At 36.5% G+C, this 71009-nt stretch overlaps 6 protein-coding genes across 7 annotated transcripts; 4 read left to right on the forward strand and 2 right to left on the reverse strand.

Moving 5' to 3' along the window:
* Nucleotides 1–15856: 15856 nt before the first annotated feature.
* Nucleotides 15857–21248, forward strand: Usp5 (ubiquitin specific protease 5). Its single transcript, XM_090161081.1, has 18 exons — nt 15857–16216; nt 16305–16430; nt 16516–16692; nt 16749–16855; nt 16913–17148; nt 17311–17599; nt 17658–17729; nt 17790–17871; nt 17937–18059; nt 18124–18277; nt 18336–18393; nt 18454–18576; nt 18643–18731; nt 18788–18898; nt 19710–19853; nt 19913–20055; nt 20119–20251; nt 20882–21248. The coding sequence occupies exons 1-18, from the start codon at nt 16121–16123 to the stop codon at nt 21052–21054; spliced, it is 2436 nt and encodes an 811-aa protein (XP_090017207.1). The 5' UTR covers nt 15857–16120; the 3' UTR covers nt 21055–21248.
* Nucleotides 21249–21561: 313 nt separating this feature from the next.
* On the forward strand, nt 21562–27598 carry LOC149925666 (carboxy-terminal domain RNA polymerase II polypeptide A small phosphatase 1-like). Its single transcript, XM_090161083.1, has 8 exons — nt 21562–21806; nt 23577–23704; nt 23771–23863; nt 24308–24364; nt 24435–24527; nt 24690–24788; nt 25325–25411; nt 25827–27598. Exons 1-8 carry the CDS (start codon nt 21734–21736, stop codon nt 26079–26081), a joined length of 885 nt encoding a protein of 294 aa, XP_090017209.1. The 5' UTR covers nt 21562–21733; the 3' UTR covers nt 26082–27598.
* Nucleotides 27599–28411: 813 nt separating this feature from the next.
* Sas10 (UTP3 small subunit processome component Sas10) lies at nt 28412–31117 on the reverse strand. Its single transcript, XM_090161082.1, has 11 exons — nt 30980–31117; nt 30580–30769; nt 30179–30302; nt 29901–30097; nt 29705–29842; nt 29529–29635; nt 29364–29460; nt 29145–29290; nt 28792–29080; nt 28614–28721; nt 28412–28553 (listed from the first exon to the last, which is right to left on the reverse strand). The coding sequence occupies exons 1-11, from the start codon at nt 30991–30993 to the stop codon at nt 28464–28466; spliced, it is 1500 nt and encodes a 499-aa protein (XP_090017208.1). The 5' UTR covers nt 30994–31117; the 3' UTR covers nt 28412–28463.
* Nucleotides 31118–31208: 91 nt separating this feature from the next.
* On the forward strand, nt 31209–34759 carry PGAP3 (Per1-like protein PGAP3). Of its 2 annotated transcripts, XM_090161018.1 has the most exons (8): nt 31209–31314; nt 31499–31952; nt 32044–32196; nt 32265–32327; nt 32387–32448; nt 32515–32651; nt 33560–33761; nt 33828–34759. In XM_090161018.1, exons 2-8 carry the CDS (start codon nt 31677–31679, stop codon nt 33919–33921), a joined length of 987 nt encoding a protein of 328 aa, XP_090017144.1. In that variant the 5' UTR covers nt 31209–31314; nt 31499–31676; the 3' UTR covers nt 33922–34759. The 2 variants fall into 2 exon arrangements, with proteins under 2 accessions (XP_090017144.1, XP_090017145.1); XM_090161019.1 differs by lacking the exon at nt 31209–31314 and having other exon boundaries at nt 31334–31952.
* A 24443-nt stretch (nt 34760–59202) lies between these two features.
* On the forward strand, nt 59203–60693 carry LOC149925669 (uncharacterized). The gene has a single exon (XM_090161805.1). It carries the CDS (start codon nt 59203–59205, stop codon nt 60691–60693), a length of 1491 nt encoding a protein of 496 aa, XP_090017931.1.
* Nucleotides 60694–67667: 6974 nt separating this feature from the next.
* Nucleotides 67668–69015, reverse strand: LOC149925670 (uncharacterized). Its single transcript, XM_090161475.1, has 5 exons — nt 68945–69015; nt 68787–68876; nt 68253–68411; nt 67962–68190; nt 67668–67852 (listed from the first exon to the last, which is right to left on the reverse strand). The coding sequence occupies exons 3-5, from the start codon at nt 68324–68326 to the stop codon at nt 67805–67807; spliced, it is 351 nt and encodes a 116-aa protein (XP_090017601.1). The 5' UTR covers nt 68327–68411; nt 68787–68876; nt 68945–69015; the 3' UTR covers nt 67668–67804.
* Nucleotides 69016–71009: the final 1994 nt, after the last annotated feature.

The following is a 71009-nucleotide window of genomic DNA, read 5'->3' on the forward strand; positions in this document are numbered from 1 at the left end:
CCGGATGAAAGAATGCATCCAGTCTACTACGCAAGCCGAGGTACAACTGCGGATGAAGCTCGTTACCACTCGTACGAATTAGAGACTCTAGCCATCTGCTGGTCAGTCGACAAGTTTCGAGTGTACCTTTTAGGAAGACATTTCACAATCATGACTGATTGTAACGCTGTCAGAAACACGTTCGCGAAAAAGAATATCGTTCCACGAATTGGGAGATGGTGCCTGAAGCTCGAAGACTTCCACTACACCATAATTCACCGCCCAGGTTCGACAATGACTCACGTCGACGCTCTTAGCCGCGCCCCATACGGCGAACCAGAAGAGGTCGAAATAGCCAGCGGACTCCAGATTTGTCACATGTCAATTACGATCGAAGACTGGCTTGTAACCGCTCAGAAACAGGACCCGAAAATCACGGACATTATCGAGCAATTAAAGAAGACAGAAAAATTAACCAAACACGATATCCAAGTCCAGAAAGATTTCAAGTTAAAGGATGGACGACTGTTCCGGCACGCAAATCAGGAAGACCCCACCGATGACACGCTCCGATGGGTTGTACCAGATAAGGCACGTTGGCAAATCGTGAAGAAGAATCATGACGAGATAGGCCACTTTGCGGTGGATAAGACTTACGCAAAAATCCAAGAACGATTTTGGTTTCCACGGATGAAACGATACGTCCGAAGGTATATTTCCTCCTGCCTGCCATGTTTATTCCACAAAACGCCAGGAGGAAAGAAACCAGGACTTCTTCACCCAATCGACAAGATTGGAACACCAATGGACACGGTACACGCTGATCACTTAGGTCCATTCGTCACAAGTACTAAAGGGAACGCCTACTTAATAGTCATAGTGGACGCCTTTACGAAGTTTACCATTATTCGACCAGTACGGAACACAGGGGCAGGACCTACACGAAGAATACTCGAAGAATTTATTGGAATATTCGGCCCTCCTAGGCGGATCATAACGGATCAAGGTACTTGTTATACAAGTCGGACTTTCGAAAATTTCTGCAAAGAAGCCAACATAATTCATGTCAAAAACGCCACGGCCACCCCACGGGGTAATGGCCAAGTCGAACGTTATAATAGGACAATAACGCCAGCTATAGCGAGCCTATGCGTTCGCGCAGACGAAAAAGACTGGGACGCCCACCTAACCCAAGTCCAATGGGGCGTCAATAATACTCTGCACAGAGCCACGAAAAGTACACCGTTCTCTCTACTCTTCAACTTCCGTTCACGACACCCAAAAGGAAATGAACTGATCGACGCACTAGATCAACAAAATGACGAAAACCTACAAAAGAAGAGGGTACAGGCTCTAGACAACATCAAAATCGACCAAGAAAGACAACGAATGCGGTATAACGCCAAAAGAGCCAAAGCTCCCACGTACAAGGTTGGAGATATGGTAGTGGTTGAAAGAGACCCAACAGCAACGGGTCAACCCCACAAAACCAATGCGAAGTACAAGGGACCCTACGTCATCTCTCAAACACTTCCTCACGATAGATTTGTTATCGAGGATCTTCCAGAGATACAACGAAGTCAGCGCTTTTATCGTAACACCGCACCAGCTGATAAACTCAAACGATGGTTCCTATTCGATGGACACGACAACTTAGATTCATCATCTGACGACGACGGAAGTACCGAAACCAGTCACGAACTCCGAGACCCCAGCCGAGCACCAGCAGTTCTGCGTCACCGCCCAACTCCTAGGACGACTGATCCAGAAGAGACGCTCACTGAAACTGACGAACCCACCGACAATCAGAAACGTACCAGTTCGCGACGACGGCAGAAGCCAAAACACCTAAAAGATTATGAACTCTCGTGAAAGTCAAAAGAACGGAGATTATAATTAAGTTCAAAGAAACTGCGATATTTGTAAGGTTTATAAGGTTCCTAAAACCGCAATTAGTATTATTTTACCACGTATCATGTAAATGTTTGTCATAATACTTATTTTGTATCGGTATCGTGTTTTTGCTAGGCCGCACGTTTTTAATACACTATTTAGTCAGGAGCCTAAAGTATGCAGGATAGCCGAATGTTAACGCCAGACATACAGGCAGTAACATAAGCCCCCTTTTTATCTCTCGATATACATTTACATATTTTTGCCTAGATGGCCCCAGCTACGCAGGGACTCCCTTTTTTGGATTCGAATATGGGAAAGGCCGAAGTGGCAGACCTGTTAGGGAGTGACTTACTTTTTTGGACGAGAACGATGCGTTGAGAGGCACGATGACAAAGTCTAATCGAATGTACTGTATGATTACTTTTTCACAACTATTAAACTATTTTAACTTTACGTAAACGTTTCCTAAATGCCTACGAAAACAACGTTAACAGTACAGTCTTTACAGCTAGTCAGGTTAATCGATTAATGGGTAACAAAATGGTTGTCTGGTCAACAGAAGACTTAACCAAAGCATTTACGCTGCGATACTTTAGTAAACGGGCATATTTATTTGTTAAAAATGAGCTTAGAATTCCCTTGCCAGGACTCTCAACTTTAAGAGGATACGCCTTGAAAATAAAACTAGGAAAAGGTGTTTTAGATGATATTTTAAAAATTATGAAAAGCACTGGAATTAATATGTCGGAATTAGATAAACTCTCAGTTTTAACATTTGACGAAATGAAAATCAAAAGTCAGTATGAATACGATGTGAAATCAGATCAAGTAATTGGGAAGAATAGTCAAATGCAAGTAGCAATGGTTAGAGGTTTATTCGCGAATTGGAAACAGCCCATTTATATAGATTTTGATCAGAAAATGACAAAAAAATCTTGTTTGACATTATTTCTAAATTATATGATTCTGGTTATTTAGTAGTAGCTATTGTTTGTGATATGGGAGGGGGAAACATGGGTCTCTGGAATGAGTTGGGGGTGAAAATTAATCGTACATTTTTTAATCACCCGAGTAATACTCACAAAAATGTATATTGTTTAGCAGATGTTCCCCATGCGTTAAAACTAATAAGAAATGGGCTCTTTGATGGTGGGTTTTCTTAGATGGTGGAAATGTAGAAATTAACTAAAAGCCTCTAGAAAAGTTATTAAATGCGCATAAGAGTGATATTAAAATGTGCCCTAAATTAAGGAAGTGTCATTTAGATTGCGAAGGACCTGTCAGACAAAATGTAGCTTTAGCGGTAGAACTTATTTCAAATACAGTGTCTAAAGCTCTTTTATACATGGCTAAAACTGAAAATAAAGATAACTTAGAATCTGATCCTGATGAAACTACGGAACTAGCCTATTTTATAGAGAAAGTAAATAATTGGTTCGATGTGTTTAATTCTAACGTAGAAAACCATTCAAATCCTTATAAAAGCGGCTTCGGGGTACACTTAAAAGAACAATTAAAGGTTTTAGATGTTATGATATCATTAATTAATAACATGCAATGTATTGACAAAAAAGGCAAAACTAAATCCTTTCTTCAAATTTTTCAAAAGGGAATTATTATTTCTTGCAAATCACTTAAAGACTTATTTTTCGAGTTAAAATATAATTATAATATTAGACACATTTTAACCCATAAATTAAATCAGGATTGTTTGGAGAACTTTTTTTCTCAAGTGCGCACAAGAGGTGGTCTAGATGAACACCCTACACCCCTTAACGCATTGTACAGAATACGAATTATCATTTTAGGAAAAAACCCAGGCGTTTTTAATTGCAGTAGCAATACAATCGATCAAAGCCATGGAGAGTATTTAGCATCTAATGTTTTAATTTTGTCAGATAAAAATAATGATGAATACCTTATGAATAGCATCTTAAAAACTGCTGAAATAGAAATTGATGTCCCTATTTTTACATCAAACGAAATACTAGTCAATGACCATTTGCCTATTAATACCCCTCTACAAACGTGTTCGGTAAATACTAATAAAATGAACTCCACTGTTGATGTTTGTCAGGGAGATAATGATTTAAAAAAATTTGAAGAAAATGGTATAGAGTATTTCAGTGGGTGGGTAGCTAAAAAAAACTACAAAACCTATCCAGAATTAGAATTAATTGACAAAAATAAGGTAGATCATAATTATTACATTCCCTCTTGGACAAATTTTTTATCATTCGGTGGTCTAGTCGTTCCATCTAGTTCATTTTTGGAAAAAACTAAAGTGTATGAGGATATTTTTAAAAACATATTACCTAACATGTCATTGTCGAATGAAGAAAATATAGTTAAAAATATAAGTGCCAAAATATTTGAAGTTGAAGATAAATACCCGTTAAATATAGTTAAAACTTTTGTTAAGCTTAGAATTTTTATACGCATTAAATACCTCAATTCAATTAAAATTACGAACAATGAAGCAAGTGATGGTAAGCGGAAAAGATAAAAAAAATGACTAAAATAGTCAATTAAAATTATTTATTAGCCTAAAATATTCTAACTATACAAATGAACTTATCATGTCAAACTAGTCGTGATAAATTTGTGATAATATTCAACCATTGTTTACAATGTGTAAATTTTTTCCGTGATAAGTATACTATTTTTAATTTCATTAGGTTATTTGTTCGTTAGTTATTGCCATGTGTTTTATCATACATAAGTTATTATTATATGTAATGTAAAAGTAAGTTCCTATATGTGAAATGCATCAAATGTATTATTTTTTAATTTTATTAATATAATTTGTCAATTGTTATTGCATTTTCTCAATATTTTGAGTTCTATCATACTCTCATTACACACATATATTCTTATAATATTTTATTTGCGTAATAATGCTAGTTCCTACATGTGCAATAAATGCACGAAGTATTATTTTTTATTTCATTAGTATAATTTGTTTATTTGTATCATCTTACATATGTAAGATTTAAAAAAAAACATTTAGGTATTGATATTGTTGTATTGAATTGTATTATAAAACGTAAGCCACTAAACATTTATTAAATTTTTATATTGAATTTTCGTCTGTCAGTTTTATATCTCATAAATTAATTTTGATAGTAAACGTAACATAAACCTTACGTCTTCGCTAGCCGCCGCAGCCCGCAAGATCCGAATCGAGCGTCAGCACCCGTTGAGTAAAACGTGCCACAACTTATTTTATATTTTTATTAAGCATTTAACTATACCAGTTTCGTGAAGAGCATTATAAAATCTCCATAAGCTTCAGTTTAATAAGCATATCGTTTAACTCAAATCCATTTTGTATCAGGAAACTATAGAGGTATACACTTGGAATGTCTAAGGTTCCATTGGGACGGTGATACGAAAGCGGTGCTTAACTACGTCAAGCGTAAGACGTAACACGACATTTCAAATTCATTGGCTCGAGGTTTGACGCGAAAAGAATGCGTCGTCATGGTAACAAATAGTCGATCTTCTCGCGCAAAAAAGGCTTATAAAATGATGGATTTAACACTAAAACGCCATGATAGTTAATTAAGTAAGTAAAGAAACTATGAAAGTAGTGGTATTTCACCGGCGGTAAGCGACCTCCCATTTATGCTACACCTCTCATGTCTCTTCACAGAGTCAGACTAGAGTCAAGCTCAACAGGGTCTTCTTTCCCCGCTGTTTTTGTCAAGCCCGTTCCCTTGGCTGTGGTTTCGCTAGATAGTAGATAGGGACATTCGTTATCTAGATTTATATACCCCCGTACCGTAAATTGAATACATACCGGGGGTGTAGAGTAGAAAGTAGATTTGCCAAGGAAAGTTAAGAAAGGGAAGATCAACAGTAGCCCCGCCAGGATTTTTTCGCGAGTAGGCACTGCGTGCTTAAGAGGCCCCCATAAAAAAATCCTTTGTAATTTTTGTTGTTCTTTAACTAGCCAAATTGTATATAATTATTTAAAAATTTTATTATTATTAAATCAATAAAATTTTTATTATTATTAAATTAATAAAAAATTTATTATTATTAAATTAATAAAAATTTTATTATTATTAAATTAATAAAAATGTTATCATTATTAAATTAATAAAAATGTTATTATTATTAAATTAATAAAAATTTTATCATTATTAAATTAATAAAAATGTTATTATTATTAAATTAATAAAAATTTTATCATTATTAAATTAATATTTTTTTTATTATTAAGTATATTATTTACAAATAAATATTACCAACTTTACTTTTAATCGAAGAATTCCACCCTACGATTACCTCTTTACCCAAATTCATCAACTACTTATTTAGGCTTGTCTCCCCCATTGTTAAGGGGGAAGACTACAGTGGCCATTGTCTAGTTTCGCGCTATTTCAAGCTGAACTGTTTTATTGTTGTGTTTTAACTTATTAAATTAATATTGATGTGTAAAACAGCCTCTTGTTTAGTGCTTAAAATAATTTTGACAATTTTAAATTTCAAAGTAATCTAATTATTACGTTTTAATTCGGACCCCCGGAGCTAAACACGTTGGGCAAGCGCCCAAACTACCCTATAGTAGTTGACCTCTTGAACAATAATTTTTCTCACTAAACTTGCTTTTAAATCATGACATTTTTTTTTAAATATCTAATATTGCAATAAAGTTTCCCCTATTCCCAATATTGTCGGCGGATGTGTAAGTGTTCCCCTGAAGTGCTAAATCTTGTTGGGCACATAAAATAACACTTCCACGTGTGTAGATAGGACCTCTCTGTTTCTAATAACGTCTAGTCTATGGTGGTCGTTAACCTGGCAAACTATTGATCCACGGGATTTGGATTCCATGTAGTCTAAGTACATTTTGTAGGCTAGTTGGTGAGAAGATTTGTTGGAAGTGAAGTGTTCTTCGAATTGTGTCCCCATGTTTTTCCAATTCGAAAATCCCTTTAGAAATGCAGTGTTTCTACTGCCTAAAAAATGACGGCAACAAAAACAATACACTGCATCCTTTGCAACTGAATATTCAATCATTTGATATTTGCCATACCAAGAAGAATTGAAACCTCGATTTTTACCGCCAATTAATCTTTTAGGAAAAGGATTTAGTTTAGGCTGAACTGGAAGGCAATCTTTATATAGACTAATATCCAAGTTATTCAACGCGTGTAAACCCATTTATTTTGAATTGGACACGTTGTTTGATGTATTTTGTGCATGGTTAGAGTTGGGGTTTGCAATTACTTCTGCAATTTCTCCTTCATGAGTCAGTTCCATTTCCATATCAGTACTGACGTTTGGAAGAACTTCAGCAGTATTACTAAAACAGTGACTGTTATAAGTCTCCAAGGATTCTAAACCCTTTCCCAATTCTTTGACTAGGTTTTTCTCAGAACTATAGTTATGGCTTTGCGCCGACGATTTCAAAAAACGTGCAATTGCACCTTTCTGATTACTAACGAAACTATCTTCCCTTTTCCATTTTTCTTATTTTTGGGACCCAGATAAAAATTTTCTGGTACTCATATTTGAAAATGCTACTATTATATACTAATAGCGAAATAACCTTAAAAAGGTTTAAGAAAATAAAGCTTAGTTAAAGCTATGTAGTCTTCAAACAGACTTTTTAATAATACCAGCTATACCAAAGCCCTGAAAAAAGCGGTTTGAATATTTTTTCTAGAATAGCTAATTAGCCTTGAAAAAGGCTTTTTGAATAATTTAGCTAGAATAGCTAATTAGCCTTGAAAAAGGTTTTTTGAATAATTTAGCTAGAATAGCTAATTAGCCTTGAAAAGGGCCTTTTGAATAATTTAGCTAGAATAGCTAATTAGCCTTGAAAAAGACTGTTTAAAAATTAGCTTAAAACAGCTAAATAGCCTTTAAAAGGGCTGTATTGGCAAAGTTAGTCTCGGAAGAGACTTAGAACAAATTTGACTGGGAGAGAATCGAAATTGAGAACTACCTGTTTGTTCAGGAGCAGAAAACGAAATGAAGAAACGCGCGTTATCTGGGACAAGTCCGACCACCGAAGGTCTAGGTCCTTTCTCTACGATCAGTGGTCACTGATATCACGTGATTTCGCAAAAGGGACAAGGAGTAAAAAAGAAAAAACCCTAATCCCCAGGACGCTCTCTATTCAAAGTAGTGACTGGTACCATGAATTTATTCATTTTACCCATGAATATAGAACTGTACCTTATCTGCTTGGTGCTATCCCGATCCGGTAGAAGGCAGGGCTTACGAAGCTATGCCGCTACTACGTAAAATTGTTTAGCCAATTAAAAGCTAGAGGAAATGACGGACATCTCCATAGAAGAGTAGAGGTTCAAAAATCAAGTGGCTTTGTCCACGGCCGTCTCGAGATCTGCTTCGCGCTCATAGCGGCCCAGGCAAAGATTTCCTCTCCTATGTATTTCCGCGAATACCTTTTTTTAACACTAGGAGCGCTGTCCGAGCCCCCCCTTAATTGTAAAAAATCAGTGGGATTTTTAATAGTTTTCTATGGCGGTAAATTCAACTAGTTAATCATTTTTGCATTGTTTTTCAAAAACTTCTGGAAAGTTTGGGATATAAAACTTATGATTTGATCTTAATCTAATAAGTTTTCATTTAAAACATTTATTTAATTAAAGTAATATGCTTATATTGCGTTTTATTAGTTAATTGCTAAGCCTAACCAAAGATTCTTTTGATTTTCACAGGTTTCAAGTTTTTAAGTTTTCAAACCAGTATTCGCATTTATTTTATCAGAATTTTAAATAAATAACCACAATATTATTCATATTATTTAATAAATAGCTTTATTATTCTTTAAATTAAGTTCACATTTCTCAAACTTTAGAAGAATATCAATGTATCATTTCATCAGTTTCCAGTTGACGAAAATTTATGCAAATTATGGACTAAGAACATATCTAGAAAAGATGAGTGTAAGGCAAGCAATAGATATATTTTAAACTCCTGTCATAGTGGCTTTGGAATACCTAATGAACTACCAAGGAATTCGTCCACAAGCACACAAGTTTAAAACAGCGGGTCCAACTATAACTTTGTTAGGATATTATAGTAATCATTCGCGCAATACCCATATGAGGGCGCTGCATGTTATAAATAGATGATACCCAAATTGTACAGATCTCATAATAAAAGCATCTTCCTGGCATGAATGTTTATTTAATTAAACAACCTCAACACACTTATATGAAAGTTATTCAAAAGTGGTATGACATTCACAATGTAGATACTATGAGTCTTGGATACAGATCCAGAAATCAGAACAAGTGTCCATTCTTCTCTGTTAATGACGAGAGACTGGCTTGGCTAGAAAATGATTTTCCTCAATATCTAGAAAAAGTTCAAACCGCCTGCGAGAAGAAAATATTGACAAAGGAAACATATGAATCTATTAGAATAACTTCATTGTCTACAATATCTTGCTTGTCATACCTCCTTAAATCTGGTTTCCAGTTTGTCTTGACAAGAAATTTAACGAGTGATGCTATTGAAATGTTTTTCAGTATTCTCAGGCAAATGGCTGGAGAGAATGACATGCTTGATGCTAGAGCCACTATATTCAGTTTGGAATCTATCCTAAAGAGAGGCACTATATCATTAACAAAACCTAAAACATCTAACGTTCCCCAAGAGAGGCACTATATCATTAACAAAACCTAAAACATCTAACGTTCCCCAAGACAGCTTCACAGATCTATCAGCCATGATTGATACTAGACGCGATGAATTTTCAACTATTTTTAACGGCAATGAAGTTACGTTACCATCTGAAGTAACTGACATACTAAATGCATTGGATGAGTACCCACAGATACACAGAGATACACCTTACGGCTAGCAAGTATCGCATATTTGGCTGGTTATGTAGTATAAATCCTAGAAGAAAAACATTTTTACAAATTGTGCCTTGAAGTTGTAAATTCTAGTTTTATAAATTTTTCCTATCTATTGTTTAGTTGTGTATCATTCAGTTTGAAATCCACCTTGGTTTATTATATTTATCAGATTTAAATACCTTCCAATTTTCCATCACTATTTTCATTCACAGTGATCTTTAAAGTGACAGTTAGCTAATTAATGCATGCCAGCATAAATTATCATTATGTTAACTTATATTCCACCTAGTCAACGCATGTTTCTGTATAAATTATTACACGTTAACACATATTTCAACTAGTCAATATTTGAATAAATAATCATACTATGTTAAACAATATTCCAACTAGTCCTGTATAAATTATTATTATAATACATCATCTCATATTACAACTATTATGTATTATTAAACTTATTTTGGCTCTTAAAAAAACAAGTCAATACCTTAATAATAAACTTTTACATATTCTTCAAGAGAAGTCACATTTGTTTTCTTTTAAAATTCATTTATTTTACTACTTTAAGTAAATTAAATTTTTAAACATTTATACAAAACCATAGAGGGCAAAACAAAGGCCTCTGGAAGTTACTACATAACAAAAATACAGCTGTAAGGAGAACCACGTGTTTATGTTTACATTTTTATACAGAAAACGTCGACGGTGACTTCTGGCTCCAGAATGACAAAATTTTAATAACGTTTTTCAAAACTTTACTTTGCGTTAAAAAATCTCATGAGGTGTTTAACCTTTTTATTATTAATTAACTTAAATATTACTAAAGAAATATTTTACAAAAAATTACACATTACGCGATAATAATTGAAATTCCAAAGTTCCGCGCCGTTCCTCCCATTCGATAACATGGCTGCGAATTTTCTCAAGGGGGGGCTAAACTAGCGCCAGAAAACGATGTGAGAAGTTTTTGAACTAATTTCCCGTACGCGATTTTCGTACGATCGCCTGGGCCGCTATGAGCGCGAAGCAGATCTCGAGACGGCCGTGCTTTGTCGAACGGCGGAGACACGAACTGAGTCTCCCGCAATGCTTTTACTACGGGAATTTGTTTTCCGAACTGTGTTGCAATTCGGAGACTTTTTAATAATTTTAGTGTTTGTACTCAACTATGAATTTTTCATATGATTGTTAGTAAGTTTCCAGGTTTGATTTAAGACTACTTTCATAATTTTCCCTTAATTATTTCACTGGTAATCTACTTTTCAAATCGACGAAAATTTTAAGGCGAGGAAATGAATTCCCCGCCTTTGGGACCTGTATTTGTGCTAGGCCTCGGTTTTTATGTTTGGAATTTAAAAATCATTGCGCTATCATTGAAAAAGGCTGGTTCGTTACTCGTTTGCACCTATAGTGGGGTTTTAACTGTGAAATGGATTGGATATTAGGGCATTAAATGTTGTTTATGATTTGTCTTTCACAGATGAAGAACTTTATCTTATTTCCTATTTTTTCTTTGTAACCCAATTGGCAATAAAATACATATTTACTATATTCAGAATTAACCGGGCTGTTCATTGCTTGAATGAAGAAGCTGCTTTTTTTAAAGCAGAGCAAAGAAAAGGTTGAAAATTAGATTAAACTTTGATTATCAGCTCATTTTGTCTTCCATTTCAATGTTAAAACCTCACTATAGTAGCAAACGAGTAACGAACCAGCCGTTTTCAATTATTGCACAATGGTTTTTAAATTCCAAACATTAAAACCGAGGCCTAGTACAAATACAGGTCCCAAAGGCGGGGAATTCATTTCCTCGCCTTAAAATTTTCGTCGATTTGAAAAGTAGATTACGAGTGAAATAATTTAGGGAAAATTATGAAAGTAGTCTTAAATCAAACCTGGAAACTTACTCACAATCATATGAAAAATTCATAGTTGAGTACAAACACTAAAATTATTAAAAAGTCTCAGAACTGCAACACAGTTAGGAAAACTAAGTCCCGTAGGAACTAGGAAAAGCATTGGGGAGAAAAACCAATTTTCACGAAAATTCGTCCGCTGAATGGTATATCCGTCAGGTGTAAGAGGGGCGGAGCTTATAGTTCCGCCTCTTTCCGACAGAGATAGAAACATATCTATAGCGGTTCTATATTCATGGGTAAAATGAATAAATTCATGCTGGTACGATGCTTTACGCTTCGACTTCAGCTCCGCTGGGATTTCCCTTCGTTTAAGCGTTGCAACGGTTTAAGTCGTATTAAAGAAATCCAGTTTCTCACTTTATGCCCCCTTTTGTAGAATTCCTAGAAACTAAGCTTATGTTTATTGTGTTGGCTGGAGCTAAGTTATCACTGAGGCGAACAGGTGGTTTTTTTTGCTGCTTTCCTTGCATGACGGACTTCCCCGTCCCAGGACAGTCTTTTGTCATATACTCTATATCAATGTTAACAGAGTACACTACCAAAAGCAGAAACCACAGAGTTCGCTGCCTTTGGTTGTGTACTCAAGTAATATTGATTTCGAGTATAGGTGGTTCAAAAGGGAACGTTTTGTTAGGGCCATTTAGGACTCTTGGAAATTGGAATTGAATGGGAGTTCCTTTTTTAGGGGGCTAGATGACCAATTTTTAAAAATAAATAAAATTTAAAAATCACATTTGGAGGCCCCAGATGCAATTTTTTTAAACTTTTAGAGGCCCCTAAAATAGGCCTAAAATTTTTGAACATAGGCACGTGCCTACTTGTGCCTACTGCTGGCGGGGGCACTGGTCATGTGCGTAAGTGTAGAACCTCACATTTTACTGTTTCGGAAATGGCACTCGCAGATGGCTCCTTGACCACTGATATTCCGACAATTGCTGAAACGTTAAATGACTATTTTGCTGATGTGTCCTCCAATGTACCTCCAGCTCCAACCGTTGTTGCTCCAACGGTTCCTGATCAATCACTGCATATCTTCAGTAGCACTCCTCAAGATGTCTTTCGCTTACTACGAAATTTAAGCACTTCACAGTCTGCTGGTCCAGATGGCCTTCATCCTGTTCTCTTAAAAGCCACTGCCCACTCTATCTGTAGGCCTCTGTCTACGCTATTGAATCTTAGCTTTTCCTTGGGGAAAGTACCACAAGACTGGAAAATTGCCACTATCACTCTTATTCATAAAAAGGGTTCACGGACTAAGAAGGAAAACTATAGACCCATTACCAAAACGAGCCAGATTTCTCGAGTATGTGAGCGCATATCTAAAGCCCAGACTGAAGATTTTCTCACGGAATCAAATTTTCTATCTGATGCCCAACACGGTTTCAGATCTCGTCACTCCTGTAATTCCAATCTTCTATCAGCAACATTATTTCTCTAGATATGAGCCGTGCGTTCGACACTATTCCACATAGTCATCTGCTACGGTCTATCTCTGAAGCTGGGATTTATGAAATGGCCTTACGTTGGTTAGGTGATTTTATTGAAGGTCGATTTCACCATGTAGTCCTCAAGGGCTGCTCTTCTTCGCTACGTTCTACACTCAGTGGTGTTCCTCAGGGCACAATACTTGGACCACTGTTATTTTCTATCTCTATAAACTCCCTACCTAAGAATACCAAGCACTCCGTTCCACACTTGTTTGCAGATGACACCAAGTTAGCCAATAACGTCGATTCTTGTCAAAATAGGGCTAACATGTAATTGGACTTGGATAGTGTCGTTGAATGGGTTGAAAAATATGGTATGAACTTTAACGCATCGAAAAGTGCCGTCCTTCACTTGGGTACATCCAATGTTTGTCATACATATGCGATTGCGGGAGAACCCATTCCTAATGTGCCTGTGTTACGCGATCTTGGGATTCTATTTGATGATAATCTAAAATTCTCCAAACATACCCAAAGCGTCGTTAGTCGTATCAACTCTATAACTGGACTCACCCGCCGGAATTTATTTTACCGCTCGAAGACCCTAATGCGTGTTATCTACAATTCTCTAATTCTTCCCTCTATCGACTTTGGCTCCGTCATCTGGTCTCCCTCACTTGCTGGTGACCGTGACATCCTGTCAAAAGCGCATAACCGATTCACTAAGTTGATGCCAGGTCTTACAGATCTTCAACCATGTGACCGGAACTCTTCACTTAATCTTCTTGACCCAGTTGACCGTCATAGGGTTAATGATCTTGTCTTTATTTTTGAAATTTTGAAGGGCCACGTTTCCCTTAACTTCTCAAAGTTTTTTGCCCTTAATAATACCAGCGGCATGCACGGTCACTCTGCGAAACTTTTCATACCACGTGTGAACTCCACCGTGCGACAAAACCACTTCACTTTTCGAGCCCTAAGTGACTGGAACTCTTTACCTCAAGACCTCATCGACAGTCAATCAAAGGGTTCTTTTCGTGTTAAGCTAATTGATTGGGTCAAGAATAATTAACTAAATTTTTCATGCTCTTTATCTTATATGTATTATGTGTTATGTCTTTCTGTTTTTTTTAGAGGGCGCCACAGAAGCCTCTACTGGCTTAGGCGTATTATGTACCGTCTCTCTCTATGACTTAATAAAACTATTCATTTCATCTTCCTAAAGGTTTATTTTTTCATTAAAATTTTCATAATTAATTACATTGATTGATTTTGAACACTAATTTGCGAGCGAAACCAGTCTAGGTGACGTAACGGCGCTAGCTTCACCGAGGTATCGCCTATGATCTAGCGTCTGCTACAGATAAATTAAAAAGTCATAAGAACGTTTTTTTCTTAAATAAACTTCTCAAAATATAGGCAAACGATGCAAAAATTATAATAAAATGCAAGTATCATTATTTATAAAGTCAAATTTACGAATGACGATGAGGAAAGACTAATAGCGTCTGCTTTAGCCGCTACCTATTTTGATTTCAATGGTGCACCAAAGGGGGCGTAGCGATAGTTTTCGGTCGCGAATAGATTGAATGAAAGACGACGGGGCGTTAGAAAAAGTAAAGCCAGCCATAATCGGATAAAAAGTAAACAGGAACACTGATAGAAGAAATACTTTAATTAAAAAAACAAACAAACCGTTATCTTCTTGTGCCATGCGCGACTCGATAAAAAAATGGATCGACAGCAGTGTTGCCAGATAGTGAAAAACAAATTATATTAAGGCACGAAAATTATCGATTTCACTCATAGAAATCTCATAGGTAACTAGAATGCTGCCGTGTAACTGGCAAATGAGCCAAACGCCGTGGCAGACGATAGCCAGATCTCAGCCAATCAGAGCTCAAAGAGTGGTTCTGCCAAGAATTTAATGTCACCAGAGAGAATGACGTCACCTATCTCCCGCTATAGTAGCGGATCCAAGGAGGATTATTATCCTCCTTGGCGGAACCACTCTACGGCCTCTCATTGGCTGAAGGTTCAAGGCGAACTGGCGTCAAGCTCGGCTGTAGGCGCCAGCATTCTAGTTACCCATGGACTGTAAATTTTAGAGGACGAGTAAAGCGTAGCCTTCCCCTGTAGAATTTTGGTTTCCCCGAGCATCAATCACTTCGAACTAGAGAGAGAGAGAGTCCGTCAAGGTCATTTGTACCACGCATAGAGATAGACCCCCCCCCCGCATGTTATCTGGAAATCTGGCCGACCGAAAGACACGCGCTTTAGTTTTTTTTATGACCTTGAGCGACTCCCGTCAGCCTGATCGGTGAACGGGGCGTAAAATACCTCGGGAATACCGGTCCTCTAAAATTTACAGTCCGTGAGTTACCTATGAGATTTCTATGATTTCACTACATCGAGTTTGGCCTTCTAAAAAAATCTTCACTAAAAAAAAACATCATTAGCTGGGTTTAACATCGTGATTTGTGTTAGAATTACAACTTTTTCAAACTCAGTTAATTATATTAAATGTTAAAGATTTAACCAGTTTTCAGCTAAAATTTAAAATTATCGTACGCTCCGAATGAATAGCTCTTTATATAAAATACGAGAGGTCACGTGATTACGTTAGATTCATCGTGCAGTTAAAGTTAGAGAGCGCGCCTATTTTTGGTTTTTGTTGAGCTCGCACGAAAACGCACGAGACCCTCTACATGGAAATATTAGGAAGCGCGCGCTCCAAAAAATAACACTTTTTATACATGTAAGCGGTATTTTATAGCAAGAGCTATTATTGAAAATAACCCACGGACAGCTGCTGAACGACAGCCAAAGCGCCTTTCATGCTGTGCCTTGGATATCTTGTTTTGTGAAAATAAATTTTTCGAATTGACGTCTGCTCCTCATTATCATCCAGTGAAGCCAAGCCGCTTTTGTTGTACATGCGGACGGACGCGGCGATTTTTTTAGCCAAGGGTTAAGTGACAGTTAGATTTATTTATTGACATTATTAATAAATCACGCGCATCAAAATTGTAGAAGTCTTTCAATAAGGATAATCATGGAAATTCTACGATCTAATGTATCAAAAATACAACTTCCAACGCCATCGGACCGAATTTTCAAAGATGAATGCGTTTTTTCTTTTGACACTCCTGTGAGTAGTAATTGTAGTCGATTTTTTTATTTTTTAGATTAATTAAACCTGAATTTAATCTTAAATCGCTTTTATCACTTTGCTTTAGGAATCTGAAACCGGCCTGTATATTTGCATGAAATCTTTCCTGGGGTTTAGTCGTAATTATGTTGAAATGTACCATCGCGAAACAGGATGCAGTATATTTCTTCATTTAAAAAGGACAAAGAGAGAGGTGTGTTATATTTTTAATTAAGAAAATTTTACGCATTTGCATAAGTTACAAGTGATAGTCTCATATCTTGAAATTAATTTTTTAGATACCAGTAGAACCCAAGAGCATTGATCAACAGAAACCAACAAGATTAGCTATAGGAATAGAGGGTGGTTTTGCTCTTGATGAGGGCAAAAAATATGAATATGAAGATATAAATTCGATTATTTTGTTACCGCATTTTTCAGAAATTCCTTTGCCTAATGTTGACCTTCCTGATCAAGTTAGTCAATTATTCATGGAAGATGGAATTCACTTTAATTGATAATATTTGAATAGGTTCAACAGTGTGTTGCGCTTATTCTGTCTGCTGATTCAGCCAGTAAAGTAGATGAAGCTTTGGCCTTAGATGGGATGTGGGAAGGAGAGAAAAAAAAAGTTTCTAAGTAATTCACACTCGACCAGCGTTTATGTCATTCTGTTAATGCTTTCTAATTTTTTAGACATGCCCAAGATTTGGTGCAGCTAGATAATGGTGTTAAAATTCCTCCTCAAGGATGGAAATGCAATAAGTGTGATTTAACTGAGAACCTGTGGCTGAATTTAACTGACGGAGTTATTTGTTGTGGGCGGAAATTCTTCGATGGAAGTGGCGGAAATAACCACGCTATGGAACATTTTCAGCAAACTAACCATCCATTGGTAGTTAAATTAGGCACCATTACACCATCTGGAGCTGGTAATTAGCCCTCATTCCTAGCTTCTGTTTTCAAAAAACGTAGATTTAATAATAATAATCAGCTAGGCTAATAGCCAAGGCCTAAGTCATCAAGCGACTTTTAAAGCCATTAATTCAGATTTCTTTACCAATGCTAAAATTTTCTACGGATCTTTTGTGTAGATGTATATTCGTACAGCGAAGACGCGATGGTCGAAGATCCTCTTCTTCCTCAACATTTAAGACATTTTGGAATTAATATATCTCAAATGGAAAAAACTGAAAAGTCGATGGTTGAACTGGAAATAGATATCAACCAACGAATTGGAGAATGGAATCTTTTGCAAGAAGCCGATAGCAATTTACGTCCAGCTTATGGTCCTGGTTACACCGGTCTTAGTAACTTAGGAAATTCGTGTTATTTGAATTCGGTTATGCAAGTTGTTTTCACGATACCAGATTTTCAGAAAAGGTGATTCATATGATTGTTGGACTTTTTTTCTATAATTATTTACATTTATCGCTTTTAGGTATTATAATTCAGCAGAGGAAATTTTTAGAATGGCTAAAAACCATCCAGCCGATGATTTTAATGTCCAGTTGTAAGTTTTGGAAAGTGAGAGAAAAAAATTATAAAGTGTTAAACTTTTCATTCATCTCAGAGCAAAATTGGCTTGTGGTCTATTGTCCGGAAGGTATTCTAAACCACCTACAGATACTGAAAAGGCTAAAGATGTTAATGAGGTCTGTAATGTGCTCTTAACTAGCCACGGCGTTGGAAATTTTAGAAATTAATAGATCTTTTTCAGAGTCAACCTGGTATAAAACCAAATATGTTCAAAAATCTCATTGGTAAAGGTCACGCTGAATTTTCTACAAAAAGACAGCAAGATGCTCAGGAATTTTTCCTTCATCTCATTAACATGCTTGAGGTAAGCGGAATTTTTTTTTTTAGCAAAACTTAGTTATTTATCATTAATTTTTATTTTACATTAGAGGCATAACAGAGATCACAATAACCCAGCAGAGTGTTTCAAATTTGAAGTAGAAGAACGCATTCAGTGTGTTGAGTCGAAGAAAGTTAAATATACATCCAGAACAGATTATATGCTCGCTTTACCCATCCCCATGGATAAAATTATCAATGCGGGTATTTGAAGGTTTAGTCAATTTTCTTAGTATTATAAGTTTAAATAATTTATTTTTAGATGAATTAAATGCCTACAATGAACAGAAAGCTTTGAATGAATCTGTTGGTAAGAAAAAGTGAGTAACTTAAAGATGAAATTACAAATCATTGGGTTTTCATGTTTGTTTTTATGATAGTGATCCTGCAGATGAAGTTCTCCCCCGAATTCCAATGAGCGCTTGCCTTGATGCTTTTGTGGGTCCAGAAACTGTTGATGATTTCTTCAGTTCTGCCCTCAATAGAAAATCGAGCGCTGAAAAGTAACCTCTCAATGTTATATTTATTCTATATTGAGGAATTACTAAAAGTTGGTACATTATTTTTAGATTAAATCATTTGAAAACATTTCCCGACTACCTCATGGTTCAATTCAAGAAGTTTACGCTTGGTGATGATTGGGTGCCTAAAAAACTGGGTACAATTTGAAGAAATTATATTGTTTATAATGTACTGACTACTTCATTTTATTAGACGTTGCCATTGATGTACCTGAAATTTTGGATCTGTCATTTATGAGAGGCTTCGGAATCCAACCTGGAGAAGAAAATCTTCCAGAACCCAAAGTGGCGACTGAACCACCAAGTATGATCATAACCATTATAATATTTGCTCATAAGTATGACACTTTTCACTGAGAGAAAGACTGAACAGCACTTCTACAGTGGGCTTTGTTGCTCTTTTCTGCTCGCCACGGGGTCTGTCAAAGCTTTGATGGGCATTTTTGTTAAACTGCCACTTGGTAGTTTTTGAGAAACCATTTTTTTTGAGTGGTTAAATTTTATTTCCCCTCTTAATCATTTTTGTAGTTTTGAAATTTTAGCCCTTCTCTGTCACTAATTTTTAGCAGCAATAATTGCACTTCTCTTATTTTCATTTCGATGTCTTTTATTATGCTATTTTATTGCTCAATTTCACTTGAAATGAGAACTGCTCAAAATGAAAGAAACTTGTCCATTACTGAATTTTATAAACCTCGACTGTAATGAAAATTAGCAGTCTTATAATTACCACACCATCTTGTTTAAAAGGAGAGGAACGCAGCCATCACTGGTGTCATTAGACTACAATTTTCCGTTTGCCACTGAAATCTATGTCCTCGGTTTTGGACCATCTGAAATATTGATAGATGGTATATAACTAGAAGTTATTATTTGTCAAAGTCTTAATGAACTTAGGGCTATAGCAGATGCTAAACAAGGAGTGGTATCTTGGCAGAAGACAGGCATTTTGGTACCTCAGCCCCACAAATAATTGAGGAATTCATTTTTGAATAGTTCTCAGAAAAATATATATATTTTTTAAAGGCATTTTTATGGATAAATATTACGGACTTTTGTCATTAGTATTGAACTTGTTGAAGCCTTCAGATCATAAACTTAACCACTATTTTCAGTGGTATTTGATGAATCTTTGCTAGCTAAGCTAGTTGAAATGGGTTTTCCCATTGATGGTTGTAAACGAGCTATGTATTTCACCAAAAGTGCGGGTGACGTTGAAACTGCCATGAATTGGATAATGGAGCATATGACTGATTCAGGTAAAATTTATTAAAACAAAAAATTATACTGAACCTAGTTAAACAAATTTTTTAAATAGATTTTGGAGATCCATTTAATGTACCTGGTCACGAAACAAAAAGTGATATCTTTTCCACTTTTGTTCCTAATGATGAAGCTGTAGGAATCATTGCATCCATGGGTTTCTCTAGTGAACAAGCTATTCGGGCTCTAAAAAACACTGTAAATATTATTCTTATTATTTTATGATATTTTTTATAATATCATTTTGAATTTTTACAAAAGGACAACAATGTAGAGAGAGCCATTGATTGGATATTTAGTCATGGAGATGAGCTTAAAGACGATCAATCAGTGCCTATGGAGACTGATGCAGCTGGGGCATCTTCACAGTCCCTGTACAAAGATGGCAAAGAAAGTAAGTAACGTTGTACCATATGTAACACAACCACTAATAAGCATGCCATAAAAGTACTTTCTTTAATGAAACCCTTTATGCGGAATATGACGTAAATTATGTTACTTACAACTACATCATCAACTTAATAAATGAGAAACAGAAGTTAATGAAGCAGATTTGTAAAACGCTCATAATTTCTCACTTGTTTCTGACTTTGGCAATTTATAGTTTAACTCATACTTCCTGATCATGAGATTTTGTTTCCATGGTTACCTTTTCCATAGCAACAGAAATATTATAATTTTCCATTTGCGGTCCACTAATTGTATGTTCCATGTAAAACAAGGTCTAATTTTTTTCTATTGAAATGTTATACAGAGGCATGCTTAAGAGTTATATTATTACATATGGCTGTACTATTCCCTGCCATTTATTTGTATTGAGTGTAGGAAAATTCGAGTTGCTGTTATCAGAATACATTTTTGGGTATGGGGCTTTGAAAGTTGTTAATATATTTTTTTTTATTTAAAAGTAGATCAGAATTTGGTTTTGATCTTTTTTTTTTCAGTTTGAAATCCCTTGTTTGGTGTTGTTGGTTTTTTTAGGTAAAAACTAGCTAATCATTACAATATTATTTCGTTATTACAGCGTATCAGCTTGTTGCATTTATAAGCCACATGGGAAAGTCAACGTTAGTGGGTCATTACGTGTGCCACATTTTAAAAGACAGTTGTTGGGTAATATTTAATGACAACAAAGTTGCGTTTTCCGAACAGCCACCGAAGGATTACGGCTACTTATATTTGTATCGAAGGGTATGAATTTCAGCTTAGTTTGTGAACTATTATGCAAAAGTCAACGGTTTCATTATTTTGCGTTTTGTCTCACTAAATACTAACTCCCAATTCTGTACAGTTTATTTCAGCTATGTGTATTTTGTTAGAATTGAAAGAATTTTTATTTACGATGAAAAAACTTTTGTCACTAATGGTTATTAAAATGTATTTTACTTGAAGATGTTTATATTTCATTAATGGGGGACAAGTTTTTGTTGGGAAAATAACTTAAGAAAACATTTCATGGACTGTCTAATGAGGTATTGGAGGTATGGATTCTACCTGCGTTCACAGATTGATAAATTAAATTCAGATTTCCATAGATTTGACGCGGTTCTGTTCTTTTCCTTTTACAAGTGACTATTCTGGCTTATTTTTTTTTAAATTAAATTTTAATGAAATTATAATTGCGCAGATTTTAACGACCTTGAAGTATTCAACACGTTGGCAACCCTGCTGTTTAATTGAGTTTTCAATCACTACGCATGCGTGTTGGAATGAGATCATTTCTCATCTGGCAACACTGCCTTGGTAACGCCAAGATGGCTCTTCGTTTCCGAAATTAATTCCGAATATTAATCTTTAAATTGTATTATTAAAGATCAAATACCACAGTTTTATCTAAGTTTTTGCAGCCGTGGCTACCTTCGGCTTTCACGTTTAAATGGACAATACGTCCATCATCACGCAGGTCAGTCGTGACGAGGAGCAACTTACGAATTTTCCACCTGAAAGAGGTCAGTTTACTTTTGCAAAATGGCGATTTTGATTTTTGAAGCAGTTTTGTTTAGGCCTTTGCTTTTAGACCTACTCAAAATTCTGACTGACATGGCGCCGTTTGCCGTTTAAAAGGCGATAATTAAATGCCTCTAAGTTTTCTCAATTTCACTAGTACTTGGGAGTATTGGCTGCTATCGTTTTACCGAATACAACTTTCTTAGCAAAACCTTTTAATTCAGGAATCGAATTTTATAGGTCTATGTTGGTTTGTAATTAAATGTCATTTGTCAATGTCAGTAGGTTTAGAACAGCACTCCTATATGCATTTCCTGCTTCTGCTATTATATATGTAATGACCTTTTCGTATTTCAGCCCATATTGGTTGTTATTAAATTATTTACATATCAAAACCTGAAATTGTAAACTACTTATGTCCACGGTTTTCAATAGCCTAACTTTGTTATACCTACAGGGACTATTAATTCATCTCTTACATTCAGCAAAGTTTCAATTATTTTCCTACTAAAAGTTTCTTAAAGTCAGCAAAGCGAACTTTGTCACTTGTCTTGTACCACCTGTAGGCCTAGTTGGAGTTTGATCCTATTGGAAAAAATTTATTACTAGTACTGGTATTTGGAATGTCAACTGTCAATATATATGCATTAGAAATTTACTTTTGATTATTTCTTAGTTTCATAACTCGATCCCCCACTTCACACTATTGGGCCTATAGGGAACTAACACTCCGTAGCTTTAGCTAAATCTCCACACTTTCTACAATTTTGGACTCTTAAATTTTCAATGTACCTTTATTCACATATAATTGGCTGTCACTTTTAATTTCTTTATCTGACCAATGGTGCTGTCATAATGTCATTTCTTTACCATGTAATCTATTTCATACTTCTTCCTTTAAAATCATGTTTTTGTTTCAAAGTGGGGATTTTTTTAAACTTTTTAAGTAATTTGTAACTGTTTTCATTAAATACTCTTCTATGCTAGTAATTCTACTGGCGTGCTTTTTAGTAAAAAATTTATAAATTCCCTTATAGTACATCATCCCACACATGTTGCTACTTAAGAGAAAAAAACAAACAAGTGTAAATACCCTTTTTTTAATGAAAAACAAGTTTTTATCTATTATAATATATTTTCATAATATAAAATTAAATATACTAGTTAATATAATATATATATATTTATACATATATAAAAGACAGCAGTTTCATGTAAAACAAGCTATTTAATTATTTCAAATTACTTTCAAAAGTCTCAAATCTTTACTTACTTGACATTTGCTCTCAAGATACGAATTTTTTTTTTAAATCAGAAAAATGTGGGTTTTACGTAATATGAGCAAAAATTGTTCAATTGCCCATTATGTTAATTGTTTATATTTTTTATTTAAGTTATTATAGCTATACTGTTTGCAACTGGTATAAACTTTGAAAAGAGGGAAATGTTTTTAGAAAAAATGACAAATAACTTAAATAAGCATTAATATGAAAAAGACACAAATTTGCTATATATGACATGCACAAATCATTTTTCAAAAGAAATTACAGTCAAAATGTAGAAATATGCCTACAAATGTTTTATATTCCTTTACTACACAAATAAGAAATTATTACTTTCTTGTCTAACGGATGTCTAGTTTATATGGTAGCTGTATTTTAAGTTTTTAAATAAATTATCCATTTTTGCTTTTTAGTTTAATTTTGAGCTACTTTTTCCTGGTTTCTTCGTTATAATTATCATAATTTTTTATAATTTTAAATATTTTAAAGCTTTTCAAACTGCAAAGAAACCTCGGCATAAAGGCTTGCTCAACTCATTGCTCTGCTGCTTCAGGGCAAATACGCAACAACAAAATACGCCTTGTCACTCGGAAGAGAATGGGAGATGCAATTCCAAGGTTTGCACTCATGCTTATTTGATGTTTTGAAGAGTATTGCGGGTATCAATGGATTATTATTTATAGGATCGCCTCTTACCCCAAGCGTGTCGACAAGATGTCCATAAACTCTGTATGATAATAGATTTGGATGAAACTCTTGTGCACAGTTCATTTAAGGTAATACAATACAATAAAGGGCCACTAATCGCAAAAAATTTAATTTTCAATACTCCATTCCCTTAAAAAAATTAGCAATAGGAATTTCAAATACCCCCTTAATTACAGAACAAATACCTCTATATATATTCTTAAATTGTAATATAAACCTTATGTATTAAAATACATTACATAAATTAGCAATGTTTAGTGAAAAGCGTTAAAAGTCATTGGCAATACAACTATAATTTTAAATCTTTCTGTTTATAACTTAAAATGACTTGTAGTAACCTCTCCTTGTAAGATTTTACAAACCACCCTCAACATAATTTGTGAACAGACCCTGTAATTTAATGTTAGAAGCTTAATTGATCATAGTTATCCCAGTTTTAAATTTGAGCATTAAATTTTGCATGGTTGTTTTAGTTTATTCTTGAACTATATTTCTTCTTAATTTTTGTACAGCCTATAAGCAATGCCGATTTTGTAGTTCCTGTTGAAATTGATGGCTCTGTCCACCAGGTATATTCTAACATCTTTGTAATTTTAATTTTAAGTTTTTAACAGTTTAAAGTATCTTTAAATTTTTAAGGTGTATGTTTTAAAGAGGCCTTATGTGGACGAATTTCTACAAAAAATGGGGGAACTCTATGAATGCGTGCTATTTACAGCAAGTTTAGCTAAAGTAAGATTGTGTTTTGTAGTAATGTTAATCATCTCTTGTACTGAGCTATCTGGAATAAGCTTTTTATCAAGTTTATTTGATAAAAAAGAAGTGCTTTTTTTGATTGAAAGAGTGATTTGTAGATAAAAACATTATCTTGTTTTAAATTTCACATTCTTTCAGTATGCTGACCCTGTTGCTGATTTGCTAGACAAGTGGGGCGTTTTTCGATCTCGACTCTTTAGAGAATCTTGTGTTTTTTACCGAGGAAATTATGTCAAGGTAACAAAAGTTTACGTATTTACCTAATCTGCGATATGTTTCCGGGGTTTTATAAGCCTACTAATTATCAGTAAAAAATAAATTATTATTCTATTGTAATATTTTTTATTTTCTACCTGGAATTTTATCTGTGGGTGGTTTTTTAAATTAATTTAAGGATGTATTTATTAATGTCGAGGGGATTGGCAGACATCATGGTCTAGTTTTCCCCTCTGGCAGGAGAGTAGGGAAAGAAAAACGTCGCAGATGAGAGCTTCAATCACGTTAGAAAATATGAGATACCATGGGCTAATTTGTTTTTTTTCCATGGGTGGGGCTTACTTATGGAAGGGATTAGTAGCAACACTAAAATATTGTCTCGACATTGTTATTTCCTAATTATTCATTCTTAATTCATAAATTTTTATTAGTACAGAAAATTCATGGTCTCCTTTCTATTAATTTATGTCATGAGCTATACTAATAAATAAATACAGATTCCTGATAATATAGTCCCTATAATTTGAAGAAGAAACTAATTATTGAATTCCTTGAAGGATCTTGGTCGACTTGGAAGAAATTTACACAAAGTGGTCATTGTTGACAACTCTCCAGCATCTTATATATTTCACCCTGATAATGCCGTAGGTTTTTTGGTTTCATTTTTGTCAGGGATCAGTAACACTACATGTAATAAGAATTAGATATACTACCTCAGTTACATTAAGGCCAGTGATAATGATAGTTTTTAACTTTTTAAGCCTTGGTCACTTTTCTTTTGATACATTTGTGTGGAACATTTTAAATTATCCATTAACTTAAGCGGTGTGTTTATTGCTGACTCTACAGTATTCATTTATTCTCAGCCATGGTTAAATTAAATCTATATTAATAGCCAATCAAAAGTTATTATGTCAATATCGCAAGAGTATTGACATCATTTAGCCACATTAAGTCCTATAACTAAATTCTATAGGGGATATGAACAGTTTCCAGTAGTGTTATGGTTTCCTGATACTATAAAATTTGGTAACTCTCATCAAATAGCTTTTTACATAGGTACCGGTCGCATCTTGGTTCGATGACATGACCGACACTGAGCTCTTGGATCTAATTCCTTTCTTCGAAAGGTTAAGTCAGGTTGATGACGTTTACACAGTGCTACGAAACTCTAACAACGCCTCTTCCACGGCTTCTCCGCCCAGCCTGTTGAACGGCTCAGGTCAGTTTGTACCTGGAAGTGGTAGTGCCACTAATGCGTCTGGCCTGCATCACAGGCAGCTTCAGCTCAATGGGAATGTGGTGCCGTCTTAGCGAGTGCTTCGGTACGGAGAAAGAGAGGGGCTTTTATAGCAGCTTATATAGGAACCTTCGATGTTTTTTGATATCAAACGCGAATGAAAACCGAATCTCTCTTTCCCTCAAAGCAAAAAATACAGGTAGATGGTGATTCTACCTGAAGGAAAAAAAGCTCTTCTCTAACTTGAGAAGGAACATGAACGTAATCACCACAAATAAAAAAATCACCCTTCCACCACCTCCTCTTCAAAAAGTTTACCGTTTCCTCGAACAATGAGTAGTAACTATGACGCATTAACGACTCTGATTTTTAGCAAATCTACGATATATATAAATATTCTCTCAACTTATATCCCGAGAAGAGAATATCAAAAATTAACCGAGAAAAAGAAATGGCTTTCTATTTTTGCGCTGCCTTTTTACCCAAATTCAATCCTTTTTTAACTGTGTAATATAAGCTTGTTCGTTGTGAAACTTAAACCAACCAGAAGATGATTCAGCCCCCATGAGAGAAGACTCGCTTTCTAAAAATACAATGTTTTACCCGGTTAATCTAAATACTTTTTATTCTTAATGGAAATGCGAGACTTCTATCACTATCAAAATTATTAGGACAGGTTGAAAATTGAAATCTTACAAAGCCCACCTTCGTGTTTTAAGTTGTTGTAAAGGAGAAATAAATGGTGCCCGTGTTTTTATATCTACAATTAGAAAAAATCTTCAGTATGTACAAGCTGGCCTTGTTTTTCTAGATAAAGCGCAGTGTAGTTTATAAACAAAAAAGAAATCTCGTCAATGTTCATCGAATAAGCGTACTCAAACTTACGTCGAGGGCCATGTATTTGCAAAAACAGTGCTAGTAAAAGATTTTTATATCCGGTTTAATATTGTCAATATTGTGGAAACAAATTTTTGAGGAGGTGGGGGTTACTACAATGTGCCTTGTTGATGTGTGCGATGGAGAGAGCCGTCTCCCATCTTAATATGTGAAAAAAATTCCTCGGTTAATATGGCATCCTTCTGTTTAACCCTCGGAGGTTTTAAGTTTTTATGATTAATACATGTATACCTCTTAAGTAGAGTTAACTACGCAGTAAAAAAGCCTTTTACAAAATAGTAAATTGTCTTCCTACGTAATGCTACATTTATCGCGGTTGTGCAAAAGTAATCTTTATTAGCTTTTTACATGATCCTTTTTGTACAAGAAATATAATGGTAGTAACATTGACAAATTCGTTTTTCACTCCCCCCTCTTCTATCTCCACCTCTCTAACAAGCCAAACAATGCGATTAAGTTAACGATTTTCACAAATTTAACAAGTCCTAGATATTTAGATCATTTTTTGGAGTATCAGATTTAGTTAAATACATAATGTTTTGACAATTTTTATTTCCCTAAAGCTAGGCAAGAAAAATATTTGTTAACCTTCAAGTTTTATAATATTATATTTAGTTTTAATATCTTTTGCTTATTGTAAATTTTGTTAAAACCTGTTAGTGTTTTTTTTAAACTAAAAACTCGGAGAATTGTATCTTTTGCCAATTTCGTTTAGCTAATTGTTTTACGCTTATAGTTTAATCTTTTAGCGAATCAGTTATCACACCTAAGATATTTTTATCATCTTTGCAAACGGATGTTTGATGTTTTTATTGAGTTTCTCGTTTTTAAGTAAATATTAAATAATATGTAGTTTATTCCAAATTTAAGTAACTTAGGTGTGGTAACTACCATTCGCTTTTAGTTAGTAGGCCTAGAAAGTACCTTTGTAAATATCTTAATCTAGAGTGTGATTGATCCTCTATTCACACGCAAAAAAAATTAACAGTTAGAGCTTCTTAATGGTGATTAGTAATGTTTTAAAGAAATTTTCGTATTCGAATTATTCTTGGTGCTAAAAAGTAAATTGACCTATTTTCTGGTTAAGGTGAATTGAAAAATATTGGCTAAAAATATCACGTTACGCATGGCCTAGAGTTTTATGGTTTAGTTAATTTTGGTAACGAATGTTTCGTTGATGAAAGCGTGAGAAATGGAGGATTCCCTGTTGTAAATAAGATGAAAAAGTGAATTTGGTTTATTATTCAATATAATATGTAGGAAACATTTTAGGGAACTTAAATTTTGTGGTTTTTACATCTCAAGGTCAAAAAAACCTTTTTGGACTGAAATTTTTAAAACAGATTGGCAGAGTTGTATTGAAAACTAACTTTTTGTACAGAGGCCTTAAAATACAAAACCTACGCGTATCTGCTTTCAGAAAAAAATTGTAAAGAAAATGTACTGGAACAGATACTAAAATATCACACAAAGGGGAGGTCAAATTCTAAATAAAATGGTCAACAGCTTACAATTGTACAAAATACTTTTAATTAACTTTTTAAAAATTGGTACAATATTTATTTTAGTTTTCTACCATGTTTAACACCAATACGGATACCAGATACTTCTCCTCCGTATCGTTGAACTTCTTTCCTCACCTCTCGAACCTGTGAAAAAACATTTTTAAAAGTATTTTGTCAAAGGTGTCGTAGTTTGAATACAAATACCTGTCCCTTCCTCCTGATGTTGGCTCTTCTAAACTTCAATTTGTGTTTCACTCGAGGATTTCTGTATTCTTTCTTACGATGTGGAGTTAGTCCTTTATTTTTGGCAATCTACGAAAAGAGGGAATATTTGTTAAGCTCAACAGGTATGAATTTGTATTTTTAAAGAGCAAAATTTTACTTGGTAGGTTATTCCTCTTTTGTCATTCAAGTCTTCATCATATATGTCAGTTTCTAGCTCTTTATTTTTATTGTTGTTGTCCAAGTTTTCGCTTTCAGGATCGTCAGTGTCAGTTCTCATCTCGTCAGAATCTGACTCATCCCCCGCAGTTTTACGACCAGCTTTCATCAGTTGGTACAATTCTAAAGCTTTCTTCTCATCTGATGTTTCCTGACTTTTATTACGGTGCGTTTCATCTTCAAATCTAACTTTCTTTTTCAAATTTCGGTCTTCCATTTCTTTCACCACCCTGAAATTTACAAAATTACTCTTAAACTTAAGGCAGCTCTAAAATTTCTAAATATAAATTGTACCTTAATTTTTTCTTCTTTGGTTTTTCATCTATGGGAGAAATTGTTTCCAGGGGTTCTTCAATAGTCTCTTTATTGTGAATCTTTTCTAACATTGTTTCTATGTATGGCATCAGCTTATCATCAACAGGTTTTAATTCTTTTAAAAACTGTAAAATAACTCTTAAGTTAAACACCAAATTTCAAAGTTATTAGGGTAAAATATGATAAATCACTCCATACTTTTTTGAAATAAGCTAGTTTTTTCAAAATGGGGTGTCTGCGTGTTAAAGTACCTTGACTCTTCAAGACCATGTAAAAACTAATATTAGTGCAATATCTAGTAACAAATTAAAAAAAAGGTTTAAATTTTTCATTTTTAAATGGAAGAAAGTAGTTTTAACTCACAATAATATTAGTTCGTGTTTCAGAAGAATGTATTCCGCAGCTTGGGGTAGTTTTCCATTTTTAGCGTAAGAAATTAAAGGTTCCAATTTTTCTTTTACTTCCTTTAACTTTAATTTATAGAAGTGTTAAGTTAATATTATGAAATTGAAAGACGACAAGTAGATTTTACGACTAACAAGAACTTTAAAATCTTCAATTAACTCCAGAAACTCAGGTGATTCTTTCTTTATGAGATCCAGTTTTTCATTTTTACTCAGTTTGGAAAGATCCAAAGTAACTTTTTCTTCTTTAGATTCTTTGTCAATTTCCGCTGGCTAAAAGCAAATAAAATGTTATATTTTGTTTTGTGCTACTTTATAGTATGTTATTTACTTTGATCCACTCAAGCCCAAAATCGTCTTCATTTATTTGTTCCAGTAATCTCTTCTGAATTTTTTTAGCTTCTTCCTCTTCAACAGCTGCGAGTTCTTCTTCCTCTCCCTGAAAATTTCCACCATAATCCCCATCTACGTAATCAGTGTCGTAATACAATTTTTTCTTCTTTCCCCATGCTTTAACATCTGGTAAATCTGAAAACAAAATTACAAAATAAAATATAAAACTTTCTATTCATTTTTTATGATTTTTAAGTTAGCTGTGAAATATTTTACCATCTTCTTCATCTTCAATATCACTAGCTATTTCATCTTTCTTGACCATTTTTGAGAAATAATCATCAACATCATCATCCTCATCATCAGTTTCCTCTTCCTCATCATCCAATGGTAAGACTTCCTTCAAGAGATCAATAACTATACACCTTGATATTTTAAAGGGGCACATAAATCCTACCCAAACATTTAAAATATTTTAGGTGTGAACTTTAAAATACATGAAAATTCTATTGAAAATTAGTACAGGGAGTGTGGAAACTGAAGTTTCGAGTATAATTTTGCTAGCTTCAGAAATTAAAAAATGGGCCCCAAAATTTTTATAATGGTCAAAAAATTAAAATATGGAATTACACTTGGTCTACCTAACCAAAAAAAAAAACACCTGGCTAAATGATTACTTCAAATTCATCTTTATCCACGCTGTTGTCACTGTCCAGCAAGATCTTGTCTCGATCTAAATCAAACTGATCCACTTCATCATACATAAACTCTCCTGATTTTGGATGTGGTTCATCATCCAATATTAGGTTTGATTTTTTCACTTTAAATGATCGCTCCTGATCATTGGATTTGTTAAACTCTTTGAATCTGAAATTAATATACAGGAGAAGGAAATTCAAGGCAGTGGTTAATTTGTTCTTGGATTGATAATGAAGGTTATATTATTATTATTCTGTAAACAGGAATAATAATCCAACATCCAACAAAAATCTTACAACCAAGGCTTAATAGGTTAATATACAATGCAAGGACTTAAAGGACATTTATTATGAATAATTTTTCTAATTAAGTACTTACGGCCGTTTTGGCATTTTTCAATTTTCCTAAATTGAACTTTAAATAATAATTTTAAACAATTAAAGTTGCAACGTTCCCTTTGCTTTGCTATCTAAGCACATGGCTATTAGCTAACCTTACTGAGTCCCTGCTAGCAGAAAAAAGAGCAGACAAGCCACGCAATTTAGAAGTTTAAAAATTATATTTCAAGAATTTTTAATAGATGGAAGTGTTATCGCTGAGACTCTTTGACGTTTTCAAAATGGCGTGTTTTTCATTTCGACATTAGGGAAAAAGAGGCTTATAAACTTACTTAGGAATAAGCTTTGTTTATATTATAAGAATTGGCCAAAAAAGTAAGAACTACTCGTATTATTATCATTTAGTTCTTAATATATTCCATTTTGAAATGGTTCTTTCAAGTTTGTGTGATTATAAGTCTGGAAATAACAGTTTATCCAGGCTTAATGATAGGAAGGTGGGACTGGGAGGTAGGATATCAGAGGCTTTCGGGTTTTAGACATCAAAAGTTATTTTCAGGTCTATCTGCATGATGATGCAGCATGCTGAGTAAAAATCTCCATCCACGGCTAATACCGAAAACTTCCAAATGATAATGACAGTTCCTAGATCGAAAAGTAGTGGATGGAGCTTCAAGACCATGTAAAGCAATGGTTTTATCACACGGGCTCTTCCCTTGTAATGCTAAAATACGAAAATGTTGATTCCGCTTGCGTGCCTGCTGTGCCTTCTCTACCCACGGGCAGAAGCTTCTGCAGGCGACCGCTCCACTGTTTATCAAAACTGCTTAAAGCAGTGTCTCGCTCAAAATTGTTCTACCAACGAAGCCATTGCCAACTTCACCAGAAAGCAGAATTGGTATCTCCAACTCTTTTGTTGGGACTGCCTCAGTGAATGCGAGCATGAATGCATGTGGCATACTGTAAATATCGCTATGCTAAGAGGCTATTCCGTACCTCAGTTCCATGGAAAGGTAAAAAACGTATACAGATAGTTGCTTTTAGTAGAACACTTTAAATTGCATCGACTCTCATAAGAAATTGTTTTCACGTTTGGTCCATCAGTGGCCATTTATCAGGATTTTTGGACTCCAAGAACCTGCTTCCGTTTTATTCTCCTTGCTCAATGGTCTAAGTCATTTTATTATGTGGCAAAGATTTAAAAATATTGTTCCCAATTCGTCGCCTAATTTTTGGCTTTGGCAAATACAAGCTGCGGTTAGTTTTTAAACTGAGTTAAAATTCAATATCTTAAGATTTCTAATTGTAAATTTTTAAATGGCTAGTTGTCTGTTAATGCGTGGATTTGGTCCACCGTTTTCCATAGTAGAGATACCCCTTTAACCGAGGTAAGAATCGTTTTTCTTACTTATTAAATTTTAAATAATTAACATTTTCTTATCTTTAGAAATTGGATTACTTCTGTGCCTTTTCGCTGGTGCTATATGGTCTTTATAGTATTACTATTAGGTGCGTAAGTGTTTATATGAACCAACTATTTAACAAATTTTGACATATTGTTAATTTTCACGACAGGGTAATAAGACCAGCTAGCACATTGCTCTCATTGAGCATCGCTACTCCCTTCATTTCCTATTTCTTCTACCATATTCACTTTTTAACCTTTGTACACTTCGATTATGGCTATAATATGCGTGTTAACATTATAGTAGGTAAGACTGAACTTGGTTTTATTATTATTGCACACTCTATTAGCGTTTTCAATTTGACTGCTCATAAGCGCTTGAGATTGCCCTGATAACATTTGATTTGAGAGTCCAGATCTGCTGCAATCAATGAATGCATATAAGTGTATCACTCAAAACTGATTTAGTGATTTTGACAGATCAATATATCAAGATTGCTCTCTGATCTAGTTTTTTTTGCGTGTTCTAACACTCGGAGCTAGAGTTTTAAAAACGCGTTCCATTTCTCTCGGTCATAGTGACATCAATTACTTCAGCGATGGATTCAGAACGGATCTCGAGTAGTCAAATGGAAAACTGTATAAATAATAAGGGTGTTGGAATGGTTTTAGGTTAAAGAGGGCACTATTACTCCTATAATTCTGAGATGACCTTTTATAATCTTGTAATTTAATTTTTTATCCCACATTTTTCATAAATTTAGCTCATTGGTTAAAATTCCACTTAATGATGTTCTAAAATGATTACATGCCAATAGTAAATATTTGGTAATTATCACTATAGGCATAGCCCTTGGGAGAATTGTGACCATAGCAGAGCAGATTTATCTCGGTTTGAAGATTTTAGTTTCCTCTGACCATCTTTAGCATATTAAGAGTCATTTTAAATATACCCTGTAAAACTCATTTATTTCAATATTTCAACTCAATACAATTTCTATGAATCATAAAATTTAGTCTTGTAATTTTAAAGTTTTTTATTCAATAATTCCTATAAATGTTTGAGGACTAGTGACTGGGAGGGAGCTCTTTTAGGTGATCCAAACTTCGACACTGCATCAGACAGTGCGTATAAAATCCCCTTGTGTTGCATAGTGCCCGCTTTTGTCAAAAACCATTCCCAGAGCCTTACCTTATTGGCATATGACTCTTCAGGAATTGCCAGTTCAATTAGCTGGCTCGTATGGTGTTACTTCAACTGGCGACACAAACACGTTTTCAAATGTGCCATATGCATTTTAACTGTCAATGGCTTGTTGTTACTCGAAGTTTTGGATTTTCCTCCTTGGGGATACTTAATCGATGCTCATTCCTTGTGGCATCTTAGTACAGTGCCAATGCCATACTTTTGGTACAAGTAAGCCGAACATTTATTCATTTTAGTGGAGTTTATGTTTAAAACTTTAATGAGCTTTTCTTTAAGGTTTTTAATCGAAGATTCGTGGTTTTTGATGGGTGTCAAACATAACCCTCAAAAGCAAATAAACGGTTTTCACGCTAAAGTGAAGTTCTTGTGATACAGTCTTAAAGATAATATTCAAAAAATATTGTTCATCGCAAGCTCTCTGTTTTCACTCTTTCAGGTTTTTGTTTTGTTTAGCATTCCTTATAAGTAGTTTCTCTTAGGGAAATGAACTGCCATACTTTACTTCCATAAAACGTATAAATTATCTACGATGAAATCCAGCGAAGGGTATTAATTCGGGAGATAAATAACGTGATTTGCAATAATGGGATAAGATCAAATATCATATTTCCATATTTGATATAAATGAATAAATTTTACAAATTACATTTTACAAATATATTATATATTATATATATATTAAAAAAAATTGTTATAACGTTTGGGTAAATAAGATAATCAGAAATTTAAAAAAAAAGAAAATATAGAAAGAGAAAAGTTACTTTACAATAATTAAATGCGTGTCCCATGCTATTTTTGACATACTAAAATGTATAAATTAAAGTAATTGTAGTTATAAAACTTTTTTACTAAATATTATATATTAAGCCCCAAATTTTGAATGTTTTATGTAAAAATTACTAATTCCTAATGACTTGTTAACTATTAACCGGGTTTTAATTGTTGGTTCCTTTTTTAGTTAGGGTAATTATTGTGTTATAGAAAAATATATTCCAAAGCCATTAAGGAAAGAATGTATTTTATAGATGTTTTGGCCAATCCCGTTTTATATCCTAGTGAAATGTTTGATAGTAAAATAACAGAAAATCCCTCCTTCCTAGAGATATTGTCATGTTTTTTCGGAAAATTGTACTAACAGAGCATTTATTGTAGAATGTTGATATATTTAAAATCTTTTTATACGCATAGCCAAGAATTATTAAAAGATGTTTGACAAAAATTTAAATGTTATTTTTAATTGACCTACCAAGTGAAATTAGGATTTTAAGAATTAAAAGGTTTAGAAATAATGTGTTGGGGGTCGAAATAAAGGTTTATAAGTTTTTGGTGTATATAGCGGGGCCTTCACACCAGTCGTGCAAATTGAAAATGAACAAATACAAATACTGTACAAATGGTAGTATTACACCAAACACAAAGTAAAACAAAATAAATAAATGGATCAGAATGTCAATGCACCGCACGTCGCAGAATAGCACAGGTGGCGATAATGATGTCCATATGACCTTTATGTACCGCTTTAAGAACCCCCCCCATAGTGTTCCGAAGATTTCGCTTCTGGAGCTCTGAAACCAGCGCTGGTCAACGCCCAGTTTGATAGGGGCAGGTGAATAAGACGTGGTACGCATCGTCAATAGCAAGCGGCCGTCACACTGAGGTTGAACCGGTGTAGGGTCGCATTTCTGGGAAGCCGACCACTACCTAGTCGCGAGAGAAGAGTATCGTCCTTGCGCGAGAGTTTCAAATGAAGTATAGCACTAAAGTTTTGCCTCACGAAGAGGCCGCACTACCCTACTGGTCTGCCATTCCCTACTCCACTCAGCTGACAGAGCCCGACGACACGCACTCTTTATTTCTACAAGAGTAGACGGGAGGAGGAAGTCCACTCTAGAAGGAGCCCACTGACTGAGGCGTGACGATCGGCCGCCTCGTTTTCTGGAACTCCCACGTGTGCTGGACACCAGATTAGAGAAATCGGATATGGGTACTTATCGCAAAGCTCCTGGATACAGATGGTCACGGGATCCATCGACCGACTTACCAGTTGGGTGAGTGAACTTTTAGAGTCCGAACAGACAACGCGTAGTAGAGAGCCATCTGGATGGCAAACAGCTCGACCCGATTAATAGGATGACCGGAGTCCACTAAATTAACCGCACCAACGTTGAGGGAGGGAATTGCCATAGAAATCTCATAGGTAACTAGAATGCTGCCAATGAGAGGCCGTAGAGTGGTTCCGCCAAGGAGGATAATAATCCTCCTTGGTTCCGCGTAACTATCGCGGGAGCTAGGTGACGTCATTCTCTCTGGTGGTATTAAATTCTTGGCAGAACCACTCTTTGAGCTCTGATTGGCTGAGATCTGGCTATCGTCTGCCACGGCGTTTGGTCCATTTGCCAGTTACACGGCAGCATTCTAGTTACCTATGGGAATTGCGAAGGCAGCACCCGTGACCCCTGAATCGGGGGAAGCCGAACCGTCCGTATAGAAAACCATCGCGTCCTTCGCGTGAGGCCCGAGAGTTGCGAATAATATTTGCCGTAACTGTTCAGAGTTATTGCCATCCTTAGGGTTGGTGAGCCAGCGCGAGATGATGGTCGCCGACTGAGGGGTCCATGGTGGGGTCGCCGCAGTGACGAGGTGGCGACTAGTAACGTGGAAAAGCCAATCAAGATTTCAGGCCTGAGCTAGGCGCCAATCCCTAAGTAGAAAAGGCAGCCTGTTCTTTGGGAAGCGATGCTCCAAAATTTCCAAGGAAGCAAGGTCCCGGCGCAGGAGAGTGCGGTAAAAGTCCGGAGTGTCCACCGCCCCACATGGAGCAAGGGTTATTAGATCCATATAGTCTCTCCTGTTGCTTAAGGGTGGAATGGCCGCTTCGGCCTCCATTAAACTGATAGTAGAAGACGGTGGAGTCCCGAGGATGACTCGAAGGGCCGCATTTTTAACTTTATCCGGTTTACTGAGAGCACAAGCTGGCGCCGACGCGTAAAGGGGACTAGAGTAATCCAGTCTGGAGCGTACCGGGTGTGTATACGACCTGCACCCCACTGGGTACCCGAAACCGTTCGCAGGATGTTTAATCTTTTAATTGAAGAGGAGGAAAGGTCCTCGATATGCGGAGCATTGTAACAGGTAGGTAGGAAAGATGCCGAGGTATACTCCTGGTCAGAACGAAGCGCCGGAGGAGGGTGAATGTCAGAGCAGGCAGTCAAAGCCAGAAACTCCGCGACTTCCTTTTCGTCCGTAAGGAAGTCAGCTCCATTTTTAAGGGGGAGAAGTTTACGAGGTAAGGACCCCGTCTTGCGCCATCGAACCTGAGACCACAACTTGGGTCAGAGGAGTGTGAGCGTGAAGTTTGGCACAGTACTGTCTCCAACTGTCCTTTTTTATCCTTGATGAGGCGTTTAAAAAGAGCTCGTTATTTCTGTAGGAAATCTGATCAAGAGAGAACCCTGAGCACTGAGCCTTTCTACGAGCTGCTTGGACAGTCTTGGCTTTGGCCGCACAAGAGGAGTCCCACCAAGGAGGCTGGCGAGTGGTCGAGGGGCCTCCCCCCTTTGTAGTGGGGATCGTTACTGACGCCGCCTGATAGAGGAGACACTCCGCCGATTCGACAGTTAAGGGCCCTTCAACCAGGGAGGCATCCAGGTTGATGCGAAAACGTTTCCAATCCGCCTCTTTATATTTCCAGAAAGCTCCCTTTGAGATGGCAGTGAATCCCAGCTATTTTTCCGAGTAATACTGTCCAAGGGACATAAGTATATGTATTTATACCCCGCTGCTCCGCCTTAAGCACTACAGCGGCCACCTAAAACAACCAGCCCCGGACAAAAGTGCGCTTTGCGAAACAACGTTCGGCCAGTGAGACAGCCATTTTGACCGCCTCACATATAGCAAACAAACGCCCTCATCACGGCCCAACAAAAGGCGACACCATGGGCTGCCCGAGACCCACCCTCGCACAGCTGAGGACTAGAGTGACTTCCTCTTCCACTGCAAACTACCCTCCTTAGTAGGTCACAGAATGACGAGTGTGGAACACCCATGAGGTTCCAGTGACCCAGCGCCCCGATCACATGATCTTGAGAGCCGGGTCCAAGGAGGTGTAAGGCAATATCTCGGCTAACGAAAGCAAGATCGAGCACACATTCCGTGCCCCCACACGGGCGTGTGGTCATTGTCCTCCAGCCAAGCTTGAATGCGGCGGCCCGCGGCGTCTGTTTTATTGCTTCCCCAAAGGCAGTTGTGAGCGTTAAAGTCCCCAAGAACTGTAACTGGAGTGTCCACGCCACGAAGAAGCTGATCGAAAAAGGCTTTGAGGTCGTAAATGTTGAAGAGCGTGATCCACCCCAAAGGGAAGATAAGTTTAAAAAATTAAAACTAGAGATTCAACGCCGTCGCAAACTAGATGTGAAAGACGAATCGCCTGAACAGTCTTACTAAAGTGCATAGATATAGGAAACGTATATAAAAGTCTAGATAAAATATTTCAAAGGGAGTGAATACGGAGGTGACAGCTAGCAGAAATTATTGCAGGCTATCCTTATAAGACGCTATCTATCGGTAAGAAAGCTCGTGCTATCGCCGCGAGAGCCATTGTCTCCTGCATAAAAATTATACTAAAAGTCACCAACGTGCCTTACTCGGTGTCTGCTAGGTGTCAATTCCGTATTTTATGTTAGGCTTAGACGCCCCGAAATTTATCTAGACCTTTATACAGACTTGGAATTAGCGGGAGTCTTGGGGCCAATGGCTCTTAATAAAAATCAGTGGGCTCTTAAAATAAATCATTCGAACGGGGGTTGCGGGCCACCAGGGCTCTCAATTTAATTAAAAAATATTTATTAAACATTTTACGGAAATTTCTGGAACATGATTTGTACGCCGTTTTTGAAACTCTGTTTCCCTACCCTATACGAGAGCGGGATCTAGCCTCGGATCTAGCGTTACAAATGATTATGTGTGATATTATGATATACTTGCTTGTTTTAAAGTTAATAAATGTTACGTAAGTAACATAACCAATTTTTATTTTCCTATTTTCCCTACCTAATTTTAAATTTTTCCCCCAATTCCCACCCCCTGGGCCAGTGGCTCTCAATAAAAATAAACTTAAGGGGGTCGGTGGCCCGCAGGGCCCCCGTAAAAAATAGCACTATTTCGAAGTCTGGCTTTATATACATTTCTTATATCTATGTTAAAGGGGCTCCAAAGTTCGGTGGCAAAAAAAAAGAAAATTGAGCATGCTTTTCCTTCCCCCCAACCATTGAATTGGGAATAATACTGCTAGAATTACAATTACCATTTCGGTTGCCATGGTTACGCGGGACCTGTTCTGAGAAGACTGTACGATATTCATCTTTATAATTGGGCGGTAGCGCCATCTATATTTTGTAAAGTTATATGATTCGCGCAAAAATTCAATTGCAATGTAGCTGCCACCACTAGAGACAGATGCCGCCACGGTTGAACGATATAGTTTAAAAAGTCTCCATATTGAACGAAATTGGTCCCGCGCTATCCAGATTTATTTGTACCTCTATTTATTCCCAACTCAATGCCCCCAACCCCTCACTCGGCAGAGCCGGGCAGAGTTAACCGTAAATTTCGCACTTTACTGACTTTACACACATTTTGCCACCGAACTTTGGAGCCCCTTTAACCAGGATCGCCACCCCACCACAGTCCCCGTTCGAAGTAGAAGGGAAAGTTTGACGTTCCGCCAGAAATACGCCGTAAACCGGACAAAATTCGATTTACTCTCTCTCGCTCTCAGAATGGTAAATAGGCCCTCTCTCTTATATCGTTAGCTCTCTCGCTGTCCCAAATTACGAATATATCGCCCTCTCTCTGACATGCTCTAGCGCGCTCTCTCTAACATCATCTTTCACCCTCTCTCTAATATCCTCTGGCGCGCTCTCTCTGACATCGTTTTTCACCCTCTCTCTAATATCCTCTGGCGCGCTCTCTCGGACATCCTCTGGTACGCTCTCTCTAACATCGTCTTTCACCCTCTCTCTGACATCGTCTAGCACGCTCTCTCTAACATCGTCTTTCACCCTCTCTCTAATATCCTCTGGCGCGCTCTCTCGGACATCCTCTGGTACGCTCTCTCTAACATCGTCTTTCACCCTCTCTCTGACATCGTCTAGCACGCTCTCTCTAACATCGTCTTTCACCCTCTCTCTAATATCCTCTGGCGCGCTCTCTCTGACATCCTCTGGTACGCTCTCTCTAACATCGTCTTTCACCCTCTCTCTAACATCGTCTTTCACCCTCTCTCTGACATCGTCTAGCACGCTCTCTCTAACATCGTCTTTCACCCTCTCTCTAATATCCTTCAGCGCGATCTCTCTAACATCATCTTTTACCCTCTCTCTAACATCGTGTTTCACCCTCTCTCTGACATCCTCTAGCGAGCTCTCACTGACATCGTGTTTCACCCTCTCTGTAACATCCTCTAGCGCACCAAACCAGACAAATTTCGTATTTGGTCTCTCTCTCAGACTGCATTTGCTACGTAAAATCTCCCGCTAGTTGACAGCGAAAATCGCCCGTATTTCTTTCCACAATAAAAAAGGCCTTTAATTTTTCTCGGCCAAAAAGGACGCAAATTAAAAATTAAGAGTTGCTACGTGTTTTGAAGTGTTGAAAGTGTAATACGTCATACATAAACAGAATATATTAGGCGATAAATGTATCGAAAATGATGATTAAAAAGAAAACCCTGCTTAAAAGGTATATTCGGTCATTTTATAGGTGTTTGAATGAAAGTAAAGTCGTTCTGTTTTCTGAAACGTGAACTACAATATGGGCCTCAGATTTCAGAGTAAACCGATTTTTGATTAACTCTTTTTTTAACGTAATGTTTTACAATTTTACGGACAACGTGTGATAACAGTATAAGATGGAAGGCTGTGGTTGGTTTTATTTTGATAAATAATTAGACCAGGTTTCAGAGTAATTCGATTTTTAATTTAGGGCACTATTTATTGTCTAACAAATATTTTATACCGAAGTTTGAAACAACTTTTTAATCATCATTTTCGATACATTTATCGCCTAATAAATTCTGTTTATGTATGACGTATTACACTTTCAACACTTCAAAACACGTAGCAACTCTTAATTTTTAATTTGCGTCGTTTTTGGCCGAGATTGATAAGTTAAAAATACTAAAATTTGAAGAACAATATGTACAGTATACTTCTGGTTGCAAATTTTTCACTCAGTACAGTATCAGTCTGTAGAGCGTGACGCTAAGAAAATCTAATTTTAAATTTAAAACGCTGTTTCCATCTAGTGATTATTTTCAGTACTAAACATTTGACGGGTTTCGCCTTAAAATATATTATTTAAAATAGAGTTGACAAATAGCCACGAGCTCGAAAGCTCCTCCGAAAATTTTATTATTATTTTACAAACGTCGAATTTAAGTTTTTAAAATTGAAAAATATATTGCATGTGCAATTCTTCTATTTTAAATAACTTATTTAAAACGTATGATTTCAAATATTGTCTTTCATAACCTATAAATAAAACACGATATTGAAAGATATCCAATTGAAGAAAAATATACTTAATTAATACAATAGACCTTTTTATTATGGAAAAATATTTGAAATATCGGAAGACAAATTAAAAAGACACTTGAAAAAGTTTCAATAAATTAAATATCCAACAGTAATTGAAGAAAATTATATTTAAAAAATTAAAGGCCTTTTTTTATTGTGGAAAAAAAACGACGTCAAATAGCGAGAGACCAATACGAAATTTCTGGTTTGGTGCGCTAGAGGATGTCAGTGAGAGCTCGCTAGAGGATGTCAGAGAGGGTGAAAAACGATGTTAGAGAGAGCGCGCTAGAGGATGTCAGAGAGAGGGTGAAACACGATGTCAGAGAGCTCGCTAGAGGATGTCAGAGAGTGTGAAAGAGGATGTCAGAGAGAGCGTGCTAGAGGATATCAGAGAGAGGGTGAAAGACGATGTTAGAGAGAGCGCGCCAGAGGATATTAGAGAGAGGGCGAAAGACGATGTTAGAGAGAGAGCGCTAGAGGATGTCAGTGAGAGGGCGATATTCGTAATTTGGGACAGCGAGAGAGCTAACGATATAAGAGAGAGGGCATATTTACCATTCTGAGAGCGAGAGAGAGTAAAACGAATTTTGTCCGGTTTGGCGTGCCATAGAGGTTGATGGTGGCAGAAGCCGAGAGGAAAGTTTCTTGTAAAGCTATACACTCTTTTTCACGCCTTTATTTGACCGCTCTTACTTGTCTCCCGCCCGTCAGCCATTGCCTCTGCCCTCAGCGGGGAATCTAGCATCCACTCTTTGGGTATCCGTAATGGAGGATGGGGCTGAAAGGGGGAAAACCAAGCATGGACGCGCCCAGTAAAATACCGCTAAAAAAGAGTGTATAACGATAGGATGTAGCTCCCCATATGTAGTCTCCATAAGTGGGCTGATTCTGGTGCGCATGGTGTGAAGACTCATTGCTATATACACCAACTTATATCCATCATTAAAAAATCGCAATGTTTATATAGTGCTTGTTAAAATTATGGAAATTTTTCAGTTTTACGGCAGCTAGAAGCCACAAACACAGCACCCCACACAAGGAGAACGCAACCCGTCAAAAGTCGTGCATTTTCTCGCGTACATTTTTCATTGGTTAGACGCTTTAGCACCTGCTGCCGTCGGGAGGGGAAAATTCGGAAATTGTACCCCCCCCCCCCACCCGCCCGCAGAATAACATAGTGTGGGGAATTGGTGTATATCTAGCTCTATAGTTATTTTTCTACCTGGAAGGTGGCGCCTAATACGTGAGCAGTCTAGAGTAGCATTGATTAAAGAATGGAGCGAAAAAGAAGAATAAAAAATCGAAAGAATCCGGCTTCCGGAAGGGCCGTCGAGCCACAGACAACGCAACCAGGTTTTAACGGGGGCCCAATGCGCCAAGGCCACAGGTCAGCATTTTCTTGCAGTTTTCCTAGACCTTAAGACAGCGTCCATCACAAAGCGCTTTTCGTCGCCGTTAAAACAAAACCACGTAACTTGAGATACGTGGTTTTGATTCTACAACCCAATTTACGTATATAACATTAAAAACATTAATAGGTTGCAATTGAATTTCTTTTTTTAAATCGAGAAAACATTTAAACGTATCTTTGATATTCACAACGCATTTCGCGCAAAACCACGTATCTTGCTTATTTTCAGCTCCTATCTCACTTCATGAAGCAAAACCACGTATCTCTAAAAATTCCCCTTTAGCAAAATATTTTTAAATTAAAATCCTCATAAATTCAATATTGAAACGATATTATTTAACTATAAAATTAACTCGTGTGTAAAAACTTAACACGTGATTTCACAAGTCCCTGCAAAATTAGAAATCCATTTTTCTCAAAAAGGCCACCGAAAAGATACGTGGTTTTGTTTTAACGGCGACGTTTTATATAAACTCCAAAGCAATCTCCTCCGTTGGCTGGCAATTTTCCTGGAGAACCGGACGTCCCAAGTCAGAATTAAGGGAGAGCTATCGGTGCCTTTTACTGTTACGAGAGGCGTTCCCCAGGGAAGCTCTATCAGTCCAGTTCTCTTTAGCATCATGCTCGACGGGATCCCCCGGGTTTGTCCTAGAGCGATTTGCCAAGGGGAACTCGCAGCCTGGATTAGTGGTCGGAGTCTTCGCATTCTGTACGAGACTGCAAATTGCTCTGGATAATATTTCAGCCTACGGTGTCACATGGGGCCTCAACTTCCAGCCACTCAAATACCAGTACATGGCCATCTCCAAAGCAAAACAGATCCCACTAGGTCTCACTCTCAACCTAGGAAGCACCCTCCTGACACGCATGCCCTCCTACAGGTACTTAGGAGTAGGAATTGATGATGGCCTGTCCTGGAAACCACATATCGAGTCCCTCATTTCATCTTCGGTGAAGCGTTTAAACCTATTGCGGGCAGTCTCAGTGACTACTTGGGGGTGGGCCGTGGCGTTCTACGGCTTCTATACACCCACCCAACCCACTCTCGATTTTACTATTCCAGCCCTCTCTATGCGTCAGCGTCGGAAACTGTGCTCGCCAAGTCGGATAAGGTCCAAAATGCGACTCTTCGAGTTATTTTGGGAGTTCCGCCATCTACGCCTATCAGGTTGATGGAAGCCGAGGCAGCTATTCAACCACTGAATTCTATAGGAGACACCTATTAGACTTCATTACTTTGGCTCTGTGTGGAGCTGTTTCTATCCAGCTCTCATGGGTAAGACACTAGCTTCCCTGGAGATCTTGGAGCACCACTTTCCTATGGGCAGGCTCCCCTTTCTTCTCCGGGCGTGGCGATTCGCTCAGGTTCACAATCTAACCTGGCTATTCCACTCCACCAGGCGGCACATTCCCGTCAAGTCCACCCCGCCATAGGAACCTCCAACAGCGACGATTGTGCCGCGGTGGCTCACAGCTCCCAAAGAGGATCATAGTTTGGACGCACTCCACCAGATTTTCTTCGCGACTCTCGAACCTTACGCCAAGAACGCGACGGTGATATACACTGACGGCTCACTCGTGCCGGACTCGGGAGTGGTAGGTGCGGCTTTCGCGATTCCAGCTCTGAAAGTCGGTGGGAAATCGTTCTTGGATTCCGGGCACCCCATCAATAGGATTGAGTTGTTCGCTGTCCAAATGGCTCTTTTCTACTTGTCGTCTCATCTCCACGGGCCGCTAGTAATCTGCTCGGATTCAAAAAGCGCCCTTACTCTAATTTTTCGCACTCTCCTGATCCAGTGGTTCAACTAAATCATGCCCTCTGCGACGAGTACTCTAGTTCCATAACTCTGTTGTGGTGTCAGGCACATGTGGGAATACCGGGAAACGAATTTTCGGACAGTCTTGCAGGGATTACTATAACCCCGCGCCCTGGGCGGATTGACTTCCTCCTTCCCTCTACTATAGCGGAGTTAAAGAGTGAATGTAGACGGGCTATTACTGTATCGATAGTACATCGCCATCAAGATAGATGGCGATACGGGTTCTAGGGAGTGGGCTTCTCCCACTACCACCTCTTTGTAAATAGGATTCGTTTGGCACTGTTGGCACTGCCAGTACGCGTGAGATGCCGACGAATAAAGAACACGTCTATGCAATTCTCTCTCAAATCATTTTATACATAGACTAAGGGCTAGAGTAAGAATAACGTTAGGTTTAATAAGTATGAACAGTTAAACCTAAGATTGATACAATTACCTCGGCATGGACACGGCACTGGCTCTCTCTGGCGGATCACTGGCCTCAGTCCTCAATCTCGTGCTATTATGCGCGTTAATCTTACGCGACGGGATGACACCCCGCTAGCGAGGCTCGCATGCGGCAGACTTCCTACCAAGGCTTTGCTACATCGTTTTCGGCTGAGCCCCACCGACTCCTGTATTCGGTGTGGCAGTGGCACGCGTGAGGATGCCTCCCATATTCTTTTTGACTGCCCTTCAAATGCAGGTGCTCGGAGCCTACTCAGATTTACCTTACATCAGAAGGGTCTTCAAGAAACATTGGTTGGTGTACTAACGGGGATCCACGCCGGGTCCCACGGTGTGATTGAGGCCACTTGTGACATTCTGCGAAAGGCCATTAGTCCATAACTCAAACCTTGTGTGAGAACCTATGTCGATTGACTTTTATGTTGTACAGTTTTTTGTTTTTTGTTTTGTTTTATATTAACATTTCTTGTACATTTCGGAACTTTTATCTTTTGTTTATCACGTAAAATTTGGCGCGCATGGTGTGAAGGCTTTCAGCTATATATACATCTAATTCCCTTCTACATTATTCTAGATAGAATTGGCCCTTGGACATACGTATATTGTAGATACGGGATAATATGGGATTCCGCCCATCCCATTGGCCCGTTTCCTTTCCTTTTTACGAGGAATGGATTCTAACAGCGACCGCTGGATTGCTAATATCGGGAAGAAATTAGACACTGTTAAAAGCTTATTTTTTGTGACAATAATATAATTGTTCAAGTGTCGGTTGCACGAAAAATCGATAGTAATAAAAACGAATGAATGCGGGATTGTTTTGAAGCCCAGGACGTTCTCTTTCCAAAAATGTCATTGTCGAAACAAATTTCCAAGCCTAAGTGTATTAACTTTGAGTCCGAAACTGACCTTTTTCGCTCCCCAAAATCCTGAAATTTTCGGCGAATTTATCTCCTCCGTAGCACGAGCAATTTGGGGCAAATCAAAGCTGTAATTTTATTCCTAAAATAGAAGGAACTGAAGTGGAGGGATTCTGTTTACTTGTAGAAGTTTTCAAACCAGAGGTTTTTAATCATAATATTAGGCTTATTATCGAAATAAATAAAAAATTTACGCGCGCGCGACCTGATGTTTTAAGAAGAATTTACAAGGAGCCTTCGGTTTCATATCGTTTTTCTACTACGTAGGCTTGTGTATGCCTATTTCCATTATTACTGCGTAGGACTTTTTCCTTTGTGTTAAATCAACCCGCTTTTAATCCCAGATGTAAAGAAATGTATTACAGACAATTAGCCAATGATACGCTTCGCATTTTCTGACGTCATGGGTGCCGAGAAAGTCTGGAAATTCGCCGAAAAACTCGATTTCCACCATTTCGACTTCTTTTTATAATAATTCAAAGACCACTTAACCGATTTTGATGAAACTTTCTGTATTTGCTATAAAATGTTTGCTCTTTCTAATGAATCATTAATTAGCCATAGCTAAAATCGTGCAACCAACACTTTCACTTGTTCGTTGATGATTCGTATCATCACGTGACAGAGGTCGCCACGGTATTCCTCATGAAAAAGTTATCTGTTACGGTAAGATAAATTTCAAAATAAGCGTTCGTCAACCCTTTACGATACCAACAAAGTGGTTTTTGAAATCTCGTAATCGGTTTCTACCTCGAGAAAGTTATTGAGCGCAGCCCGAGTTTAATTATTATATGCCGCTTTCTTAGAAAGAACGTATTAAGCGTACTGAGAGCGTAAGAGCCTACGTATATTAGCGCCATAAGGTAACGAACGGCTCCATGAAAGCTCATTATTGAGGCTCGATGATACCATATACTAAGTAATGGTATTCTAGAATACCCCCCTTACTTGGCCTATGATAATACATTCAGTAATTTCAAATTCGTGGAGTTGGTCAACATAACATCAACATGGACGACACCATTATCGCCTACTTAATTGCATATCTACGAGCCAGCATTAGATCCGCAAGCAGCGACCTGAGTCTTTCAAGAGACTGTGTCTGAAGAACCCTCGAGCATCACCACTTCCATCCGTATCGAGCGACGCTTCAACAAGCACTCCACGACGCCGATATGGAACGACGCTTCGAATTTTGCAACTGGCTTAGTACAATCTACGACGATAATCCTGATTTTATCAATAAACTGTTGGTGTACGATGAGTGCTCATTTTTCAGAGATGGAGCATTCAACCTACCAAACAACCGCGTTTGGAGCGATGTCAATTCCATCATAACCATCAAGCTCAATTTCGTCTAAGCTTTTGGGCCGGCATAATCGGTAATCGAAAAATTGGTTGCTTTTTTCTGCAACATCGTATGCACGGGCAGCCTTAGCGGGTCTTGTTGGAGAAAACCTATCGACGCATTAAAAGACATTCCATTGGCCGACGTAAGAGACGCGTGTTTCCAAGAGACGGAGCACCACCACAACAACCTCGAGCTCTTGTGGATTATCTAGAAACGGAGTTCCCTCAACGATAGATTGGAGGAAATGGTCCCGCTTAACGGCCTTAGTGTTCCCCTGATTTAACCCCGATAGACTTTTTCTAGTGGGGTTTTATCAAGGAGAAAGTATACCAGATGCCAGTAACAAGCCTCGATGACTTTCGGCAGAGAATAGTTGAAGCGTTCCTTCTCCTCACTCCCAATATGATCCAGCGCTCATTTCGGGGTATGATTCATCAGCCAGCAAACGGAGATATCCTTGAACCATACTTACCTTTGAAACATTTTTTTTTCAATCCCGTGAAAAATGTTCCGATTTCTCTGAAATTTACAATATAAAGAATTTGCTGTCTAGTACATCTTCCCTGAAAATTTCAAAATTCGATATGAGATTTTTAAATGGTATAATTAAAAAACTAAGCAAAGAGGAATCTTAATCTTATATGCAGTGCAAAAACCTACAAGTACAAGATCTTGTTGTTTCTCAATGGCTGCGAGAGATTCTCAATATAAGCCTTAGCATTCTTTTGGGGGTTTTTTTTTATAATCAATGACAGGTTTTGATTGTTTTCATGTGACAGTATGTGGGAAATGTTTTTTTTAGAATAATGCTTTGTATTCTATGCTTGATTGAGCGCTATTTCTTAAAATAAGATAAAGCAAGCAACAAACCCGGCACATGGGCAAAACGTCTCAAACTCAGAATGCAAAAATGCGTGTATCTGGCCAATCATAGGTTCGACTCACAGCTTCACGCATCTGAACGTATAAGGAGCGCCATTAAAAAAACCAAGAAGTAGAATCTATTCGCGACCAAAAACTATCGCTACGCCCCCTTTGGCTTGCAATTTAAACCTAAATTGTACCTAGCGGCTAAAGCAGACGCTATTAGTTTTTCCTCATAGAAAATAGCACTTTAAAAATAATGATAGTTGCATATAAATATAATTTTTGCATCGTTTGCTTATATTTTGATAAGATTATTTGAGGAAAAAGCTCTCGTGACTTTTTAAATTTTCTGTAGCAGACGCTAGATCTAATGTGCAACCTCCATTATATCACCTAGACTCGTTTCGATCGCGAAAAATGCATTATTTCCTAACAGGAGGATTTTAAAGAACAACTCCCACCATTTGCTATAACCAAACAGTTATAGTAGTAGAAAGTTGGTGGTATCAATATTAACTTAGGCACCTCCGCGAAATAGACATTTGTTATCGTCAATGTTTGGCTGAGTCGATTAAATTCATCAATACGTTGACGAATCGCGTATGAAAATCTCTTTCAATCACGTATTTGTTTGGGCCCTCGCCAGTCTATCAACGTTGACCCTTGTTTTCTCAGAAGTCGGTGAGGCGATGCGTGGATGCATCGGGTATGAAAATCACTTTCAGTCACGACTCCGTTTGGGCCGTTGGCGGTCTATCAACGTGGGGCCTTGCTTTCTCAAAATAGCGGAGCGATAAATTTAAACGATACTTTCGTATGGTCGCGATTCGACTGAAATAAGAACTATTGGTTATTTATTTATTGTGTCATTTTCAATATCATTCTACATTTTGGTGTAAGGCCAAGTCTTAAAAGAGTTTAGTACTTTGTCTGGCAGTGAACAAAAACCAAAGCGATAACAGAAAAAAAATATAACATAGTTTTATAGTGCAATAGTAAGTTATAGACGGTAAGTTAGGTTAGTTTCTAGAATGAGTTTTTTGTGATTTTTTTAAACACCTGTATATTGAGTGAGTTTATTACGTCCAGAGGGAGGGAGTTGTATAATTTAATACCCTTATAAAATAAAGAGGTCTGTTTTTTACTGATATTTGCCGATGGTACCAACAGAAGGTCATTAGCTCGTAAGTCGTACACTTTTTTTTATCAGCAAAGGAAAATGAATTATTAATTGGTTGTTGCAACGATTTGTGGATAATAATTAAACATTGAAACGAATACAGTTTATAAATATTTAAGATAATAAGTGCGCTAAGGTGTTCATTGGTTGGCTCGTAATACGGTTTTATTTTTATGATTTTGACAATTCGTTTTTGTAATTTATGAATTCGATTAAGATGGGCAATGAAGGTTTAACCCCAAGTCGAGATACCGAAAATAAGGTGTGGATAAATTGTAGCGTAATATAGTTGTAAACCGAGATTTTAACAAAATATTTTTTGGTTTTTAATTATCGTATAAAAGCAAATTTATCAATATGAACATTCCAAGTGTGGTTTTCATCGAACCAAACGCCAAGATATTTACACGTATTTACTCTAGTTATTTGTTTATTATTAATACAGACATTTAGGTTTTGAAGTTTTTCCTTGATTTTATTGGCGAAGGTCATGTATACTGTGTTAAAGACATTCAGCTCCAAGGCGTTATTGGAGAGCCAATTATATATTTTGTTAAAAGTTAAGTTAATATTTGAACCAGAAAATTTAAGTGAACATCGTTATCTAAAAGGAGAGAGTCATCAGCGTGTAGGGTTAGAGAGTCGTTATCATCAGGATTGAATAAATCGTTTACAAAGAGGGGAAACAAAAAGGGTGATAAAATCGAACACCGCATTTGATATATTTGGAGTCAGATGATACATTATTAACCCTAGTTTTACAACTTCTTGGGGTTATATACGAACTGATCAAGTCATGTGGTTTACCCCGGATACCGTGAATATGAAGTATATCCATGACTGAGCAGATAAAATGAATTTCTGGGGTCTAGAAAGACTCCTATTACATACTTTCCCTCGTCCAAATTGTTAATAATATTTTTATATACTGGGTTTAAGGCTATTTTTCATAAAACCAAATTGGTGATAAGAAATAATACTATATTTATCACAAAAACTGTACAAACGCGTACCGGTTACTTTCGAGAATACCTACCGTACCATTATAGGACTGGCTCGTTTGTGTCGCCTCGTTTAAGGATAGGGCAGATAAGACCTTTTTTAACGCATCTGGATACGTACCCGACGTGAAGTTTAAATTTATGAGAAACAATCATGGTTCAGAAGGTAGAGTTTCATTAATTTTTATGAATTTTGGAGAGATTACGTCGTCAGCAACGGCTGCATTTGTTGTAATATTATTTAATATATCATTTACTTTTTTTCTATCAACCATAGTATAAACATAGAATTTGGGATGTGGTCATATGAGTTAGTCCGCTGGATCCATTGGCACCAGCCAGAAAACCAGGCCCGTAGCCAGCGATGCCGACAGGCCCCCTCAAAAGGTATCTGTGCCCCCTTAAATATAGCATTGTGCCCCTAGAAAAATATCAAAGTAAGTAAACAAAATAAATACAAAATATCCTATTCACATATTATATTAAGTTAAGTAATAATAATCAGCTAGGCTAGTAAATCATTAAGCGATTTTTAAAGCCATTAATTCGGGTGGCCGGGTTACTGTCCAAACTATGATATTGACTTTCGTGTACCGTACTTTATTATATTAGTATCACTTCCACCATTTGAAGTTGAAAATTTTAGCATTAACAGAAAGCGTAACATGGCACGTAATCTAGTATAAATATTGTTTGGACTACACTAAATATAGTAAATTTTCCGTAGTACTGTAGTCTATATGCTATTGTACGGTGTCGTCGTTTATTCAGTTTTACCGAAGTATACTACCTGCGGCTAATTTCACTTTATTCCCTCCGTGTAGTGACGTTCTATGGTTCACAACAATAGAATAGGCGCTTAAACAAATCACCCTCCAAGGAAATCGCCAAGACGTAATATTCCCGATAGCCAGGACCCGCAAGGTATTGTTTATATAATGGAAACCTTTCGCGAGTTGCGACATACAAAGAATAATGAACGGAAAAAAATATTTCAAAATGCGGCGAAGTAAAAAAACCAAGACTTTTAAGGGGGAAATGAAACTTTAATGGGGAAACAAAGGAGGTACAAAAGACGACTGAATATTATCGAATAATTTTAGATAAAAATAATGGGGATTTTTTAACAATAGGTACTTTTGTTTTTTTTGTGTTTTGTTTTGTTTTTTTTTGGTTTGTTATTTGTCAAGGATTACAGTAATGCAAAAAGTTTTAACCGCAAGTTATTATTTAAAAAGATATGATCAATGTAAAATTGCTACTTGCTAACAATTTTTACAACGGAAAATACGACATATTTCGAGATTTCTGTACGTGTTGGATAAAGTAGGACTGATGACGAAAAATAAAAAGGCTCAATTGCAAAACAGTAATAACTTTTAAGGGTTGGGAATTTTTCCTGTATTTCAACGCATTTTAGCCTTTTTTTAACCATACTATGTCATATTATATGTCTTCTGTGTGATGTTGACTTATACAACGTCGAATTTATTCTAAGTATTGGCGCCTGACGGCGCCGCGCACTCGCTTTGCTCGAGCGCTGGGGGCGCGCGGCGCCTCCCCAACCCCATACTAAAAAAAGCTATGGGCCATCTATAACGCAACCTAGAGGACAGTACCAAGCCTGACACATCAAGTATCGTCAACCCGATATTAATCCAACTAACCTAATAATATTAATAACCTAACAACCTATTATCCGCGCCAAAACCCCTAAAATGCATTGAAATACGGCGAAAATACCGAAAATAAAAAAGTAAGTTAGTATGTTTTGCATTTCCACATTTTATTTTTCGTCATCAGCCCCACGTTATCCACAACGCATTAAAATCTAGGAATTTAAAGAATCGTCCTAGGGAAAATTCACTGCAAAAGGCCAATGTTTAAAAATTCATATCTTTGTTAATATTCATTTCCGCCAAAAAAAATTAAATTAAAATAATCCCCGTCTTACCCTCTATCCAAAAAAATATATAAAAAAGTCAGGTGGGGGGCAGCTATTCTACACGTAACCCAAAATTGTTTTCAAGTAACAATTTTAAATTTATCATATCTTTCTAAATAATAAATTGCGGTTAAAACTTTTCGCATTACTGTAATCCTTGACCATTAATAAACAAAACCAAAAAAAGCCGTATTAAAGTAGAAAACACATTTTCGGTTTGCACACGTTTTAAAAATTTAGTAATATCTTGTCGTTAAATCTAATTCGTCCTCAGTCCTACCTCATCCAACACTGACAAAAATCTCGAAATGTGTCATATTTTCCGAGGTAAAAATTGATGGCAAGTAACAATTTTAAATTTATCATATCTTTCTAAATAATAAATTGCGGTTAAAACTTTTTGCATTATTGTAATCCTTAACAAATAATACATCTAAAAAAATAAACAAAACCCAAAAAAAACAAAAGTACCTATTGTTAAAAATAGCCAAATAATGAAAATATTTCATCACGGTAGACAGCCAGAACATGTTTACATTTCTTACATTTAGTTTTATTATCTTTAAGAAAAACAATTTTGATATTCGTTTCTAAACTATTTAAGAAAGTTATATTTATTCAAAAGCACTCTATAAACGAATACTATTACGTTCACGTGGTCGGGCTCGGAAGCGAGATCCATTAGGCAATAAAGGGGAAGGGAAAATAGGAGATGGTTGGGCTGGGAATCGGAACAATGACGAAATTCAAATCAAAAAGTAAAGATTTTTAATAGACACTTTCAAAAATAATAAAATAATAAAACACAATAATAGAATTTATAACTTACACTTATCGCGGCTAGGGTCACCTCAAATTGGTGACAGTATGTGAAAAGAACGTTTAGATTTAAGATCGGGGAAATTAAAAATGGTACCGACACTTGGTTTGAAAAGTTAGGAATGGGTAGTGCAACGTCTCCTTTTGGGAAATTTCATATCTCATATAGGTCTACATTACACCTGACTTTGAACAAAATCGGCAATAAACACCTCGGGTAGTCTCCTTGTGAGTTCTGACTTCTCTCTTCTGGGGCTTGCTCTCTGGTTTTGTTGTTTTTGGCTGTGTAGGTCAGGGTGTGTTACTTGCTCTTGGTTATGGTTCTAGAATGACGTCGAATTACTTCCATGTCTTTGATTTGTGGGGGCTGTTGCTATCCTTTTTTAAAATCCCACCGACGCTTCATTAAGCTTATGCTTATCCTTTCGCTCTTTCGTCTTTGGGGGGACGAACGGATATTTTCCTAGTCCCTGGGCATCTGGATCGGCAAGTTGGCTGTTACCGATGCAGTATAGTCTTTGGCAGGGGGTTGTTGGGGGTCTTTTTCGACTAGTTGAGGTCTGTGGTGCAATCGACCTTCGACTTGTTATTCTCGGTTTCGTTGGAGAGGGGGGCGGGGAGGAGGAAGGTGTGAAATGGTGGACAATGGGAAAGGATTTTAACCAAACCAAGGTTAATTAATTCCTTAAAAAGGGTTTTTTTTAACTGAGGCCATTTAATTTAACATTAAATGGGTAATATATTGGGATAGCTTGAGTTAGGGGTTTTCTGGGCATACCAAACATTAAAAGGTTTATAGGGGGCAACAGGGGTTTTGGGGATAAGTTGAACTTATTAATAATGTAAATAATACCTTAATTGTATGAGTATCAGTTACCTGTTTCAAATATCCCGTAAATCTTCTGTAAACATTAATTAAAGACAAGAGTCTAATATTACACACAAAACAAACAGAAATGACCTGTCACAATTCTGACAATATTGTGTTGAAACAAGTTGGCAAGCCAAAATATACCTCTCCTCGGAAGAATTGTCCCTAGTGGTATTAATTTCGAGATAACCCTTAAAGATGTATCTCCGCAATTTAGAGTTATTTGTTAAAAATGTTATCCCAGTTCTATCCCACCCGGTATAAAATTTTAATTATAATTAAAATAATTGAGACGAAACGACCAATTTTCATTTATTCAGAATATCATAAGTTAAGTAGTTACAACAGTGAGTTAGACGTACTATAACAATGCCCAATTGAATTAAACCCTTTTTACAGTACAAGTTTATCAGTTGAATATAATACGAAGCAAATTTTAATGAAAGAAATATCTACAGAGGGTATTATAACGACCGTTCGCTTTTTACCTCTCCGAGGGGACAAAGTCCCCTAGGAGGGGTTATACAACGACTGTGTCTGTCTGTGGGTCTGTGGGTGGGTCTGTCTGTCAGGACTGCGAACGCGTTCGCATTTTCGGTGCAAAGTGTAATCACTGCGTACGCAGTTTCTCAAAGGGTTGGCAAAACCACCGTGTGACGGTGAGCGTTAACGGATGCATTTGCGGTTTGATTTGGATGGTGTTTTTTCGCTCACCGTCGTGACGGTTTGGTGTTTTACGTTTTTGCAATGTTTATGCGTAGGTTGTGAGTGTTGAATTTGTTGTGTTTGTGTTCTGATGGTTGTGCATGTTGAGTCTGTTGTGTTTATATGGGCGTTTTCTCTCCAACTTCTTCTTAATGACTTTGGGACGGACCGAGTGCTGAGTGTAATGCTACCTCTCAACGTCCAATGGCAGGGTTTCCACCAGTTGTACACGGTATTCGTCTTAGTATCAATTTGCGATCGCATCGGGCGGGATTTGAACCCGAGACCTCCTGATTGACAGGCGGACGTTCTACCACAGAACCACCGACACTTGTTACGCCTTATTGAAAATTAGACCTTCAGCTTTATCGGAAGCGTATTTAATAGAGTACGAAATTTTGGTTTAATTGAAATAGAATTGAAATTGAAATTATTGCATCGAAGAAATTCTAATTTAGCGTTTCTCTATTGATTAAAAACAAATGCGCCACCCAGGTTTCGAACCCAGACCATTCGGCTTGGCAGTCGAGCGCTCTACCACAGAACCACCGATAGCTGCTTAGATTCACTGAAATTAAGACAGGCATCGTAAGCATAATAGGTAATAAAGTCTTTTTTTATTAATGAATTTATGAAGGCCTAATCTGGTATTTTTTAAAGGTTAAATCTTGTTTTAGCGCAGTCAGCCGAGATTAGAGGGTTAAAGGGTAGACCCTGTGGGTGGTCCACTTTCTTAACGACCTATATATAGTTCTGTTAATTCAAAGGAGATAATTTAACGTTAATTGCTTTAAAAGCTGGCGGTTAGTCAAGTGGCTCTCTGTGCTTTGTTGATGGTAAGGTTTTTGCTTCTTGTAAATACATTTGGTGTGGATATTTGGATATCTACGATTTCTAACGCAGTCAATGATTTCTTGGGTGTGCGAGTCATTATATGATATTGGAAATTGGACGGCATTGGTCTTTTTCATGTGGTATGCGTCACAACGTCAACAGGAAGTGAACGAGTCGTCCACTACCAGATATCTACGGTATCTTCATCAAGGGCGAGTGTTGAAATAAAATGAGCGTTAAAGATGCGGCAAGTATTTCGTAAGCGAGTAATTCCAAAAAGCCTCTGTAGATATTTCATTAAAATTTGCTTCGTATTATATTTAACTGATAAACTTGTTCTGTAAAAGGGTTTAATTCAATTGTGCATTGTTATAGTACGTCTAACTTACTGTTGTAACTACTTAACTTATGATATTCTGAATAAATTAAAATTGGTCGTTTCGTCTCAATTATTTTAATTATAATTAAAATTTTATACCGGGCGGGATAGAAATGGGTTAATATTTTTAACAAATAACTCTAAATTGCGGAGATATATCTTTAAGGGTTATCTCGAGAAATTAATACCACTAGGGACAATTCTTCCGAGGAGAGGTATATTTTGGCTTGCCAACTTGTTGGTTTATAATTTTAACGGAATGGGGCCGATTTTAATTAAACGATAATTTATCGAAATTTTGTTAAAAGAATATTCCCTAAGGCCGCGCGATAAATTTACGAGAATAATTTCCCGTCGCCGTTATATCGAAAATTTATTTGATTCGGGATTGCCAGAACTGTAATGTTGTGGGCGAGTGACAAGAAAATAAAATGGCAACCAGAATTATGCAAAATTTTAAATGTTTATTTTTATTCAGAACAGTCTATGGAAAGTTCTAGATTTAACTTTCATCAATGACCCAACAATATATATCACTTCTACCTAATTGTACAGAACTGGTACTCAAGTGTCTAAGACTAGATTTGTCTTATAGTCAGGTGCAGGCTAAGAAAGACAAAATATATAGTACAGTCGGCGCAAGGATACCTCAGACCATTTCCGGCCAGTCGACCGCGCGTAATTTAAATTTGAACACTTTACGGTCAATTTCAAATTTCGTGAGTTTCATTTTTTAATTTCATGTTGTCATGAGTTTAATTACTGAATGCAGCTAAAGAAGGTTCGATAATGGAAGCTCCAAATATTTTAAATAGCCCAAGAGGTTACTATAAAAAGCGTGATAAAGGTTTATTGTTAACAAGTAAAGAGAAAAATATAATTTTAAACGTCTATAGCTCATTAAGACAACGTTATCCCCAAGAAAGCGTGGTAACTATTTTTTGACCCGTCGAGATTTGACTAAAGTTCGAAAAATTGAAGAGATTACATTTTTTTACCCGGTTTAATTGATAGTTCCCCACACGGTGGCGCTATATTATTACTTTGATATAGTTTCCACGGGAGTTTTGAATAATTATCCTTTTTCTAAGCGTTATTAAAATGTAACAATGAACTACTTTTTGTGTTTTAACGAAATTTTGTTAAGAATTTAACAAAAATTTAAAACAAAACAAAAAACCGTACCAAAGAATAAACAAACAAAGTTCAATAAACAATATATACAGATATTATATTTATCCGTTTAGTAAAAAAACCCGCCTTATCATAATGGTTCCTTTACTTTAATATTTTCCTTAAGGAAGTCAATGGCTCGGCGGTGAACTATCCGCATTGTTACAATGTGACCCGAGTTCAATTCCTGATCACGATCAAATTTTACATTAAAATACTAAAATATTTAATTAAATATAAGATTAATATAATTTATAAATATATAATTAAATATAAGATTAATATAATTTATAAATATATAATTAAATATAAGATTAATATAATTTATATATATAATTAAATATAAGATTAATATAATTTATAAATATTTAATTAAATATAAGATTAATATAATTTATAAATATTTAATTAAATATAAGATTAATATAATTTATAAATATTTAATTAAATATAAGATTAATATAATTTATAAATATTTAATTAAATATAAGATTAATATAATTTATAAATATTTAATTAAATATAAGATTAATATAATTTATAAATATTTAATTAAATATAAGATTAATATAATTTATAAATATTTAATTAAATATAAGATTAATATAATTTATAAATATTTAATTAAATATAAGATTAATATAATTTACAAATATTTAATTAAATATAAGATTAATATAATTTACAAATATTTAATTAAATATAAGATTAATATAATTTATAAATATTTAATTAAATATAAGATTAATATAATTTATAAATATTTAATTAAATATAAGATTAATATAATTTATAAATATTTAATTAAATATAAGATTAATATAATTTATAAATATTTAATTAAATATAAGATTAATATAATTTATAAATATTTAATTAAATATAAGATTAATATAATTTATAAATATTTAATTAAATATAAGATTAATATAATTTATAAATATTTAATTAAATATAAGATTAATATAATTTATAAATATTTAATTAAATATAAGATTAATATAATTTATAAATATTTAATTAAATATAAGATTAATATAATTTATAAATATTTAATTAAATATAAGATTAATATAATTTATAAATATTTAATTAAATATAAGATTAATATAATTTATAAATATTTAATTAAATATAAGATTAATATAATTTATAAATATTTAATTAAATATAAGATTAATATAATTTATAAATATTTAATTAAATATAAGATTAATATAATTTATAAATATTTAATTAAATATAAGATTAATATAATTTATAAATATTTAATTAAATATAAGATTAATATAATTTATAAATATTTAATTAAATATAAGATTAATATAATTTATAAATATTTAATTAAATATAAGATTAATATAATTTATAAATATTTAATTAAATATAAGATTAATATAATTTATATATATTTAATTAAATACAAGATTAATATAATTTATAAATATTTAATTAAATACAAGATTAATATAATTTATAAATATTTAATTAAATACAAGATTAATATAATTTATAAATATTTAATTAAATATAAGATTAATATAATTTATAAATATTTAATTAAATATAAGATTAATATAATTTATAAATATTTAATTAAATATAAGATTAATATAATTTATAAATATTTAAAACGATGTAGAATAAATTATAGTACCTAACGTTATAACTTTGTAAAGGACATTCGCCAAAGCTACAAATTAACAAGCCTTGGTGGCTGAGTGGTTAGAGTACATCTCTTGCACAAGACAGACCCGGGTTCGATTCCCGGCCGGCGTCAAAAAATCGCAAATTGATACTAAGACGAATACCGTGTACGATTGGTGGAATCTTTGTCCCCTCGGAGAGGTAAAAATAAATAATAGTTAAAAAATGTATAAAACTTTGCGAGCTGACACTTTTTAAAATGATAAAACAATTTGTAAATATAGATAAAAGGCCAAGTTAAGATAAAATGAAAAATAGACTTAACTTAAAAAACATAATTTAAAACTCGAAGGTAAAATTACGAAAATTAAGTTCAATTACAGTTCAGTGGTCGAACGCTTCATTTAGATGTTTTGACTTAAACATTTTGTAAAATGTTTGTAAATATTAAATAGTTGATTTTATTTTACGTTGCGTTGTGAGTTCCTTATACACGATTTTAGAAAAACTACATGGTGCCGAAACTCAACTCGAAGACAGACCTTTTTTTAATCAGGATTTATTTACGCGTTTAGTAACGGCGTGAACTTGCGTGTATTTATCGGCGTGAATTTGCGTGTACATATCAGGCGCGCAAATATTTATTTAAAGTTAGGTTCATGTTTAACGAATTTGGAAAGGCAACGCAAGCGGTGTTACAGACTACTATGGCGGACGATTTGGACGTTTTAAAGAAGAAGCGTTCGGCAATTCGAGGACTAGTATCGAAATTTGTAAATAAGGTAGATGCAGAACTGATGAAGACGATTACAAGGGAACCTGATCTCGAGGCAAGCCGGAAACAGCTTAAGTTGAAAGAAGACTCTTTATCGAAATTAGATTTGGCTATTGAACCTCAGATTGACATCGATGAATTAGAGAAAGAGCTCGAAGACGTAGACACTTATGTGGAGAAGATTATTCTATGTAATACGAAAATTGATCACGCGTTGAAGGCAATACAGGATGGACGCCCGGTGAAGTCGGTCAGCGGAATGAATCAAAGTTTACCTATTCCTATACAGCAAGCCGCTCTAACGGTAAACTTACCACGGCGGGAATTACCCAAATTCGACGGGGCGGATATTTCGAAGTGGAAAAATTTCTGGGCCCAATTCGAAGTCGCTATTCATAACACATCGATGAACGCTATTAACAAGTTTTGTTATTTGAAGGCGCAACTAGAAGGAAAAGCGGCTGGCGCAATTTTTGGCTTGGACCACAATGAAGAAAACTATTACGGCGCTGTAGAGCTGCTGCAAAATCGCTTTGGTTCGAAAGGATCCCAGGTATCACAACATATGAAAAAATTATTGAAACTACCACCACTCCGCGATCCATCCGACATCGAACAATTTCGAAAGTTTTTTGACCGCTGCGAGATCGAGATAAAATGTTTGCTGTCATTGGGGTACGACGCCAATGAAGATTACGGAATAGTTTTATGTCCAATTCTTTTGGAAAAGCTGCCAGACGATATTAAGCTGGATTACAGCGGGAAAAGCGAAGACGACGGAGATATTGACGTAAGTCAACTGCTCAGTTACCTACGAAAAGAATTACAAAGTCGAGAGCGGGTCTTCGTCTACAAAACAAGATATAAAGAAGAAGAAAATCGGAACTTCAGGCCGAAAGGACACTTCTCAAATCAAAGTAATGGTAATTATAATTTTCGAAATTTTAATAACGGAAGAGATCAGAAACCATTCTCATCGTCTATGGCGGCGCTATCTATCGGAACATCACAAGCGTGTATTTTCTGTAAAAACAACGGCCACGAAGCGGAAAAATGTCAAACTATTTCTACCATCGAAGCGAGAAAAGACGCGTTAAAAAAGATTGGACACTGCTATGTTTGTGTAATGGGCAAACATAGAGCCAAGTTTTGCAAGGTAAACGTCTCCTGTAAAAAGTGTAAAAAACGTCATTATTCGGCAGTTTGTGAAGAGATTGACTATAAACAAGACGCCACAGCGACCGCTAACAAGGAAGTCGCAACTACGTCACAATCGGAGGTAACAGCGTCGATAAATATCGTACAAAACCACGTGAGTCAGCAAACTGTTCTTTTACAAACTGCTAGAGCTATTGTTAAGGGTGAGAGCGGTAGCGAAGAAATTAGACTTCTGGTAGATAGTGGTAGTCAATGTACCTTATAACGATTTCAACCAATTGTCGTTCAAAAAACTGTTAAATTTTGTTAGTTTTTGGTTAAATTTATACGACATACAAAAGTCGTCCTAATTCTTAGTTCAAACCAGGTAAATAATTCAAGGTCAAGAAAGACCACCAGTGTTTTATCAATCCCCCCCCCCCCCCTATTATCTTTCATATTTTTTTAAGTCAACACAAGGGGCAGTATATAAAGCCCAACCGTCATAAGTTTAGGTTAGATTTAATTTTGGAAGACCGACTCAAGAGAGTCAACGGGCGTGGTTCTGCGATGAATCAAGGGCTACGGGGTAAACTTGAGAGTCGGTAGCGTGTTAAAGTGTGGTTAAAGAAGTAAGGTTATTAAGTTTAGACTCAAGTGATAGAATTAGGTTTGAAGAAAGACTCGAGAGCGGGACCAGTAAGAGAGAGCCCGGGGCTACAAGTACAGTTGTGTCGCTGATGTGTTTTCAAGTGTAAATTATAAACTGTAATACCAGTGTTGTGTTGGTGCGCGGACGAAGTAATCAAGAAGAAACTTGAAGACAAATGTAAAGCCTGGTTCACACGATGCGATTTTGTCGTACGCGACCGGTCGCGTGCGACAAAATTTCATAGATCGCGTCGTATGAAGGGGTTTTATGAAGTCGCATGCGACGGCGACCAAAAATAGGTTGGAACCTATTTTATCGCGCGCGACGGGCAGCTTTGGTAGTATTAAAAGTGGGAGTAAACGGGAGACATTCCTTTGGAAAAATTCTTAAGTTTCTTTCACGCGACGAAATTCTATTTTAGCATACGGACCGGGGCTTTTCCCTCTTCTTTCGACGGGTTTATGCTAGCATAAACGAAAATGTCCATAATAAATGGACAAAGTGGGAATTTATATTTCATTTGGGAGCATGTTTCTGGTATAATATTGCTAATAGCACTAAGTCCAATTCAAAGCTTTTTTTGTCCATCGTACCCGTTCGAAATTTTCCGCTAAAATGAGGGCCCTATTCAAGAAGCAAATGGTTGAATGATGCGATGGATTCTCTATTTGGAGGCTGCGACTTGTTTCATTTATGGTCATTGCTTTCTTCTTTGTTATCGACGCGTTGTGCGAATGAAATTCTGGTGAGACCGCGTTCTGAATCGCGTACGACAAGGAGTCGCGTACGATAAAATCGCATCGTGTGAGCCAAGCTTAAGACTTATTTCAAGTAATTTCGTACAATTTCTAGATCCAAGTCGGGTATTAAAGTTTAAATTGGTGATAACCTTTATTGTAGTTAAGGTCTAAAGACCAAATAAAAGCTCTTATTTCATTGAACCTTGGACTGTATTATTTTTCGCTCAACCCCAGAATTCATCAGCACGGTTATCCCGAACAATATAAATTTCGATGTAACGGCGGACGAGTGGTTCTCGTTAATTTGTTTGCGCGGGAGTGGCGAATTTTAAAGAATTGTAGATCCCTCCTACAAAAATCGGCACGATTATCCATAAAATTTTCGCCCAAATCGAAAGCAGTCGTTATAACCTTTATTAAAGAAGATTTATCAAGAAGACTTGGGTTTAGAGAAGTCGGCGAAGTACAATTACATACCTTTGGTTCGAAGTCGCCGGTATTTTCCAAGTGTAAAAAAGTTAGAGTGACCCTTAGAAGCTTAATTGACGCTACAACCATTGATATAGATGCCTTAGAATCACCAGCCATCAATACGGCAATATTTGGTGTCCCTGGGGAAGAAATTAAAGATCTTCTTGGAAGGAAAGGTTTTAAACTAGCAGACAACCCCTTTTATACAAATGGACATGAGGGAGAAATTACAATGCTGCTAGGGTCCGACTATTATTGGCAGGTAATTACTGGTCGATATGAAAGAATTGGCGAATCTCTTGTAGCCGTAGACAGTATTTTGGGTTGGCTAGTTCAAGGGCCCACTGAAGTCAAGAGCTTAAACGTAGGATCAGGAGTAAATGTGATAAGTATCAATAACGTTTCAATGATTGAAGAACCAAAAGATTTGTCAACCAACCTACGGGCTTTCTGGGAAATAGAAAGTTTAGGCATAAAAGAGAACGAACAATCCGAAGATAATTTAGCCAAAGACGTTTTAGTGGAAAAAATGTTTTCGGAAAATATAACTTATGAAAATAACCGATATTCAGTAAAATTACCCTGGAAGGATAATAGCGGGGAGTTATCGAATAATTTTTATATCGCGAAGAAAAGATTAATGCATTTAACAAACAAGTTTCGAAACGATTTGAGTCTTTATTCAGAGTACAGTCGCAATATTAGATAATATTTAGAAACTGGTATTGTAGAAGAATTGTTGGCTGACGAAAAACTGACCCTAAAAAATAATAAGACCAACTATTTACCGCATCAATCGGTTATTAAACAAGATCGTTTAACCACCAAATTAAGAATAGTCTTTGATGCGAGCTCTCACGAAAAAATAAATTGTCATTAAACGACTGTCTATTTACGGGCCCAAGTATAAACCCGGACATTTTGGATATTCTCGTGAAGTTTTGCTTACATTTGGTCGGTTTTATATCCGATATGGAAAAAGCATTCCTTCAAATAAAATTGAAAGCAGAAGACGTAGACTCGGTAAGATTTTTATGGTTTGAAGAACCTTGGGAACCCTCTGAACAAATAAAAATCAAGGTCATGCGATTTCGTACTGTTTTATTCGGAGTTCCGTCAAGTCCCTATTTATTAGCGGCGACAATCCGTTTTCATATTGAAAAATACCGGAAGGATTACCCCGAAACTGTGAATATGTTAAAAAGCGACATCTACGTTGATGATTTAGTTTCGGGTACAGACAATAAAGAAAAGGCCTATAATAGGTGTAAAGAATCTAGAGAGATAATGCTCGATGGAAGTATGACTTTACGAAAATGGTAAAGTAATTCAAAATGGCTCAATGAAAGGTGGGAATTAGAAGGTTGGAACGAAGACGCCAATCAATATACGAGACCATTAGTTAAGGTCTTAGGAATGGCGTGGGATACAACGAAAGATTCAATTTCGGTCGATATTGACGACCTCATTAAAGAAGCAACTACCCTACCAAACACGAAAAGAACCGTTTTAAAAATATCCGCCAAATTTTACGATCCTTTGGGCTTATTTTCCCCATTTGTCATACGAGTTAAGATATTACTTCAAAAATAATGGGATGACGCATTACCTAGCGATCTCGATGATACGTGGGAAAATTGGTGCTTTGAATTGAACGAGTTAGCGAAACTGAACATTCCAAGATATTACCATTTTGGATTCGAAAATGAGGTTTTAACTTCGTTTGAATTGCATTGTTTTACCGACCCAAGCGAAAAAGCGTTTGGCGCTGTACTTTATTTTCGTTTCACAACCTCGTCTGGGAAAATTGGCGTGTCTTTAATTTCGTCGAAGTCGCGAGTTGCACCAGTCAAACGTATAACAATACCGAAACTGGAGTTACTAGGAGCCTTAGTGGGAGCTAGGTTAACTAATAGACTTCGCCCGCACTTCTCCTCAAAGTCGGTATCTACCTATTATTGGAGTGACTCGGCGATTGCGCTGAGTTGGATTAAAGGATCAGCGAGGGAATATAAAGTATTCGTCTCTAACAGAGTATCTGAGATACAAGAAAAGTCTGATCCAATGGCGTGGCGGTACTGTAAAAGTCAAGATAATCCGGCGAATTGTTTAACACGTGGACTAAAAGCCGACCAGATGTTCTAAAATGACCTTTGGTGGTTTGGACCGTCATGGCTTAAGTTAGAAAAACACATTGGCCAAATTTAGACCCAGCGCGGGAAAATAGACATAAGATGGACGAATTCGATGACAATAGAGAAAAAGTAAACAAATCCCGAGACAGCGGCGAAGTCATAGCTACGAACGTATGCTATACAGAAGAGAACACGGAAAGCGTTTGGGATTTGAACAATTTCAGTAGACTCGAGAAGATATTAAGAACGACAGCTTAGGCTATGAGATTCGTCATTAATTGTCGAAGTCGGAAGAGAGAACTGGAGTTGCGGAAAGAAAATACCTTGTCGTCTGAAGAAATATTAAAAGCTCAAGAATACTGGATAAAATCGGTCCAGAATGAAGACTTCAAGTCCGAGATAAACGCCCTGAAAAATGGAGAAAAGATATCAATAAAATCAAATTTCGTTCAATTAGGTCCCTTTCTCGATGACAATGGATTATTAAGCGTAGGAACGCGCCTTCAGATGTCCTCGCTTCCGTACGACGAGCGCCACCCAATCCTATTGCTCACAAAACATCGATTTACCGAATTACAAATTTGGAAAGCCCACCACATCGTTAAACATCAAGGAGTCGCGTCTTCTTTAACTTAAATCAGAGAAAGATTTTGGATACCAAGATGTCGTCAACAAGTCAAGAAAGTAACGAACAAATGTCTAAAATGTCAACGATGGCGTGCAAAACCCTTTTCGGAACAGACGGCCCCGCTGCCGAGAAATCGTATTGAGAAAAGTCCACCCTTCGAAGTAACTGGCGTAGATTTCGCTGGACCACTATATATCAAACCGAATGATCCAGGAAAGAAAGATCAAAAATTATACATATAGCTCTTTATACGTGCGCCGTCACCAGAGCCGTTCATTTGGAAGTTGTATGCGATTTAACAACGGAAGGTTTTATTTTAGCGACAAGAAGATTCGTATCTCGGAGAGGCTTGGTCCATTTTATATATTCAGACAACGCCAAAACATTTAAGCGGACGGAAAAGGAGCTGATCGCGTTGTGGAAAAACCTGGACTCTGAGAAAATTAGAAACGTTTTCGGAAGCCTTCGAATTCAATGGGAATACATTGCAGAACGCGCTCCCTGGTGGGGAGGGTTCTGGGAACGAATGGTCCAGGCAGTTAAAGTAGCTATTCGAAAAACTCTTGGAAACGCATTCCTAACGTTTGAAGAAATGTGTACTGTGATGACAGAAGTCGAAGCGTCGGTCAATTCAAGACCGATCACCTTTGTTAATAATGAATTTGGTGAACCTACTCCCCTAACTCCCTCACATTTCCTTATACGAAATCGCCTTACGTCTTTTCCAGTTACAGTGACTTCAAAAACAACACCTAACGTCACTTCCGACTCTTTAAAGGGGAGATGGACTTACCAATAAACTTTATTAAATAAATTCTGGGACAGGTGGAAAAACGAGTATGTCTTACAACTAAGATCGCTACACGAAATCAAATCTAAGAAAGGAGAGGAGCTGAGAGTAGACGATGTGGTACTTCTTCTAGACGAGAAACGTCCGAGGCAGCTCTCGCAGATGGCTAAGGTTCAAGAGACTCATATCGGCAGAGATGGCAGAGTTCGTGCGTGTACGGTGAAGAATTCAGTCGGTACGCTATTACGGAGGCCAATAAACTTATTGTGTAAATTAGAAGTAAATGGTTCTGAACAGTAATTAACTATTCATCGGGCGGGAGTGTCACAATTCTGACAATATTGTGTTGAAAAAATAAATAATAGCTAAAAAATGTATAAAACTTTGCGAGCTGACCCTTTTTAAAATGATAAAACAATTTGTAAATATAGATAAAAGGCCAAGGTAAGATAAAATGAAAAATAGACTTAACCTAAAAAACATAATTTAAAACTCGAAGGTAAAATTACGAAAATTAAGTTCAGTTACAGTTCAGTGGTCGAACGCTTCATTTAGATGTTTTGGCTTAAACATTTTGTAAAATGTTTGTAAATATTAAATAGTTGATTTTATTTTACGTTGCGTTGTGAGTTCCTTATACACGATTTAAGAAAAACTACAATGACCAACCCAATCCAATGACAATTATATCTAGACTATATTTCAGGGTTTAATCACGTTACTTTTAATAATTTTGGGTGGGGTAATAAAGATTTGTTAAGCATTAAGTTAGTAATATTGGTTTTAAATGGTTCTTATAAAATAATATGAAATAAAAAAGATAAAAAAAATCTTTTATATTTGGGTTTGTTTCTGAGTTGAGGTAGTGTAACTTATTACGAAAGGCGTTTATGGGGGGTGCTATTTCTAACCAATATCAAAAATAACGTTAGTTTTTTATTCCTTTATTTTAGGAAATCAAGTTTTATTGGAAAAAGGGAAAAACAAAAAAAATACACAAAAATACTTAAAAAAAATTAAAATTAGACAAAAATATTTTTTTCTTCCGCTCTATGAAAATTAAAACCTTATAACGCGAGACTACAAAAGAGTTAACAAAAATGTTGCATCATCAGATAATTTTAATTTTACATTAAGACAATCAATTTTGATCAATGTTCCTAAACTATTCATGTTTATTCAAAATGCACTCTATAATAGTATATATGGGAAGAAAAATAAATATTATGAATAAAAACTAGATAATGGTTAATTGAAATGTTATATCGTAGGAATATATATTTATCACACCTTTTAAAGTTATAATCTTTAAGAAAAACAATTTTGAAATTTGTCAAAAGCTGTAATCGTTTTGCAAAAGTTTTCCTTTCGTGATCTGATTTAATGCTTTTTTCGTCTATTTCGCTTCTTTTGCCAGCTTCTGCCTTACTTCCTTTTCTTCGCGCCAAAAAGTCCCGTGAATAAAGAATATGCCCTTATCTTCCGGCTGGTCCATTCTGGATAATAAATGTAACAGGTTAATATATTAATAAAAATGTGCTCCTCATTCACATACGATGAAATTGCTACCCAATCGCAACATTCCCTCTTTGATCGAGGGAATGTTGAGGCGTTGGTTCTTTTTGGGATCCAACCCATGGCGAATGTCCTCGTTTTCAGGCTGGTCTTTTAAAGTTCTGTAGAATAAATGATACGGTTAATCTATAAATTACTAATAACAGTAGCGGTGGTTGTTACCTCCTTTCAGGTCGGTCGTCCTTCAGTGTCTTAAAGGCCGGCTACATAAATCTTCGGTTTACTCTGTCTTTCACTGGAAGAAGGCTTACGGTAATACACGTGCGCCATGCAGTCAGCCTATTTACAGTGAAAGACAGAGTAAACCGAAGATTTAAGTAGTCAGCTTCCTTGTTGCTAAAGTCCTCTTGGTGTGGAATTGATGTAGCTTCAAGCTGATGGTTTTTCTCTATGACCGATTCGTGTGTTATTCCGTTGAACTCGTCTTTCTCTTTACTCTGGTCAGCTTCCCCATCTATTTCCACGTGATGATGAACAATAAATGTCCGGTATACCAAAATGAAAAGGAAGAAATATTCATGAATCTGTTGCGTTGCGTTTATTCCAATAGCGGCGGTGTTTACATCAGTTGCGATGTCTTCCTTTGGGTCACTCCACGAAACCGCTTTTGCGTTAAAGACGAACACCGGGTTTGGGATCGATGTGCTGTTATCGAGATCCAGTTCTTGTTTGAATTTATTGAGGTCATGATTTTCTCGCTTCTTTTGGTAACTTTTTCCCTCGTGTGTTTTTGTTCGTGTGATTTCTTTTTTCGGGGTTGTGTCATGATCTTTCGGTTGGTCTTCTAATGTTCTGTTTAATAAACGAAATGCGTTAAACCATAACTAATTAAATTTAATAGCTGTGACTGTTACTTTGTTTTCGGTTGTTCCTTTGTCGCATTCTGGGTAAGAGTTTCGACGTTGGTAATGTCGTCTTGGATCGGCATCGAGATGGTGTTCAAGAGCTGGTGGTTCTTGATATCCAATTCGTGATTATCTTGATTATGTTTAGGGTTGACAGCTTTTTCCAATCTTCATTTTAAAAAGTAAAACATAGACGCACAAAAGTTATTATATCCCCCAAAATTGAAAACCGGCGCTCATTTAATTTTGGTTAAATGACAATTTCTACGTTCGTTATTCAAATTTAAATTCAGCGCAGCGAATTGGAATCAAGCTACTTTTAATCAAGATATTATTTATCAAAGTTTCTACCATGAATTAAAGAGATCTGAAGCTTTGATTTATATTAGTTTTAATCATTTAATCCAAAGGACTATCTTAAAATAAACAAAAATGTGTGTAGTGGCTATCTTTCCTGCATGCTTGTACAAAGGTTCAGATCTCTTTTATGGTAGTCCTTTTGTAGGACCAAGTTAAAATTCTAAAAGGTTTTGTATAACTTACGTGTTAGCGAATAACGAGTACCTCTTTTCCGGCGAAGTATGGGTGTCTATTATCGTTAATATCCCTCAAAGTTTGGTCCAGCACAATGAGCTAGGAGAGTATAAACTTTAGGCCTAAGTTTGATGACTAATAATTATTTTATGGCGCGTGCAACGTACGTCAATCTTATGTTATAATTTTCTTGCGCGTGAAACGGGCGTCACTATCACATCATAAGGTAGAGAGTTTATTCCAAAATGCCGGGAAACAGCAGGCTACCAATACCGCCGAGGCGGCCAGGATGTCTGAACCCTCTACGTTAGCCTGAGCCGGAACTCAGTTTCTAGTCCCTACCTGACCGAAGTCGGACTTGGAGGTGAGACCGTATGATCTCTAAGTGCACCACGGCCCTTATGGTTCACCCCGTCTCTTTGTGACCCTTCAGGGGCCGTTAGGGAGGGAACAGCGGATTCATTGATATTTGATCATATGCGGAAACTGTTTTCTCCGGTTGTCGAGAAGCAAATAAAAAACTCATGGTGCATGTGACGCCATCTAATTAAACAGATTGTTATATTTCGGTAATAAAGGCTTTACAAAGTACCCGTTTAACTATAAATTTAGCAATCATTCTGAACTCGTTTAATTGAAATTCAAATTATTAATTGAAATTAGTCATTATAGACGTGGTGTCCGAGTTGATAGCCCGGTGTACCTAGTAACAGAGACCATACCACTGGTGCCCTACGCCAGCGTCCACCTATAGCCCGGACAGAAGACAAATCCAGCATGGGTAGTAGTACCCTACTACTGATGGTCATCACAACTTTGACGCAAGCCACTCAACCCAGCAGAAGGTGCAGCAATGGGCTGACCATTTCCAACTTCGCACACAGCAGTGGGATTAAGAGTGGATGATGTAGCAACTCCAGCCGACACCCTACCTACGTAGGTAAAGTGTCAATCCCTTTGGAGAAAGCTCCTAAAGGGGAACGACGAGCACACAGCAGCCCGCATAACCCGGCACAGCTGGCACCGGAGATCCCGGTCGGAGTCCAAAAGGCCGGGAGATGAGTCCGCCGTGCCCTCATACGGAGGCTCGCCGCCCCACAGCAGGCTACCCAATCCGCCGAGGCGGCCAGTTTGCTCGGACCCTCTCCACTAGCCTGAGCCCAAACTCAGTTTACAGCCCAAACCGGACCGAAGTCGGAGGTGGAGATAGAATCATTTGATCAGAACTAACATCTCCCAGTGCGCCACTGCCCTTATGGGTTACAAGAGCCGAACCCCGACTCCCCGGTAAAGCCACCAGTTATTGCACACTCTAACAAATTTAGGGCCAATCATCATAAACGTGAAAACGGCAGAAATGACCTCAGTGACTATTGTAGTCGTGAAGTGCTGAGTCTGCCAGCCATGCGGGCCCGAAGTAGTGACGGCGTCATGTTACGTTCAGAGGTATGGTTATGCAGATACGCTACGTCACGCGCAAAGCCTAATCAAACTTTACTTTGGTATTTTTAAAATAGGCATTTTGAACTAAACAGCCAACAACGTTAACTTTTCCTCGAAAACTATCCACCGAGACTACACCCAAATAACAACTAGCTTTGAACCGTGTAAATATTGTAAATAATTGTATTTATGTTGAAATGTTTTATTATTTTTAACACTCTCATTCTCTTGGGAGTCCTACGGTTGAGGACTCCTCCCTGATACGAAATGGATCGGTATGCACAGAAAATAAAATAAATATTCATTCATTCATTTCATGGTGCAATAGCACTCCCGTACCCAGCCCTGTTAACGCGCGATATTAATAAAGGTTTTCCCATTTTTCCAAAATATTTATTCGCACCAATACACCTATTACGCCCGTGCTTACCACATTTACGTACGTTGTTCAAAAGCTTTATTTTTAGCTCGAAATACAGTTAATTTTTCAGAATATGTTTCGGAAGAAAAAATAGTGCGAAACACATCAAACAGAGATTTCTTAAAATATTTCATCGGATCATATGGTTTATAAATATCCTAACGCGTCTTTATTTCCACACTTTACAGCTTTAATCGGGGTTTAACCGGCGGTAAATGGTCGCGACTCCGTTTGGGCCCCCGGCAGTTTATCAACGTGGGCCCTTGATTTCTCAGAAGTCGTTGAGGCGAGTATATAAACTATACGTTGAAGCATCGGGTATGAAATTTCTTTCGGTCACGACTACGTTTGGGCCAACGGCGGTCTAT

The sequence above is a fragment of the Leiobunum rupestre genome, chromosome 10, assembly GCF_980474605.1.
Source record: "Leiobunum rupestre chromosome 10, qqLeiRupe1.1.hap1, whole genome shotgun sequence".
NCBI classification, from domain to species: domain Eukaryota; kingdom Metazoa; phylum Arthropoda; class Arachnida; order Opiliones; family Sclerosomatidae; genus Leiobunum; species Leiobunum rupestre.

Bases quoted from the DNA above. Each gene is read 5' to 3' on its own strand.
- Usp5 (XM_090161081.1), top strand. From the start codon at position 16,121: ATGGAAATTCTACGATCTAATGTATCAAAAATACAACTTCCAACGCCA. The intron at 17,872-17,936 runs GTCTGTAATGTG...GATCTTTTTCAG, and splicing joins AGGCTAAAGATGTTAATGAG to AGTCAACCTGGTATAAAACC. The intron at 19,854-19,912 runs GTAAAATTTATT...TTTTTTAAATAG, and splicing joins GGAGCATATGACTGATTCAG to ATTTTGGAGATCCATTTAAT.
- Sas10 (XM_090161082.1), bottom strand. The intron at 30,098-30,178 runs GTAAAATATTTC...TTTTGTTTTCAG, and splicing joins TATTGAAGATGAAGAAGATG to ATTTACCAGATGTTAAAGCA. The intron at 28,722-28,791 runs GTAAAATTTTGC...CTCTTTTCGTAG, and splicing joins AAAGAGGAATAACCTACCAA to ATTGCCAAAAATAAAGGACT.
- LOC149925670 (XM_090161475.1), bottom strand. From the start codon at position 68,326: ATGCCGATCCAAGACGACATTACCAACGTCGAAACTCTTACCCAGAAT. The intron at 68,191-68,252 runs GTAACAGTCACA...TTTATTAAACAG, and splicing joins AAGGAACAACCGAAAACAAA to AACATTAGAAGACCAACCGA. The intron at 67,853-67,961 runs GTAAACACCGCC...ACGTGGAAATAG, and splicing joins AGGAAGACATCGCAACTGAT to ATGGGGAAGCTGACCAGAGT.
- LOC149925669 (XM_090161805.1), top strand. From the start codon at position 59,203: ATGGCGGACGATTTGGACGTTTTAAAGAAGAAGCGTTCGGCAATTCGA.
- PGAP3 (XM_090161018.1), top strand. From the start codon at position 31,677: ATGTTGATTCCGCTTGCGTGCCTGCTGTGCCTTCTCTACCCACGGGCA. The intron at 32,197-32,264 runs GTTAGTTTTTAA...TTAAATGGCTAG, and splicing joins TTTGGCAAATACAAGCTGCG to TTGTCTGTTAATGCGTGGAT. The intron at 32,449-32,514 runs GTGCGTAAGTGT...TTTTCACGACAG, and splicing joins CTTTATAGTATTACTATTAG to GGTAATAAGACCAGCTAGCA.
- LOC149925666 (XM_090161083.1), top strand. From the start codon at position 21,734: ATGGACAATACGTCCATCATCACGCAGGTCAGTCGTGACGAGGAGCAA. The intron at 23,864-24,307 runs GTAATACAATAC...ATTTTTGTACAG, and splicing joins TTGTGCACAGTTCATTTAAG to CCTATAAGCAATGCCGATTT. The intron at 24,789-25,324 runs GTAACAAAAGTT...AATTCCTTGAAG, and splicing joins ACCGAGGAAATTATGTCAAG to GATCTTGGTCGACTTGGAAG.